The 72,089-nt window shown below is 41.6% G+C and overlaps 1 long non-coding RNA gene across 7 annotated transcripts; it reads left to right on the top strand.

The window, feature by feature from the left end:
• The first annotated feature begins 19,101 nt into the window (after positions 1-19,101).
• LOC147422368 (uncharacterized) lies at positions 19,102-21,685 on the top strand. Of its 7 annotated transcripts, XR_015186852.1 has the most exons (5): positions 19,104-19,518; positions 19,633-19,934; positions 20,022-20,100; positions 20,411-20,473; positions 20,708-21,685. It is a non-coding gene; the product is annotated as an uncharacterized LOC147422368 (long non-coding RNA). The 7 variants fall into 7 exon arrangements; XR_015186857.1 differs by lacking the exon at positions 20,022-20,100 and having other exon boundaries at positions 19,102-19,518; XR_015186856.1 differs by lacking the exon at positions 20,411-20,473.
• Positions 21,686-72,089: the final 50,404 nt, after the last annotated feature.

Genomic DNA, 72,089 nt, shown 5'->3' with positions numbered 1-72,089 from the left:
AAAAACACGCATGTGCTCAATAGAAGGCTTTCTATCATGCCATGCTTCATATGGAGTAATAGACTGCAAAGCTTTCGTAGGACACCTGTTAAGTACATAAGTGGCACACATGATGGCCTCAAGCCAAAAAGAATGCGGTAAAGCATTCTTTTGACCATACATTCTTTTAACTTTTGACCATACATCGTGCCATTTCCGTCAGTGACCTGTTTTTCCTCTCAGCAACACCATTTTGCTGAGGTGTATAAGGCACTGTACATTGGTGTTTTATCCCACGACTAGCCAGAAATGCATTAAATTCATGAGACATATACTCCCCCCCTCGATCGGAACGGAGGGTGCCCATAGTACATTTCGAGACATTTTCAGCCATAGCCAGAAATTGTTTGAAGCACATAAAAACTTCGGACTTCGCTTTAAGCGGAAATACCCATGCATGCCTGGAGTAATCATCAATGAAAGTCACGAAGTTCAGGTAATTGCCCAAGGACGGAGTTTGCATGGGCCCACAAACATCACCATGCACAAGCTGCAAGCTGAATGTGGCCCGAACTGAACAATCCTTTGGAAATCTAGAACGCTGCATCTTACCCAATATACAGCCTTCACAAACATGTTTGACAGGTGATTCAAGAGGTGGCAAAGAAGAAACCATATTACATTTCTGCAAACGCAGCAAACTGGCAAAATTCAGATGCCCAAAACGTGCATGCCAAAGTTTTGCATCTGAAATAGCCCTTGAATCTGCAACATCATTTGCAAAGTTTTTTCCACATTTTTCATACAAAGTGAGCTTATACAGCCCACGGCACAAAAGCCCAGATGCAACAATTTCATCACCAAAACTGAGATCATGAGCTGTACATCTGTCATCCACAAATTTGACTACAAGTCCAAGTCTAGCAAGTGCGGATACAAATAAGAGATTCTTCTTGATCCCAGGTACATAAAGTGCATCAACAAGTGTGAAAGAACTGCCATTAGCAGCAGTAAGCACAATCTTTCCAACTCCCTGAACTGGATAAGAGGCATTGTTGGCACAAGTGACTGAATTCCCATGAGGGACAAACTCGAGAGAGGTAAACAATTCACAATGTGAGGTAATGTGCTTTGTAGCACCACTGTCGAAATACCACACATGTGAATCTGCAGCAACTGAAAAGCATGCATCATGGACAACATGATTGTAAGTGCACTCTGCGCTAAAAGCCCATTCTGCATCAACATCAGCAACAGAGTCTCCTTTCACAGAAGACTCAACAATGGCTGCATTTGTAGTGGAACCAGCATTTGCAGTGGAACCATCCTCTTTCTTCTTAGCCTCTTTGGCCTTCAACTTAGGACACGGCTTGATCAAGTGATCATTGGCTTTACAATAATGGCAACGCATCTTCTTTTTGCCCTTATCACCAGAATTACTAGACGAAGTACTGCCAGCAGAAGCATTAGGAACATAATTTTTGCCACTCGCAGCAGAACCATAAGAAGTGGCTGCATTGCTGTTACCACCCTTTCTTTGAGAAGCAATAAAAGCCTGTTCAACTGCACACTGCCTAGTCCTATTTTTTCTGGAAAGTGACTCTTGCAACAGCAATGTGCATAAAGCATCAAACTTGACAACTTCAGGATTTCCTTGGGTCATCAGTCTCCAAGTACTAGCAAAATTCTGGTAGGAATCTGGTAAGGCATCAAGAACAGTCTGCACAAGGGAACTTTCTGAAATGACTTCACTTGCAGAAATAAGCTGCTCATTGATATCCTTGACACTAGCAAGGAAAGTGTCCATATCATCTTCCTCATGCATAATCTTCGACTCCAGCTCTTTACGCAGCAAAGCAATTTTAGCCTCATTGTGGCTTGCATAAAGACCTGCTAAAATATCCCAAGCCCGTTTTGCAGATTTTGCTGAACGGATGTGAGGAACAATGGTGCGCTTCACAGACAACGCAATCAATGCATGAGCCTGCGCATCCTGAACATCCCAACGAGCTTGTTCTGCCGTAGGCAAAACAACTCTAACAGCTGCAATCCTTGCAGTAAGACCTGCAACATCCTCAACATCGCCTACATCTTCAGAACCAGGACGTACATCAATGCCCTGCACAATGTTCCAGACACCCTTTGACACAAGAACATGTTGCATCATATAAGCCCACATAGGGTAGTTGTCCCCATCCAACCTGTCCTCAGCAGCAAACATCTTGAACACATCTGTGTTGTTGTTGTCAGCCATGGTAAATGCTGACCTGATGTGAAAACTGTCCAAAAATAGGAGAAATGGAGCGGGAACAACCTGTGCTATATAGCACAAACCGTAGAAGACTATAAGGCACCTATTATGCAGAAAACGGCACTGACAAAAATTATGCACAAAATGACGAAATAGCCTGTGCAGTACTACCTATAGTGGAAACGGAGGCCGAAATGAGCCCAAATCAAAATTCTGAGCAGACCAAGCTATTTGAGCTTACCCAAAATTTTTGTCGACCTGCGAATGCTCACCAAAGCTCACTGAAATCGGAGAAAGTGAGCAGGCGTGTGCTGGAGCAGCTGGCGACTAAGCCCGGGAGGACGTGACCTGCTCTGATACCAATTGTTGGAATTAGGGTTGCAGAGAAACGCACATAGCTTGGAGAAGACGAAGGAAGCTCAAGGCACACAATAGAGAGTGTGTTACTTAGTGTGCAATGGAAAGATAGATAGCCTTAGAGTGATGGGCGTATATACAATGCACGGGGGAAAAAAACTCCTAAAGAGGGAAAAAATGCCCTGGCGGTCCTAGTGTGTTCACACACATCACTACCACATGTATATGGTAACAAAAAGTCCCTAATTTCGTTTTTGATATTCACTTTCAAAAAAAATCGGATATTAGATTTGGGGGGTATGTTTATTAAAACTCTCAGAAAGTGTTCAGACAATGATAACATACGACGACTCTGAATTGAACGCCGATTATCTCAATCTTTTGGATTTTTCAAAACTAAGATTTGGTGCTCAACGAGGTGCATTGAATGTTATTCTTCTCCTCAGTTTCACGTCTCTCTTGATTTCCGCCTGCGCGCACTCTCTTCCCTTGAGCTCTCTTCCATTTGCTCCACTCTTGCGCTCTCCTCTGTTTTAAGCTTTCTCATTCACCAAGTCGTCTTAATGTCATTATCATCTTCATACAAAACTCAGATGAGGAGTCAAAATGATGTGTATCATATGCATATCGAATTGTCCAGAGAATACGAGCCCCTCCAGAAGAAGAATAAGCGAGGCATCCTTTCCGAAGCTTCAAAAGAGAACTTCAGATTTCAAGGTAAAAAAAGCGTCGATCTTTGGGTGGATGGCAAGATGTATCCTGAGCATCCTATCACCAACTCAACTCCACCGTTCAGAAACATAACGTCATTTTTGAACTACGTAGGAGACGGTTATTCTGGTTTATATGGCTACACCAAGCATTTGGCGGCCAGAAGTGATATTCTTAAGCTTGAGAGAGACCTTGCACACAAAGAAAACTTTTGCTTGAAGCAAACTGTACAGAGTGCGCTCAACAAGTGAAAGGCAAGGACGACAGTATCACGCAGCTCACGCAGGATCTCAGAGAAAAGAATACTGTCTTGGGTCCTCGGTTAAGAGAACGACGCTTACGAGACATTGAACAACTGAAGGTTGGTTTTGGGGGTTTGAAGAAGAGGGTTAAAGCAATCAAGTAAGATTATCATTCAAGCAGGTTTAATTCATCTTTATATTTGTAGTTTTATATCTTACTTTTCATATTTATGCTGATGGGGGCTTTTCACAAGCCAAGCTCCCATACCCCTCTTCTCTCGTCCCCACCCCATGAAAACCCCCTCTTAAGGAGGGAGTGATAAAAGGCATTGGAAAAAGTAAGAAAAAAAATAAAGTATGATTATGTAAATATATAAGAAAGGTAAAATAGGCCACCTCATGCCTGCGGGGTAGCCCATCCCCACCTTGCCTCCTTTTTCTTCACTGTTGCCCCGTTGTGTGTTCCTTTTCCTCTCCTCCACTCAAAAGGTCAACCCCCTCTCTCTTCCCCTTGTCCTTTCTCCTTTCTCTCTCCCCTCAAGCTACCCCACCTCTCACCAATAATGCATTATAACTCACCAATAATGCACCCTAACTCACATGCAACTTACCCTATCTTCCAAAATAGTATACCCCACCCCCTCTTTCTCTCTCCTATCATATCCCATGACCCAAATACCCCCCCCTCTCTCTAAAGGGCGCCATATCTCTTGTCTTGTAGCTAAATAACCTTCCCCACACTCACACACACTCAGTTTCACTGAAAAAGGTGCCCACAGACCCATCCCCACCCAGTGGTTACCTGATTTTTCTTATGTTCACACACATCTGCACACAGATTCACCTCTGAACACACTCCCCTCTCTCCCCTCTTGTAGTTACTTTATTCTCCATGTCACCTCTCACTTTTTTTCATCAACCCATCTCTCTCTCTTAGTCTCTCTCTCATGAGATTGCTGTTCTGGCACATATACACACAGCCAGACAAGTGGGGCCCACAGTCACATGGCCTATGTAGATAATGATTTCTTCATTTCTAAATTCTAGAATTCCTCCCCCCTCCTCCCCTATATAAAGAGGGGTCACCATCACACTAAATACACACACAACATCACCAAAGAACACACTATGCATTGTGTGTGCCTAGTGCACACACACACACACACACCCACACCATCACCATCACCGCAATCACCATGCTTGTCTTGAGCATGACCTCTACACCCTTGGCTATGGAAGATGAAGGGAAAATAAATGAAGGATGATGGCCATAACCCTCGTGCGAGTCTTCGCCATCAACTCCCACCTATCCTCCATGTGCTCTACCACTCTCTCCCTTCTCATTCCCCTACCCTATGCTCCCCATTTCATCGCCTTATTCTCTAAATAAAGCTTGAGGTTTTGTGAGTATGTTTTCTTGCAATGTTTTGCCCATGTGAGGTGTGCGGAATCGCCACCTAATCTTGTGTTTGGAGCGAGCTTGTGTATGTGTGAAGGGTGTGCGAATTAGCCATCCTTTTGTGATGCCTAAGTACTAAGCCGCTATACCCCCTCCCTCTCTCTCTCTCTCTCTCTCTCTCTCTCTCTCTCTCTCTCTCTCTCACTTGATATCATTCCCTTTCCTCTTCATCATTACTCCCAAGCATCCATCTCTCTTGGATGAAAACTTTGTTATGGTGGTGTGTTGTTTGCGTCCTAGCCGCTGAAGCTAGGTGGTGCCCCTGTTTGCTTTACCATGACAGGCTCGAGGCGCTCCATTCGGTCCCCGGTGTTTTAGAGGCCGTCGGGGGTTCGGGGTTCGCTTTGCTCCCGTCAATGCTTAGATCGTTGCTACATCCTCAGTCAAATATTGACAGCAACACACCAACTTCTTCAATTCCTTATAGTCCCATACTAAAACACAAAGATGTTGCCGGACTTTTGGACGATAAGCACTACTGCAAGATTGTTGCTAAGCAACTTGATACTCTTTTGAAACAAAATCAACTCCAAACACGTGATGTTCAGTCAATTCTGGATGAAGCTGGAATATCTAACAAAGGTTATTCTACAATTTTTAGGTATGTTTGGTGTTTGAATCAATTGTCTTCACCTGTCAAATCAAATGTCTGCAATTTTTAGGTATATTAGATATGTGTAGCATTTGAAAACTTGGAAATAGTCCATTTACTTAATTTTCTGTTTACAGAACTATGCAGCAACAAAGTAAAAAGTTCAATCTCAAGCGCACGTTGCTGCCAAATACTTTCTCCATTCGAAAGACAAGACTGGAGGTCCATTAGGCAAAATTTGGACTCACAAACGGGCCCTTTAAGGAGTTTGACTTTACCTCTCTCTACCAAAACGGACGCATGGATAAATTTTTGCAAACAAACTCCAAAGTTGGCGGAGGTTTGACAGTTAAAATGTCCTCTTCAAGCTCTATCTACTGATATATAGCATGCCATGAGATTCCTCATATGTTAGAAGATTCTTTTTTTGATTCACTTAGATTCCGACAGAGTTGTCACATCATAGGCGAATAAAAAAAAGAATCTTCTAAAATATGAGGAATCTCATGGCGTGCTATATATCAGTAGATAGAGCTTGAAGAGGACATTCTAACTGTCAAATCTCCGCCAACTTTGGAGTTTGTTTGTAAAAATTTATCCATGCGCCCGTTTTGGTAGAGAGAGGTAAAGTCAAACTCCTTAAAGGGCCCCTGTGTGAGTCCAAATTTTGCCTAATGAACCAAGAAGTGCTTCGGACACTGGGCACTCCTTTTCATATTGAAGCAATGTACAGATCGCCATCAGCAGAGGAAGTGGTCTATGAAAAATACAATAATATATTTTATGATTTAGTAGCTTTGCAGATATATATTGTTCAATTGTTCGAGGTTTCTTAAGAGGAATGCAATGGAGTTTTGAAGTTTGTGCTTAAACTGGATGAGTGCTTAAACTTGATGAGTGCGAGCTAGTGAAAGAGACAAAGGTTGAGCGTGTCACAATAACACTTATGAATAGAGCATTAGATGAAAACATTGCTTCAAACGACCCTAAAAACTTTAGTGTGCAATCCGAAAACAATATTTTCTTATTAGCCACATTCAAGGTTTGATATCAACAAGTTTTTGCTTAAAAAAATGATTAGACATGTTTCATTTGATTGGTTTGGTTTTCCCATTTCAGGTGCCTGTAGAGAATTTCGATATTCTTAACTGGGTTTTCCATCAAACAAGTATTCCTGAAGTCATAAGCGAACAGAGAAATGGAAAGACACTCAATGTATTAGGCATGGGTTCATACACAGAGTGGCATATGGCTGGAGATCTCAAAACCCTAAAGTGTATGTACAACATCTCAAAAGGAGCAACAAGTAAAAGCCCTTGTTTGTATTGCATGGGAGGAGTCATTGGTCTTGACAAAAGAAATTGGAGGAGAGCACCGGATAGGCACTTGCAGGAACTTAACTTCCACCCAGTGTTGGATATTTCACTATCCAGAGTACATATTTGCACGATGCATGCACTCTGCAGAATCAGTGAGAAACTTATGTTTCTGTACATTTGTTTTGCTTGGACCACTCGGCCAACATCAACAAAACAAAGGGCTATATTATCATTGGAAACAGTTTTCTCAGATATGGGCTTGCATGGAGGACATGTGAAAATAGAGCAGGACGAGAAGAGGTCTAATAATGGTCGAGATGTGACAAAGAGGTTGTCTATTGGCGGTGTGAAAGCCCGTCTCTTCTTGTCGATGCCAACAAGTGGCAGACAACGCAAAAGCCAAAGTGCTCAGGAAAGGTTGACATTGAGATACAATCGGTGGAGAAACCTGCACAATGCAGTGGTTGACCACGCAGACAATGGTGCAGCAAGGACTCGCAAAGTGAACGTGTGGAAAAGTTTGGATTCCATATTCAAGTTTTGTGAGCTCAATACTTGGAGAGATACTGACTATACATTGTTTCAAGACGCACTGGAGACCTTCCACAGGTCTTTCATAGCTGCATGGACAAATCAACACATAACTCATTACATGGTATATTACTTTATTTGATAAAATTGTGATTATATATTTACATATAAACAATAGGCTGGTCTTTTTTGCAGCATATCATATGCAACCACATGCCTTGGTTTGCTAGGAAGTATGGTAGCTTGGCTATATGGTCTACACAAGGTATGGAGAAAACTCACTACCAAGCCCGTACTGGCTATTTCAGCCACACTCGTCTCACAGAGGTGGTGCAAACAAAGCCAACAGTTTGGAGGAACTACATCAATGGACTTATCGAAAACTTATGCATAGAACACACCGAAAGGAATGTGTCAAAGACAGTCAGATTGGCCAAGCAATGAGATTAGCAAGCAAACGACGGAAGAAGGAAATATGGGAGGCATCTTCTGCGGCATCGCGACATGCAGAATGGCGACTTCAAAAAGAACGCATTGGAAAAACTTGGACAACTCCGACCCAAGTTGTTTGAGACTTCCTAAAGATAGCGCATTGTAACACAATATAATTTTTTGTTCCAAGAGAAGACAACCAGTCACAAAAGTGAGAAACATAATGTACTCATTGTTTTGATAGAAAATGTACTATTTTTTGGCATCGACAATATACATTGGAGCTTCTCTATTCTTCATCTTCGTCAGGAAAAGTTACAAAATATTATGGCCTTTTTGCCTGCTGTGTGTTATCGTCTTCTTCTTGCCTTGGTCTTTTGCAACCTAGTCCTGCAGGTTCGTTTGTCGCCAGTACATTTGTCTCCACTTCCACAGCCACAAGAGACATTTCTTCAGTAGGCAGATGCGCAATTGGTTGTTTATTGCGAAACATAGCATGCTTGTCATACTCTAGTAATTGCAGAGGGTTAGTGATTCCGCATGCCAAACCATATGCTGCTTGGGTCAAAAAATAGCGACCACGCAAACCATACATTCCTGGCCCTTGGCCAAACATATACAATGCGGCCTTTTTTTTCTAAAATCATTATTTTATCTGCGTTCCACCTAATGACGGCCCCTCCTAAATATCTTGAAAGTGTCTTCAAAGTCATCAAGGGTAGCTCCACGTTGTCATTGGAGAAGGACGAATGGAAGACCAAAAAACTCGGATACTTAAGATTCTTTAAGTATTGGCCGAGAGAGGAATTCTTTCCTAAATCTCCCATGCCTCGTCCACGAGGGCGAGGAATGAAGGTATCATCATAGACCACCAACTGCAACAAATTAAAGTTAAGAAATGAGATAAGTAGAAACCAAAAAGGTAAGGCAAAAAATAAAGATTACCTTCTGGTTTTCATCTTCCTCAAGTAAGTCTTTATTCCATAGGTTGATGCCGCCCTGACCTCCAGTGGGTGCATTGGAGGTTGAGGCCAAAGATGATGAAGAAGTGCTTGCCTTACCCATTTCTTCAATCTCTAGCTTTTTTTGCACTTCCATGAACTCCTTTTCTGTTGAAAGCGTGCGCTCATACCTAGAAACATCATTGTAAATCATCACAAGTGCACTTGCGGGGTCAACGAACTCATCGTCATTTACATGGGCATCTATAACAGAATACTTGTCGTGCTCAGGGTCAATGACAACATCATCCTCTTCGAGATTCTGTGCCACAATGGCAAGGCAATAGTCCTCTCGAAGGTCAAAAAGCTCCATAATGTCGTTAAGCATGACATACTGCAAATGACCAATAGGTATGGTAGGTAGAACACTAGTAGGCAAAGCACCCTCCTGAAGCTGGACTCCCTCTGAAACCTTCAAGGCAAGGCTTCCCCGAGACTTGGGCTCTTGACCCTCCCCAGTCTGATCCTCTAGCGAGGCCTCTGCAGCATCAACATGCTCATCCAAAATTAAATGAAAATATAAAATAAAACCTGCATAATATTTAGCCACTCGACACTTGTGGTTATGAAGTGTACACTTGTAGTCTGTTATCTACAAGTGCACTGGGAGCTTAAGGAAAATCCTAGAAAATATGTGTTTCTTGGAGGAGTCCGAATTGATATCCTTCATGTGAACAAAAACAACTCCTTGTATCTCGATAGTGCCATTGGACGTTTGCTGCTGGTAGGTTTGCTCAAAACCTGATAGGTAATGTTGCTCGGAGACAATCCACTCATGCAAAGAAAAATCTGGATTGAACATTGGCCTGATCTCTGTCTCGCGCTGCTGAAGCCCAATGCGGTATAGAAAATGAGATAGTTTGTCTTGGGGGGCATCCTGAGAGCAAGGCACTTCCTCCTCTGCTTCAACGTTGAAGGGCTCCATAACGGAAATTCAAAAGCGAAGATAGACGAGAGAGCACAACATCCAAACAAAGGGCAAATGGGGGAGCAAGTCATATTTATAGGACTCCCGAGGACATTGATGACATCGATTGACGTGCATCATGGGATCGCCGTGCATCATGCAGTCGCCGTGATGATTACGCCACGTGTCAGCCGCCGTGGAACCGTCGCGCCACAACGCGAAACTGGTGCCGCCACTCCATAAAAGCACCACTATCGCATTTTGGCGCGACAGCTTGTTGTCGTGTCATAACGCGATATGGCCAATCCAGAGTACTCAAGAACGCCCCGTATCGTATTGTGACGAGATGCCATTTTGTAGCGCCACCCGTGCATCATGTAGTCACCGTGATGATTACGCCACGTGGCAGCCACCGTAGAACGGTCCCGCCACAACGCGAAACTGGTGCCGCCGCTCCACAAAAGCATCGCTATCGTGTTTTGGCGCGACAGCTTGTTGTCGCGTCATAACGCTATACGGCCAGTCCAGAGTACTCAGAAACGCCCCATATCGTGTTGTGACGCGATACCTTTTTGTCGCGCCACAGCGCGATACTTGTGGTCAAACTAACCGGGACCTTACTTATCGTGTTTTGACGTGACAACATTTTGTCTTGCCACAACGTGAACATTGCAATTCGGAACCATTAGGGTCCGCCTCCTCGCGTTGTGCCGTGACATACCGTTGTTGCTAGGGCAATCCGTTGGGGCGCTTCTTTCCTCGTCGTGCCACACAGCGAATAGGCAGTGCCACTAATTTCGGCACCACCAATATTGCGTTGAGTCCCGATGTGCCACGTGGCGCGTAATCATTATGCTCGCACGCTTCCCGTCATACCTCGCAATGTCATGATTAATGCAGTCGCCTCTTCTCATGATTAAGATGTGATTATACTTATTCCGCTAATATAAACCTCCCCCCCCCCCCCTTTTTCTCTCATCGTTTTTTTCGAAGTGTCTCTAGTCACTCTGCGTTTTTACCCACATCCAGATTTCCATATTTCCTCGCATTCTCCTCGTTCAGGCCATGGCCCGCACAAAGCAAACAACAAGGAAGGTTTATCCTGGCCAGTCTGGTCCACAGGGCCAGGCTAGAATAACCATCTTGGTTAACTTTAGTGAGTTGATCTACAAGCACCCAAACTGAGCCATGACCTCTATTGGTGATTGGTAGATCTACAATTAATCGCATAGAGATATTTCACATATAGCGCCAAATGCTTTAGAAGCTACTAATGTCATAAATGTGCATGCCACTCCAAATCAATCTTTGCTAAATACTAGGGCCCATAACACCTAGTGTGCATGCATTTAACAAAAAATAAATCTGAACCTACATACATAACCGTACTTGCCAATGCTTATGGCTAATGTTATGCCTCACCGGTCACTGGGAAAGAATTAAGTACTTTCCAAGGGAAAACCGAGCTAATATATTTGGACCATAATAGAATGTGAAATTCCATCACATCTAGGTACCAAGTGAACTTGTTCATTAATAAAACATGATTTTTCTACATGTATAAACAACCATCTGTTAAAGTTGTTTAACAATACTTGTAATCGTAACAAGTCTTACTAAGTATCCAATAATTTTTTGCCACTGAAATTTTTCCTGATATAATGTGCTCAGAATAGTCTAATAAACGGATTTGACTAGCACCTAAGGACTTTGTCGTGACACATAATTGAAATAAAGGGCGCCAGTGTCAGCCCCAAAGACTCGTATTCTCCACATGTGGAATATGTCTCAAATAAGGATGTCCGAAAAAAGAACATCCTACAAGTACGAGATGTACTTGCGTGTGAAGGTGACTATAAACACTCTACGACATGAGTGAGAGGGACCCGCGTTGTCCTTGCTCTACATGGGCTAAACCGAACTCCATGAGTTCCTAGCCTATGTTGCTTCTCTGGAGACAACATGTGCCAAACAAAACTCTACCATGTAGGTCCTTAACTGCATAATGCAAAAATGTATCTAGGACACTATTGTCCAATTTTTTTGCTCCTACATGACCTTGTCATGTCTCTGAAGAGTAAAGTGGATGAAAGAATTGAAGTTTATACATCCTACTTGGAGAAATCAATCAAACCATATTCAAAAATGAAATAAAACCAAATCAGATGTGTACCTGGAGGTGGAACAAAGTGTTCACTTACCCGTAGTTAAATGCACATGGCCAAATCTCCCACCTAAAATGGCCTAGTAAAACTAATCTAAAGATTAGTGAAATCACGTAGTATTGTACATGTAACCGTGGGTGTTGCCTTTGCAATCCAAACCCCTTGGTTAAAATCTGGAATGTCAAATCCCTTGGTTAGACTTTGTATGAAAATGCTCCAACTACTAGCCAACGGTGACCAGCGTCGATCGTGTCTAATAGTGATTGAAATCAACTTGGAAAGTTGAACTTGTCCACGATCCATTATCAGATTGTGGACTTCTTTCCTTGAAAGGACAATTGTGATGAGATCAAACTATGATACTCAACACCTATGGAGTGATTTTGTATTAGATGGTTCATATCCCCGAAAATACCACTCCTAGGGATGCAATTAGTGCTGCAACTAAGCAACATATCTTTGCAAGTTGAAATCTTTTTCACAACTGGATCTTGAAATAATATTCTATCGCTTATATGAACAAAAGAGAAAGATGTCTAACACCCCCAAAAGGGTAGTCATACTAAATTTCCTTGGGTTTTAGAAACAAGAGATCCCCTACTTTGAGGTGCTCTTAGATTGTTCATGTCATTGCATGAATTAGATGCTTGATAGGTAGGCCTACTTGCTATTACAGTAAAGCATCATCTATATTGGTTGCACATTGTGCATAGAGCCAATCATGTAAAGTTCTCACCATTGTAGATATATACAACGATCACAAGCTGATCTACCAGGTTTCATTCTTCATGAATAGAGAAGTTGATATTATCGCGGAAGCGTAAACCATGCTTTAGTAGAATGAGTCCAGGATATTGGCATGCCATGTATGCATATCAAAAAAATAGTGTGATAAGCCCTTGGCTTCAATGACGGTCTCAATAGTTTGAGCTGGTAGCATATGTGCCTTGCACAATTTGTAATGGCATGGATACATCACAGTTTGTTGTTGCCAAACGTAAATGTGTGCTTATATCATGGGATTGCCAATTTGCTAAATCTGTGTGCTATTATCCTTGATCCTAAGTTAATGGATACTACTTAGCACCAAATGGAAGTCGTGCTTCTCATTAAAACTGTCAAAGCACTTGCGTTGCCCAGCCAATAAATCATGTTCAATTTAAAGTTCAAACACAAAAAACAAGAAGAACTTGAAATTGGCTAACCTTGTCGCCCCTCTGAGAACAATTGCCTTCCTTTGGAGCTAGCTCGAAGCCATATATGCTAAGAAATTTAGAGTTGTTGGATGTACCCTGTATGCCCTTGTGGCTTGGTTCATACCGACATCCAATAAAATGCAGGTAGACGTGTTGCCAAGTTCCCCCAACTATGTATGCTATTAGCATATTCCAAACTTTTGGAATTTTCTAAGCAATATGCCCTAAAGTGAAGCCTTGATTCACATAAGTTCATCTAGGAGAGGAGAATAACAAAACGTGAGTGCTCTTAGCTAACAAGTGCTAATGTCAAAGCAAGAGAGAATTGGCATTGTATATCTTTCATAGAGAAACAGCCTTGTCAAATCATGCCGCTTATGGAAAATCATGAGATTTCTCAATAATACAAGAGATAGCTCATGAAGCGTAGCTATCAAATGTCATCGAAATGCCAAACTCTGCTTGACCAAAGCAACGTTTTCTTGTCAAGTTGGCATTTGTAGAAAATCTTGCAAAATGGAATAAGTTCAAAATTGAAACTTAAATTTAAAGTACTTATCGATTTTTGTAACCACCGCCCCTAACATCAAAAGCTGGAGCATCTCGTGGCATGAGTGTGCTTTCAATGTACTTCGAGTACGTATTTTGCATGCACTCTGGCAAGCTGTAATTGCTTTGGAGTGATCATGCACCCAACATATATACGTAGATATGGAGCCGTGCTCCTGGAAACCTTACTTTGCCCCTCCACTTAATAGAACAAGGAGGACATATTAAAGAGATAGTTGCCAACAACATCTATGGCCAACCAAATTTATGGAGCCGTGCTCCTTAGATCGAACATGTACCGTGATGTATTGTTGATTTTTGACCTTGTCAAGGAGGATATTGTATTGGAAGCACAAAAAATAACTATAGTAAGTGCATAGACAAAAGCGTACCTGAGTTTCCCAATATCGCTTGCATGCACCTCATTGCCATGTCTTCTTGAAAACCGGTCAAATCCGGCTTTCTGAAATCCGGCTTTCTGATAATGGGGTGTTCATGATTGCATTAGGTTTGGAAAATTTGCCTAGGAGCCATGCCCTAGCAAACCCAAAACACCGAGCTGGAGGAAAATATTCTTGTAGTCTTCTTTAATTGTAATAACTTGTCAACCCGACCGAACACCTTTACTCTACAAACCGCTGGCCTTGCCAATACCTGATGATCATACTCAATTGAAGTCCTCTGGCCGATGCGTGGCATGGGGGGAAGACGTGCTTCGTATTGGGATAGTTTCTCACTCAAGTCTTGCTTGACTATGGTCTTCAAACCTATCTTTGGTATTTGCTAACAATGTATTTGGCAAAAATATAGTGCTATCAAAAACTACGTACCTCATGAAGTACTCGTGCCAATTTTCCTGCTGACATAACAATGGAATGAATTTCAATCAAGAACAAAGCCGATAAATTCTGTGTCAGATACATTTGCTTGGCTCATATAGTGCCTTCACGGGGATAAAATATGCATCTGCAGTATGTTTGAAGTTTGAAAAATTAGGTCTCTACATGCCAAGCTGCATTGTTATTTTCCAATTTGCAAAAAAATTAAGGAAAGCATGGCTTGCATTCAGCTATAGCAAGGTTGTAAGTCGATTGGGCCATAGATCTCATTCGTCGATATCTCTTTTGATTTATCCTCTTTGTGTTCTTAAGCGGAGGGGAAAAAGCAAGGTTTCTAGGAGCACTGCTCCATATATATGTATATGCATTGGGTGTATAATCACTCCAAACAATTATAGCTTACCAAAGTGCAAGAGTACATGAAGTACATTTAAAAACAGATCCAAACCTACTTATCCATAACCGTACTTGCCAATTCTTATGGATAATGTTATGCTCACGGCTCACGCGAAAAGAACTAAATACTTTCCACGTGAAAATTGTGCTAACATATTTGGACCATAATAGAATGTGAAAATCCATCACATCTAGGTACCAAATGAACTAGTTCATTAACAGAACATAACTTTGCTGCACGTGTAAACAACCATCCGTTAAAATTGTTTAACTGTACTTGTAACCTTAACAAGTCTGACTAGGTATCCGAAAATTGTTGACCACTGAAATTCTTCCTGATACAATGTGCTCGGAATGGTCTAATAAATGGATTGACTAGCACCTAGGGACTTTGTCACGACACATAATTGAAATAACGTGTATCATTGTCAGTCCCATAGACTCATATTCTCCACATGTAGAATATGTCTCAGATAAGGATGTCCAAAAAAAGAATATCCTTCAAGTACGAGATGTACTTCTTTGTGGAGGTAATTGTAGACACTCTGCGACATGAGTGAGAGGGCCCTCATTATCTTTGCTCCACACTGGCTAAACCGAACTCAATGAGTTCCTAGACCATGTTGTATTCGATGTGACAACATGTGGCAAACAAAACCCTACGAGTATGGTCCATAATTGCATAATGTAGAAATGTATTTTAAACACTATTGCCCCAAAATACTTTGATTCTACATGACCTTGTCATATCTCTTCAAAAGAGAAAAATTGTCAACACCCCAAACAAGGTTTTCTTACTAAAGTTTCTTGGGTGTTCAAATAGGAGATCACCTACTTTGACTCTCTCTTAGTCTATTCATGTCATTACATGAATTATTTACTGGATAGCGAGGCCATGCTTACTTGCTATTCACAACAATCATCATCTATATATGCCAGCACCTTGTGCACAACAATCGTTCGCCATTGTAGTCATATACAACAATCACAAGCAACTATATTAACCTCAAATATTTTTGAATAGAGTAGTTGTTGTTAGAGCGGAAGCGTAAACTATGCTTTACTGGAATGAGTCCACCATACTGGCATGCCATGCATGCATATCATAAAAAGAGTGTGATAAGCCCTTGGCTTCAATGACAGTCTCCACAATGTGAGACGATGCCATATGTGCCTTGCGCAATGTGTACTAGCAAGGATACATCACAGTTGGTCATTGCAAACCATAAATGTGAGATTATATCCTCTTATTGCCAAATTTGTGTGCCATTATTCTTGATCCTAAGTCAATGGATAGTACTTTAGCATGGAATTGAAGCCTTGCTTTGCATAAAGTTTGTCAAAGCACTTTGCTTTTCACAATACAGAAATCGTTTTGAAATGAGAGTTAAAGAAATAAAAACAAATAGACGTTGAAATTGTCTAACCTTGTTGCCCCTCTGAGAGCAGTTGCCTTCAAGGAAGGACTTCATTTTTGCTGATGAGAAACGTCGGCAAGTTACCTTTACGAAAGGGGAAGAGGTGTTTTTGCATGTGCATAGCATTCCGAAAGTTTGAAGACTAGGCCAACATCTAAATTGTCTCCAAGATATTGTGCAACTTTCAAGATACTCAAGCGAGTTGGTGATAGGGCCTACAAACTCTTATTACCTGTGCACTCTCATATTTCAATTGGTATTTCATGTAAGTTGTTGCATAAACGCTTACATAGGGACAACGATGTCATCGACCAACATATTTTGTTGATTTCATTGAGCCTCCAGCCCAGCTGCATGCAGGTCGAACCCGGCTAGCCTTGCATGCAGGAGGCCACTCCCACGGCATTTTGCCTTCGTCCGCCCACCTTGCTCAACTCTAGGGGCCATGCCCACGCCGTGCTGCCAAAAATTGCTTTGTCTTCTTCTCCTTTATCGAGCTCTCCAACCCCCCCCCCCCCCCCCCCCCCCCACACACACACACACACACACACACACACACACACAAAGAGAGAGAGAGAGAGAGAGAGAGAGAGAGAGAGAGAGAGAGAGAGAGAGAGAGAGAGAGAGAGAGAGAGAGAGAGAGAGGACACCATGCCTCCATGCTTCGTGGAGAGGGAGAGAGATTGGGAGAGCAACTAGGAGAGAGAGAATAAGAGTCCATTCCTGAGGGAAGCTATGGAGGAGGGGAAAAGCAGACACAAAGGTCATGTCCTTGCATGGGTTATCTCTCTCTCTCTCTCTCTCTCTCTCTCTCTCTCTCTCTCTCTCTCTTTGATACCAATCTAAGACCAGGTGGGACTGACCTCTCCACCCAACCATGTTATATATAGGCTCGTAGCCGTCCAAATATGGAGAGGGAGAGAGAGATTGAGAAGGAGAGAAAGAGTCCATGCAAGCCCATGCAAGCTCCAAGATTTTCCGCCTTCCTCTTGGTTGCTCCCCTCCCCTGGCTCTGATACCAATTTAAGACCAGAGGGGACTGAACCATGAAACTCTCCACCCAACCTCACTATATATAGACTCGTAGCCGTCGGAATATAGCACCCCTTGACCGCATGTCTGCCATGGCCCTTGGCCTGTCGGGTCTTACCATAGGCATGACAGGGCGTTTTAAAAAAAGCACGTAAAAAATTGCCTCAAATAACAACATACCACATACAAAACTAGAGAGAGAGAGAGAGAGAGAGAGAGAGAGAGAGAGAGAGAGAGAGAGAGAGAGAGAGAGAGAGAGGATGAACTTGAGGAGGGGAATCACATAGAGAAAGATTTGCAAGGAAACAAGGTACAGAGCGCTCTCTCGTAAGTTGCGTACTGTGTGTCTAATTCAAAATTTCCATGTTTAAGTTAATGCACTCGTCTTTTCATTGAATGGAAAGAGAGCGCCATCCAGACAACGTGGCACGATTGAATGCCCTCCGATACTTCTGATCAAAGTTTTTGAAGGACGCTCGTTAATGCCACGTAGGCAGAGCATAGGCACTAGCGCTTGAAATCTATCATCGCCCGAGAGAGCATTGTAGGTAGCGCAAAACGCTGCCATAGATGGGTAGCAAGGTGGTGCTCTAAAGACGAGGGTGATGAGGTTGCTGCTCCAACACAGAGGGTGGGCGAGTTGCTGGTGAAAAGAGGTGCTGGTGGGATGCCTCTTTTAGGAAAGCACAGGTTGTTGGGCCGCCTGGCAGGGCTCGTGGATTCTGGTCACTCGGTGGTGTAAAGGCTGTTTGGAGGCGGTCAGTGGAGCGCCAATTGGAGCAGGATGGACGTGAAGAGGCTACGAGAGAAAATGCAGGAAGAAAGCCAAGCTGTGTTGCTATGAGGTGCAATTGCCGCCAGTGGCACCTGAACCCGTTTGTAACACCAGAAATTGTAGAAGTTGAAACCAATATTTTTAGTGTCAATTCACCTACTCCATCTCCTCGCAAGTAGTGAAGGCGTTGTTTTCCTGTTGCATCCCTTAAACCTGTTACGCCCCCGCAAGCAAGAGTGCACCAACACTCTGTGTGTGTGTGTGGGGGAGAGAGAGAGAGAGAGAGAGAGAGAGAGAGAGAGAGAGAGAGAGAGAGAGAGAGAGATTACTACTAAGGTGCGTGTCACACTGGGGCAGGCAAATGCAGTCCAAGCTGAGATGGCGCGCCGTTGTTCGTTGGGGGGAAAAGCGAAGTTGGCCGCAAGGTATTGTCAGAGGGGCGGCCTCACTTGCCAGGCCATCTTCGCAAAGCCGTGGAAAACTGAAAAAGTGAGGGCGGGAATGTGCGAGAGAGGCCTTGAGCTCTGCCCTGCAACGTGAATTGCACGCGTCCAACCACTTGGCCAACGCCTACACTCTATGGCCAACATTTTAGTATTGATACTGTGTGACATGAAAAGGCTGCCACTGCCTGCAAAATGACCATGAGCGCCCGTCCTAGTGTGACAGGAGCTTAAAGCAAGAAGGTCAAACTACTATTTTTACTACCGATTCACCTACTGCATCTTCTCGCAAGCAGTGAAGGTGTTTCTTTTCTTGCTCCATCCCTTCAACCTTTCGGCGCCTGTAAGCAATAATGCAATCAGAGAGAGAGAGAGAGAGAGAGAGAGAGAGAGAGAGAGAACGTTGCGTTCTGTGCTAGAGAGAGAGAGCGGGAGAGAGAGAACATTACTAATAAAGAAGCATCTAGGACCTAGGTGATTTACACCGTTACTATTACTGTAGGCATCTTCTTTTTGGCCTGCCATGTAGTCGCCTTAGCGCTTGGTCCAATTCTGGGACCGAGCACGTGGCAAAAATACTTTATTAGGTGTCTTCTTCTCTCTCTCCCCGTGTGTGCTCGTTTTGGAAAATTTTGTGAGCTTCTATACATCTTTTTCTGTGGCTCCGCCATGCATGTGACATGTGCAAAATCCAAATGTTTCTCCTACCGAGCTTCTGCTTTCCAATTGCTACGAATTCCTTCCGCTTATGTGCTCACCCAACTGTTTACGCTCAGGTATGACAAGGATGTGACCCTAATTGTCTATGGAGACAAGATTGATCAAGAGAGCAGTTGCGAGCAACAGTTCTTTTGAAGCATTTACTGGTTCTTCACACACACAGAGACTAATGGCGATCAAGATTGTGAAGATTGTGAGTTGAAGGTGTATATATATCGCTCAACAAATTTCTAATACTTTTTGGTCTAGTCTGTGGCCCAAGGTCTCCTTTCTGAAAGCCCTGATTTTTTTGTTGTTTCTCCTTTTTCTATTACCTAGGTTCCTCATTCTCTAAAAGGGATCGACAATGGCTAGTCTCTGGAACGGAGAAAGCCAGAAAATGTTCTCACCCTTGTACGACAATTCTTGCACCACTGTTACTGTTGCCTCCCATTGCACCACCTTTCGCTTTGCAACAACACAAGTTAAATGGATAGTTCTTCAAGCATGGTGGGAAGCCTTTGAGTTGGGCTCTCCTGCAATGGGAAGATAGCAAACGCTGTAGCAGATTACTAGGTGAAGTCGATCCTCATGTCTCCTTTCGTTTAGGGGCCGAGCATTGCCGATCCTAACATAGCTTGGTATCTCTCTCTCTCTCTCTCTCTCTCTCTCTCTCTCTCTCTCTCATGCACTGGACATTACCTTCAATTATTGGTGTGCCTTTGTAGGTAATAATTTCAAAGAAATTCAATTAGGAACACCTCCCTCCAAATACTATGTATAGGTGGACACTAGGAGCGATTTCCTGTGAGTAAGCTTGCCCGGGAACTCTGAGCTGGAGAGAGAGAGAGAGAGAGAGAGAGAGAGAGAGAGGCTTAATCTCGCGAATTGGCTTTGGTGTATAGTGGGCTTCACATTATCAAAGGCCTAAGTTTTGGTTAAAGTTGTATTTGTGTGTACCTCACCGTTTATGATTCTGGTGCATCCTTTTGCAATGCCGTCTCTAGTGGATGTCTTGCAAAAAAAGCTTGTGTTTATCAGCTTGGTTATGGGGATGAAAGCTCATCAGAAGTTTTTTTTTTTTTTGTCGGGATTCATTACAACTTTGACATTGTAGCAAAAAACAACTCTGTCAACAGAAGCGTCGTCGTGGAGCTACGTAGACAAATACTATGTACAGGTAATGGTAGAACACAAATTAAATTTCCACATGCTCAATTCAACACGAGAGCTTCAAAGAGCAATGTAGACACACACAGCATCAGATTTGATACCACTCAAAAGCTGTGGGAAAAGTACAGCACAAATAGCAAAGTGCCTTAATAAAACTAACCCAAAGGCGTTGAAGTGCTCGTGTTGAAGTTGGTATGCTCTTCACCATCAACATGTTCATGGTTTCACCATTTTTCTGCAGTTGCGGAACAAGACACGGTCGGGAGTTGTGCATCTCAGTGGTGGTGGTTATATATCGGGCTGCTTGCCCTCATGGCAAGTAGTCGAGAGCCGGCAGGCTAAGCGGAGAATAGCCGGTTGACTGAAATGTAGGTCAACGTGGTGCTCACACGGTTTGATCTCGACACCCAGGCGACAAGAGGCTGATGCTCTATCGAAACGCCTGCAAGCATGCATGATGCATCCTTGCGAGCTGCTGTACATAAGGTAAACGAAGTGCTGTCCCCCCAAAAAATCGTGTGACCGGCCCAGCCAGTGACCTGCACCTACATGGGAGTAAGCACCCCGATATATAACAATTGCCCATTTCAATCAGGCTTTAGATGGAGTTTTAGGTTTTGGGTAGTCAAGCCTATCTGTTTGTCTACGTAGCTCTTTAAAAAATGTGTGCTAAAGCTGGCATCCTCTTCACCATCAACATGTTCATGGTTTTTGGCATTTTTATGCAGTTGCAACAGGAAAAGACGGGGTGGGGAGTTATGCAGTTCAATCAGGGTTTAGATGGAATCTTAGGTTTTGTGCACTCAAACTGTGTTATTTCACAACTCGAGCAAGAATGAGGCACCTGGAGTGTTTGTCCACAGCTTGGAAAATGAAGGTGAAGGCAGAGAAATCCTTGTCATTGGCAAAGTGCAAAGTGCCTGGACTTGTCTATACTCCCATTTTATTTTACAAAATATATAAGTCAAATGACTTGATTCTTTGCTTTGTACATGCCAAGCAGTTTAAATTGAATCTTGATAATGTTTGTCATGTGCAAACCTCATTATGTATTTTTTCTCATAGATTCCTCTACTCCTAATGGAGGCGCGATTGTTGATAGCTGAACACCACCACTCATGTACCTCTCTGATGAGCATATGAATCCCTAGTCAAAGCAGTACATATCAGCTGTATCTCACTCCTTTTGAACATGAAGTCTGATATTTTGTGTGTGTTTGCCAAATGTTTCTTCTGATGTCATGTTTCTAGTAACATCTAGATTCCCTATTTCACCCTCAAAAGTCAAAGCATTCTTTTCCCGGCTTTCATCTCGGATCTTCTAGGGTCTGAGATATGTTGCTGCTTGTCAACATTGAACCTTCGTATCGGGTCCCTCCCTATTGAAAAAGGAAATTGAAAAAGGAAATTTTCAAGGTGTATATGTTGTCTTGCCTATTGAAGCTTCCTTGGACGGAGGATTCTGGATCTCAAATTTAGTCCCCTTGTGAGCGCGTCTCTTTTCTCCCTTCTATTGAAAATATTTTCTCAGATTTCTTCTCCTTGTGCCTACAATCTACTCTGCCGTTCGAGGAAATGGAGAGAGAGAGAGAGAGAGAGAGAGAGAGAGAGAGAGAACGTGAGTGCTCTAGTATATGTTTGGTTTAAGAGAAATGTACATAAATATTAATGTTGAAGAACAACAATCAAACTAGCTCAGTTGTTTGCAAAGAAAACGGTGGTGGGCAACTCGACATTGGTCATAATGTTGGCCATAAGTGTGGTTATCGCATTATTATGAAGCCCCGATGCCCACAAGGGAAACCACTCGCTTGCTGTGTCTGCTCTAAGTTATGGAACATAAGCCCTACCTCAATTTTTCTATGTTGCATGCCCACAATAACACACCCGTACCTCTTCGGTGTGTATACGATCTGAACGTTGGACTCATGTTAGCTTTCAATGTTCCTTGCATCAAGTGCAACAAAGTAAAGGTAGAAAAATTCTTGTCATTATCTTGATTTTACAAAAGTAAACTTGTCCCTCTAGCACTAGAGTTAAAGCATAAGGGCCCCTTCAACACTGAGGGGGATAAAAGTGGTGGGGAAAGGGCACATTCCCTACGGTATTATAAACAATGTGGAGAACCATGCCAACTCCACACCATACTTATGGATGGGTCCTCGCCCCCCCCCCCCCCCCCCCCCCTCGAATACACAAGTATCTCGTGCACACAATGTATGTGGCTTATACATTAACAATTAATGTCTTTTTTCCAGACGAATTCCTAATGCGTATTTTATTTTTAACCAGTCCATCTTTCTCGCAAACTTTGCCATTCTCTAGTGTCACATGCTTTATATCCCATTGGCATCAGTCGTCCTCTTGATTGCAAGTGCCATCATTGGATCTATGAAACGATGCTCAAGAAGCTGCCTAATAAAACATACATGTTTGGAATCAGCCATATACTTGGTTGCAAGTCTCTAGGGAAATTATAAGTTCATTTTCAATTTTGCACCATGCACACTTTGGAATAATGAAGTACCTACATTAAAGATTGTCTCCTATAGTTCGACACTGACCGTCGTTTTGCTAGCACATGTCATCATGCCTACATTTTTTTTTTGGATAGCCAACCTTGCAGGGGCATGGTCGACATCAATCATTATGCTCGTCTTTTAATGCCATGCAATACAAGCGGCCATTCCCATAGGTCATATGTAGAGACTTGTTGTCAGCTATTGAGCATGTTTCTGCTCTCGAGTTGCTTTACTGATTTATATATTGCTTCACATCACTAGCAAAATGTTTCTTTGATTTTCTTTTCCTTCTCAATAACCATAAGGCTCCCATTGTTGCTATAGTAATTCTAAGTTTACTTTTGGATTTTGAAGTGATAAATTCTTACATCGTCACATCATAAAATCATTTCACTGCTTATAGGTAGAATGAATCTTGAACAAGCACTGGAAGTGAAGAAACAATTGCGCACCCAATCGATGTGGATAGTGGATGCCCTTACGCTAGACAATATAGCATCAACATTGTGAGATGAGTGACGCTTGCAGTCTTTGCTAGCTGGAGTCATGTTTCACTCAACAGTCTCCAAGTTTAAGGGGGCCAACATTGACACTATGCTGCACCTTCTCCTCCGTATTGTTGGGAACATGCCAAAGTGTGTTGCAGACCTACGAGGCGACTTTCCAGAGGGCATAGGTAGGGAAAAAAAACAACAAACTACTGGAAGATTGAGAAGGAAAAATGCAACTGAGCTAGGAACATTGACACACAAACCTTCTTCAGCAAGAAGTTCCGGAAGGAAATTCTTAGAGAAATAAAATTTGGCATGTCTAGTGTGCATCTTCAAAAAACTGTGATGAAATCATTATGCTCTATCATATTAGGCATTCCATTCAAAGCTAACAAGTGGACGGAAACTAGGGTCGGGCTCATATGGAGCTACCCATGAATGCAATATTGAAGAAAGTTCTTTTCTTTTGTCTACCAAAAAGGTTAGGCAAAGAAACCATTTAAGTCTTTTGTCATTAAGAGCATTGTTGACCTCAACCATAGGGTTATAGTGCATGCCCTTGCACACTCATCAATCACCATGGGATTTTATATTCCCTCATTTCAATGGGCCTTCCCTTGGTGATATGATGGAGTGTGTACCTGCACCTTATGGAAGCCTCAGTGAAATTTTAGTGGCTTAAGGTGAGGAAGGTAGCAAGAAACCAATTGAACTTGAGCTATTGCAATGCAAGCTTACCATGAACCATGCATCATCTTTGATTCATGCACTACTGCAAGCTTTGGTGTTTTCCCATGACAACGACATTATTCACAATGACCTTCACCCTTGGAACATAATGCTTGACTTCACTAGAGAAGGAATACAACGTGTGGGCATTATAGACTGGGGTCTTGCCCTTTGACCACCACTTGAGAGAAGGCCAACTAATTTTTGCAAGTGCAAAGAGCACAACATTAGGCCATGGCAAGCAATTCAACTCTTGAATACCAAATCCTCATGCCCTTGGAGAAAATTGACAAAGGTGTATGCACTTGTGTGGGTCATCAATCAACTCTGCATATTTTGCGAACAATTTTTCCATCAGTATAAGACCAACTTCGTGCAAAGTAGGACCTCTAAAGTCATACAAAACATAATCAATAACGACTACCTTGGGAACCGTCCCTCTCAATCATGCAAAACATAATCAATAGGGAATACCTTCGGAACAATCCCTCTCAAAGGAAGACTGTCACTGAATTATACGATGAGTACAACATCTTGACGTGCACCTCGATCAGTGCATGCGTCCCCTCTCTAAAATGGGTGTATATTTCTTCAACAATGTCTAGAGAACTCATTGAATCTTTTGACCTATTTTGATTTGTAGAAACACTATGCTTCGGCTTCTTTCTTGTGTCTTGTCTTTGAAATGAGCATATCTCTATTCAATTTGGGCCAAATGTTTCATTATGTCTTGCAATAGTATGTTCAAAGTTAGCTGATCATATTTGTTTACATTAGTCCCAAAAAGATTGACTTTGACACTAGCAATTGCACTCCGTGCCAATTGTAAAAGATGCCAAAAACATGCCACATATCAAGCTATGAGCAGGCGAAATAAAAAACTCTACTCTGATGCTTCTTCATGGTTCAATGTTCATAACATTTACAAGGCCTGAAGAGAGGAATGCAATATCACAGCCCACAATATTTCCACTAATGCTAAGGGTGTGGCATTTGTAACCTTCTTAAAAAAGATGACCAATACAAGATCATGGACAACACACGTACAATGTTGGCATGTGCAACCTTATTACAAACAACTGAAATCCATAATATCACAATGAATTGGACTCGTTGTCCAAGTTGTCAAAAAAGTCTAAGAAAAAGCAGTGTTGTTATCTTGCAACCCAAGTACATACAGACCATCCTGAATGCAAACGAACTTATTTTGCAGCTCCTTAGTGTCATCGACATCACATTTGGTGTCACCACCACAAAAAATGTGGTTGCAAAAGGGTTTCTTGATAGAATATCATGACTTGACAATCCGCTAATTTGCTGGTCAGCGAACTTGAATACGTGTTGCCACACCACTAGCAACAACACTAACATACAATATAAAGGACAATTTGATTCTCAAGAAGTATAAGGCCATCGTTGAGCAACCTAACAAAAAGACATCCATATGTGATCGACTGTAGAAAATATCGTTAGAAACCATAATTTGGATGAATGATCCAGTCGAAACTGATGCAACAAGGAGAGGCTCAATGCAAAATTTGCATTTTGCAGAATTTGTACACCACATCAAATAGACTTGAATTTAGTACAAAAGACACACATGCATTGGGTTCCATACAAATATGTGATATCTCTCAGCTGAGCGAGTGGACAATCACTTTTTAGCACAATGGACTACCAACCCATGAGTCTGAAACTAAGGAAATCACAATGGAGTCAGACATATTTCCTTCCTCTTTCCAACAAGAAAAGGCAATTACAAGGTGAAATGGGCTTTAGTGAGTACATCAGAATGAGGCGCAAAGTTTCTTTTCTATATACATGTTATACAAGCCGTACTTTCTCATGATGTACTAATTGAAACAAGCTATCAGGATTGCAAACTTTACAAACAGTACATTCCTCCAAAGGACATCAATAACTACAAGCAAACTCACTAGAATGCATCTATCCAAGATTCCCCCCAAACTAGATGGAAACAATTGAGAAGCTCGATCAAGGTTACAATCCAAATTTTAGATGGAACAATTGTCCCCAGTCCTTAACACAATAAAAAACATTGGTTCTTTGAGTATTTTCAGATTCCATGGTTTTAATGCCCGTTCGAGCCCGTAGATTAAGGAAAAAGTAAGAAATGTCTGTTTTACATCATTTTTTAAGAAATTGCCAACTTGCACATTGATTTTTGGAAAATCCGGGTAGGATATGATTTTTTTGCATCACACGATAGTCGAAGAGCGCGACGAGATGAACAAATTTATGTGAGACAAGCCCAAACAGATTCAGAGCCAATTGAACACTAGAAGCTCTTGAAAACAGCCTAAAAGTCCAACACTTAAAAAAAAAAAAAAAAAAAACTTACCACTTGAATTATGACCATGCATAAAAATAAAGCCTGTACTTGTCATTTTAGGGCCCCAGGGACCCTCAACATGAGGGGCCACAAGGGCGCGCAAATCAGCCATCCAAAAATTTTGGATGGCTGATTTGCGCGCCCTTGTGGCCCCTCATGTTGAGGGTCCCTGGGGCCCTAAAATGACAAGTACAGACTTTTTTTGATGCATAGCCAGTTTGCGCGCCCTTGTGGCCCCTCTTGTTGAGGGTCCCTGGGCCCCTAAAATGACAAGTACAAGCTTTTTTTAATGCATGCCCATGAGATAGAACTGGGCAGTTTAATGTGTTCATAGCAACCCCTCCCCCCCCCAAATGGCAGATACCTAAACCTTGTATCATGCTTATCAACCATTTTTTACTTCCTTGTGTCCATCCCCTGTTCTTGGAAATATCTTGGTCCCTATTTGTGCCTGGATGGGCATTCTACGCGCCGTTGTGGTCCCTCTTGTTGAGGATCTCTGGGGCTTCAAAATGACAAATAGGGGCTTTGTTTTAATGTATGGCCATGAGATAGAGTTGTAGTGTTTGATGTCCGGAGTATTCACTATGTCAAATTTTCCTATATCATGTCCATTCACCACAATGGATTGAAAGTAGCCCTTATAGGCCTTACCTACACATGTTTCTATAACTTTACAAGAATATAAATTCCCTTCTGTTGAACACATGTGCTATGTTACATATACTTTAGTGAACTCACAAGGTCAAAGGCCTCACAAATTTTGTGCACTCAGAACATTTAGCACTAGAAATCAACCAAACAAGGAGCCAATTTTTACTTCCTTGTGTTCACCTCGTGTTCTTGGAAATATTTTGGGTAAGCCATTTCTTTGGTATTTAAAACCACATGTGACCCCTATTGTTATAGTATTCGACCAAAGGTTTCTTGATTAGCAGTTATATAGGTTCGAGTGATACATATCTTCTATGTTAACAATGCATGTATCTATAATTTATGTTTACACTTTCTCTATCCAAATGAGCTACATAGTAAAAATCAAATCCGCAATTCAACAATTAAGTTCACAAGGTGATAGCTATTGGTATGATCTTTAACAATACCAAATAAATAGCTACCAATAGCGAATGAATAGGGATATTTAAGAAGGTTTGATACCAAAAACTTGTCAACACTACTCAAAAAGGTGGAAACTCAAAGGCTTTATAATATATATGATGAAACAAGAATCAATAATAATTCACCCCTATAATCTACACCTCCATCTCAAGTTGTCATTTCTCTAAGTCAAGCTTGGCACAGGAATAGTATGGAAACAATAACATTTTGGAAAGCAAGAATTTAGCTTTCTCAACTTTTGAAATGTTGCTATTGATATATATTCAACATCCCCAAATGAGGACATCTTGACAAAGGTTATGATCCACTTAATAAGAATAACCATTAGTGATTAAACTGAAATCAAAATATTGTATGAATTTCTTCATGGTGGAATGATTAAGACTTGAAACTTCAAACATCTTACAGACAAAACAGAATATCCAAAAAAATCAACAATATTTCTCAAATCTGTATGAAACTCCAGTAATCTAAATAAAATATTCTCACTCAGTGCGAAACCATTTAACAAAAAGAAATATTTATATTGCATTTATAGAGGAATCCAGCCTCATAAAAATAATTACAAATGGAGACAATGTTGTTGCTGTTAGGCTTCTCTTACAAGTATTTGTCTTTCTCATCTAGAAATTCATATACACGAGTATTTGTGTGTCTATGACACTAGGGAAGATAGTAGTACTATAGGGATGGCTTTTCTAAGAGCTCCTAGAGAGTACCTATTGGTTCAAGATTCTACAAAAATCCTACTATTCTTATCAAAATCTTTTAACACGGTAGTGAAAGGTTCCTCACGGAACAAAAATAGGGTGATTTCCATCTCTGCACATGGTTGCTTGCTCATGTCCTCTCAAAACAAGTTGACTCTGTAAGTAAACAACAGATTATGTGAGCACAAAGTTATAAAGTACAAAATGATATCATTCTAATAATCTAATGACAACTATACAAAGAATAAATTATAAGAAAAATCTTTGATAAATCTCCATAGATAACACAACTTACTTACATTGTGAGACTCAATCACATGCTACAAAACTATAGATGGCGCACGAAAGCCATCAACAAAATAGCACCATCCAATGTTATGAGGTGTGAAGCCTAAACATTGAAAGCCATAAAGAGGTTAATTCCCTCCAGCATGATAAACTTAAAGATAGAGATGATCTTAAGCTCTGAATGTAAGCTACAAGGGTAGTTTTCTCACCATTCTATCTTTATGTTGGAGATGAATCCTTGCAATGTCCATGCACTATTCACACCTCCTGTTCTTGTGGTATGCAAGTCATGTGAGTTGATGCTTTTTCCACCTTCGGGAGTAGAGGTTTCCATGTAGTGCGAGTGAATGAAAGTAGAAGGAGGAGAATCTTGTTTCATGCTCTAATGGAGGTGAGAGAAGGGAGAGGAGCTAGCTTGGTGTGGAACTATGTGGTGGGCAAGGGGAAGAGATGGGGAAGAAGCTTGCTTGGTGCTACAATGGAGATGGGAGAAAGCTAGTAGAGAGATAATGTTGGACTATAGGGGGTGCATGTGGTTGTTGCAGCCATGGAGAGCTTGGAAAAGGGTTTGTAGAGAGAGAAAATCACTTTTAGCTATAGAATAGGTTTGGAAAGACTTTGGAGGGTGGAAAATGATGTTTTGAAATTTTTTGAAAAATTTTAATTTTTTGGAAATTTTTAGTGCACGTTTTTGACTTTTGGAGGTCAAAAATACTTTTTTGACCATGAAATAGGTTAGGGGACCTTTTAAGGAGGGAAAACTTGAAATTTGAATTTTTTTGAAAATTTGAAATTTTTAGTGTATTTTTAAATCCGGGCCAAAAAGTGGGGGAAAAAAGGTCAAAGTGGTCCCCCCCCCCCCCCCTCCCTTTCCCCTAGCCACCTCCCTTACCTTCTCACTAGGTATGAGGCCATTAAGAGGTGTAAGGCTACCTTGTCCCCCTACTTCTTTGAGGGTATAGTGTGTCCACCACCCTCTTCCTATTGGCTGGCCTCTAATTAACCTTAATCCCAAAGGGCCCCTAGAGGGTTCATATTTTTCCTAATGGCAGAGAGAACTGGTAGCTAAGATCACAGAAGACATAGCCAAGAAGATACCAGAGCAACCAGAAAGTCCTGATGCTAGAGTCATTTAAAAGATACCAGTCCAATCTTCTAAGAAAAGATAGCCACATATGAGTCAGGATCTGGAATTTCTGAGACTATGCTAGCTGCAGCCCAAGGACTGGTGGAAGATCTAGAAAATGTCAAATCCGATCTAATTGCAATGGGAAACAATGAAGTGGGCAAAGCAAACACCAGAACAGAGGGTTGACATTGTGAAGATAGTCTCGATTCCTCGAGTTCTGATAACAACTCTGATCAAGAGAGAGAAGAAATTCATGTTAATCTGTGAAAGAATTCAGAAACTGACAGTTGAATTAGAAGACATCAGAAAGACTTTGCCTGATAACAACTCTGATCAAGAGAGAGAAGAAATTCATGTTAAAATCTGTGAAAGAATTCAGAAACTGACAGTTGAATTAGAAGACATTAGATAGCAAAGAAAGGCTGAAGCCGATGCCAAAGCAGTTGACTTGGCAGCTGTCAGAGATGATGAAGTCCTAGTAATTCAGGTAGACTACAAAGTCAGGAAACAATGGGAGCCGCTATCTGGTGTCATACTTGATGGAGGGGCAGGTGTAAACATCCTGGGGGCACATCTTCAATAAAGAATGGGTATCACAAACTTGAAACCAGCACCCTTTAAGGTTCGAATGGCCGATCACAGAGTTGTGCAGGCAACTAGGATGATCGAGAGTACGTAGATAAGGTTGGGGAAAGAAAAGTTCAAGACTAGCTTCCTGGTATTGGATGTGCAAGGCACATATGGGATGCTACTGGTACGCCCATGACTGCGAACGACACAGGCTATTCACGATTATGACAACCAGACTCTAACAATACAGGGCACTAGTAGACGAATTCAGATTCAGACAAACAACACTAGAAGTTGGAGGAAGGCACTGTGACCAGAAGAGCTTCGCTAGAAGTATGGGGTAAAGAAGATTGAGAGGATGCTCGCAGTAATGAATATTTTTCCATTAGCCGAGATAGACCTAAATGCAATATTATTTGACAAGGGTCAGGATGAAAAGCAGAAGAAGCAATTTCTAGATCAGTTCATTGAACTAAATCTTGGAGAACGACCAGTTCAGTTAACTGGACGGCCAAAGAAACCAGTTGACTCCAAAGAAGAATTCTCAGATTCCAGTACACTAGTGGCCACTAAAGAGGTACACTCTGAAGAAGTTACTGGAGTTTCGAATGACAGTTCAGAACTAATAGATCCATCCTCGGATTATGCTGAGGAGTCAACCAAAGGAAAGGGAGGTGGGCCGAATTAGTTGCTTCCAGATGATCAGGAAATCAAAGAATGGAATCTGGGTTCTGAGGAAAGTCCTCGATTGATTAAAGTAAACAAGCATCTGAACCCAAGAATGAAAGAAAAATCCCGATTCATGTTCCAGAAATACAAAGACGTATTCGCATAAGAACATACCGATTTAAAAGGAGTAGATCCAGAGGTTTGTCAACATAGAATACCTCTAAAGCCAAATGCCAGACCAATGCGTTTGCAACGGTACATAATGAATCCAAACTATTCTAAGAAGGTCGAAGAAGAAATCAACAACCTTCTAAATGCTGGATTCATCATAGAAGTCGCTAGAAGTGACTGGCTATTCCCTATTGTGGTAGTGCCAAAGAAGAATGGAAAGCTCAGAGTTTGTGTGGATTATCAAAAGCTGAATGCTCAAACCATCAAAGATCCTTTTCCATTACCTTTTATGGGTATGCTTCTTGATGAGATTGCAGGCCATCAGATGTATAGCTTTATGGATGGCTATAATGGTTATAATCAGCTAAAGATTTCTCCTGAAGATCAGAGTAAAACCACTTTTATTATTGAATGGGGTGCATTCATGTATTTAGTCATGCCATTTGGTCTTTGCAATGCTCCAGCAACATGTTATAGAATTGATATTTTATTATCTATTGCAGTTGACAGATGGCAAGAGCATCAGCAGATAATGGATTATGCAGAAGGATGTTACATTTTATGTATATTTGATTATTCAAGTGCTCTTTGTGAGATTTGGCCAATTATGTCCGGCCGGCCAGTTTGTACTCACTTTGACCATTCAAGAATCTATAAATTAAATACGTGCAAGAGGGAAATGGTCACTCTTGCACTGGGGGAGATTGCACCCAGTGTCTGTGTACTTCTTCTCCCCTCTCCCCTCTTCTCTCTCGCCATGCCGGCATAGCACTCCGCTCTAGGAGGTGCGCCTGCACGTGCTCTCTCGTTCTATCATGCTCTCTTTCTCTCTCTGCTCGTGTACAACGTGGATTAGGCGTCGTGTGATTCGAGGTATGTAGATTTAGTCGTTTATGTCTCGCTATGTGCTATTTTCGAGTATTTTGCAGGGCAGCCAGGCTTCCGGCTGTAGCAGTGGTATCAGAGATGAGGCTATGCTCCCAGACTGAACAATCTGAGAAGCAACAGCTAAGTGGTTTTTCTTTCTTATGTTTGCAGATTTTGCTAATTGCTTCACTTAATGTTAATTGCATGATGCAATTAATGTTTTTTGGTCGAAATTTAAAAGAGTCCTTTCTTTATTACCATAATTTAGTGCTTGTTAATGTAAATATTGTGTTAATTAAACACAGGAAAACATGGATTAAACTAAAAATCATGTCGAGATGATTAGTTACGACAAAGAGGAGTAATACATAGCTTTTAGTAGGTCGATATTAAAGAGAGCAGAATCTTACTCGAGAGGGCTTAGCGACAATTTACATTATAGGATTACGAGGCAACATTTTAAGGTTTTACAAAGGTTAAACGGCTTAAACAAGAATACCGGAACAGAAGATTAAGAATTCCAAGCGAACTTTTGATGCTGTGTTTAGACTTGAGCCCGGGATGATGAAGAGGAGAGAGTTATAATCATAATCGTTAGCAGGATGCAACACATGCCTGCTGTGGAAAAGCCCCATATGCGACTGCCTTGGTCGCCATTGCTCAAGGAAGAATAGAGGCGTTCACTCGCTGCAATTATTGGAGGTTGGCCTTACTAGAGTACCGCACAAGCCAAGTCTGGTAGTAGTCGTCAACAACCAGTGACCTCCAAAAGCTTCCATGCACGAACCTCATCCTTCCATTAGTGTGTGGAGCACTAAACCTACGGATTTGGAGCTGCCAAACTTCACCTCCCATTATTTTAGTTGGCTTACATGCTTTAATATTATTTCACTAATATCATTCTGCAAGAATTGCATGCGCTACAGCCTCAGCGTGACCACTAATACCTGCAGTGCCGCCACTAGCTTTTCTCTCTCCCTCGCAACTTTCCCCATGCAGCCACCGGCTTACCTTTTTTTTTACCAGCAAGCTGGGCTTACACAGTCCGAGAGCCGCCCACTTCTGGGGTGCTTTTTCCCTGCCGCATGCAGGCCACAACTGCGCTAATCTCCTCTCCAGTTGTGCACATGGAGCAACAAAGGCTCCCTGGACAGTTAGTAGTAAAGCTAACCACAATATTTCGCTGTCTTTAGCTTTCTCTCGTGCTTTACTTTACTACGCCGCCATGCAGCCAGATATTAACCACCCGCCACTTCAATCCTCGCAAACAGCTCCCACACACTTCACACTGCATGTCTTTCTCTCTCCCCCTGCCAACCAGTGGCATCGCCATCAACTCAAGCTGCCAAACCACTACCCACCACCTCTGCATGCACATTATGACCCCAAACGATGGCCACCCAAGCTACCAACTACACCTCTCTCTCTGTCTCTCAACTGCAGCCGCTCTCAGACTCTTGGAGTCTTGGTGCATGCAGTTCGCCAACCCTCATGTGCAACTCATCACCTCTTTGCACCGCTCCCCTTTTTGCTCCTTGCAGCGAGTTGCGGGTCCTCCGATCAAGCACGTCGACTTCTTACCACCCTCCTTTATCAGTGCCATGCTATGGCTGCCCTAAACTTCATTTGGCTTCCTCTTCTTGCTAGTACTCCTCTTGCTCGACTTCTCCTGGCCTGCTCACGGCTGAATTAACCTGCTTGCCAAGCTTCCCCCTCCCAGGACCACCTGCAGCGGCAACCATTGACAAAGCTCTGCAATGGCGGACCTAGACGAAGCTCTTCAAGCCTGAGCAGGTACCTCTTCGTGCTGCTTCTACCCCAGCCTTCCCATATCGACTTCGCCCTGTGTGCTTGTCACGCATGCAGCACACCATCTTGAGCAGCACATTGTGAATCTTCGACGAACCCAAAAACCATCTCCCACTCGTCAGTTGGAGCAGCCCGTCAGCCCTCTCTCATGCGCTGAGGCAGCCCATCAGACACTCTCTCAGCTCAGTACGAAGCCGTCATCCCTCTCTCTCTCTATGGTCCTGTGAAACTGCACTCCCTCGTGTGCTGCTACTGCTACCCCCTCGTGCTTCTGCTTCTGCTTCTGCTTCTGAGTGGCGCCTCTCTTAGTACGGCAATTTGCAGAGACAAACATTAAAGCACTATTGAAGCAGCGCTTCACGCTCTCGATCCATAATTTCTCTCTTATTTATTTTTTTTCTCTCTCCCAGGGCCGCTACCAACAATCTCTCTCTCTCTCTCTCTCTCTCTCTCTCTAACGTGTGTCTATTTACATTGGGGATGAATTGTTATCATGCTTGTAACCCGGGCCTCCATATTGGACAAGGCAGATTTCATCTCCTTACAGATGGTTACAGCGGACAAACTTGACACACTGTACAAATTGTCTGCGTGAGATTGATGATGTCGAGGCAGTTATGGCGGGCAAGCCATGGCCACTTGCAATATAGTGCTCTTTTCATGATGCAAATAGCCCTGTACAATTCTTGTCAATTTTTCAAAACAAGAGAAGACCGACCCAATTCTCTACTTACGGGCAGTTGTATGTTCATATCAGTAGCCCTTCATCATCATTATTACAGTTTGTTCTTCTTGACATGGGTATTCTAAAACAAAATAAAAACAATGGCTGGCCCTTAAATGAAGAGTCCCATTCACTATCTAAAAGAGGCACACAAAAGCTTGTATGTCTTTCTCCCTTCTCCGGTAAGGCATGTTTTAGCATGCCGAGAATATTGTTTACAAGGAAGACAACTTGTGCAGCTTTAGATACAACAAACTTTGGTAGTGTTCAAACGGGATTGTTTTAGGCATTGTTGTTAGAATATAAAGATAGAGGTAGGGTATATATATGTCTTGATCGGTTGTAGAGTTGAGACTACTAATAAGCCCGGAATGTGCCTATATATGGGCTGAATATAGCTACTTGTTTTTGTTGATGTTGTTTCAATTCGTGAGCATCATTTTCAGAATTTACAATTAGCATGCACAATCTGTAGATTACAACATTGATGTAACGCATGCATGATTTGAACTTAGAACTTTGCATTGAGTTGTGTTAATAGCACCTCTGCATGTTTTGGACAGAAGAGAACTTTTGTATGACTCCATAGTAAACAGACCATTTGTGTAACAATTGATCTCAGCCTATCCGCAAGGCTCCAATGTTTGTTCATCCCTTTGGGTAGCTCTATTTTGTACAGTGAACAAAGTTGTTGTTTAAAACTATAAGGATGATCCCCAATGTTTGTTCATCCCTGTATAGCGAGTTTCGGTAGCTCTACTTTGTATTGTCTCTCGCGCTCCCAGTTACACTAACTTTGTATTGTCTCTCGCGCTCCCAGTTACACTAACTTCGTCAGCGAGACTGGAACCAAAGTATTATTATTATTATTATTATTTTCTTTCTCTATCTCTCTTCCCCAGTATCACTGCGTACCGAAGCGCACATTGACGAAGACCTACAGTGCCATGGCAATACTTTCACAGACAACGCCCGATGCAAACCATCCTCAGACATTGAGTTCATTTTAACCTTTATTTTACTTCATTTTATAGCTAGGCATTAGTTTAGATCTACCAGGATTGCATCAATTTGGTCTCCTATATAATTTTTCACATTTTGAAGACGTTTAACATAACATTTCATTTCATTTCTCTCTCTCTTTCTCCCCCCTCTTTCCCTTCCCTTTTGGACCTTCATTGATATCAATAATACAATCACCTTGAGGACCCTACCTTTGTATTCGATTATCCCCAACCTTGCACGTCGCATGACGTCTTGCTCTCCACACACACTCACTCGTCAATTCCATTGATATACGCATACACACTCACCTAAACACATATACACACACATACTGTAAGTGTTCTATATGGTTTCTCATAGCTTGACGTTAATGTTCGTCGCTACGTGGTAAGAAATTTGTGTGTCTATATTTAAGGTGGAGCTAAGTGCTACTATGTCTCTTGGTATTTTAGTGTTTGTTGTATCCATTCAAAGATGACCATCGAAAGTAGTTCCTACGAAATTTTTCACGAGAAACTCTCTTTGGATCAGAGTACTCATAGCAATGTTTGTTAATCGAGTTAGGGCTTGCCAAAAACATTTTTCCTAACTGCAGACAATAAGGACACGCCTAAAGCTCTTTTGTTTTTAGGTCAAAACTCAAATATTTTCAGATATTCACACCAGAATTGTTACAACTTTGCCGATTTACTTAAGGAAAGCATGGAATCTAGCCGATGTTTTGCTATTTTAGCTAGTTTCAATACCACTGGTGAAATTTTTACTAGCTTCTAATTTTCTTGTGACAACAATCAATGGGTTAAAAACTTACTCACATATACAATCCACCTCACCGATATCTGACGTCCATCTGTACGATTTGAACTTTATGGCATCTGTACTTGGTTTGTTCTAACTTGCATAACATTACTCAAATGATGAATTTTGTTGTTGACCTTTGCTTCAAGAAATTGTTTAGCATTTGACGACTTGGATACTAGTTACTTCTTCAAACCACCTCCAGGTACGTATATCTTTTTTGTTGGTGCATATATTTAAGGACACAAAGTCAAGCAGTTTGCAATAGAGATAATATTTTTGGAAAATTTGAAAGGGAAAACATCTTTTACTTCCTTGCATTTTCTTATGGCATATGAAATTAAGAATCCATAAAGTTCTGGCTTGTGCTTGCACTGCATGTAAATTCTATTGAGAGGATTCGGCATTAAGCTATGCACCTACTCACATGAGTTGCGGTGTTTTGAGTTAGTGAATAAAAATTTGTAAGTACTCTGCTATTCAACTACACTCCAATTTGGTGTCACACAGGTAGTACGTGTTTTATCTTTTTATGTCTTGTTTAGTCCATTGGTCATATGCACACAGATCCGCCGATTTAGGCAGTGTGTAAATGCTCATCTTGATATAGATTCGCCGATTTAGGAAACACCAGTTACCTGTGCAGATCCGCCGATTTAGGCAGCACACTGAAAAATTACACATTCACAAGGGTTAATCCAGATTCACCGATTTAGGCACCATTAGTGCAGATTCGTTGATTTAGGCAGCACGTTTTATTGGTGTAGACTCGCCCGGATGAGGCAACACCGATCACAAAATCATGCTGCAGTGGCTGGCCACCACTGTAACTGGTATGATTTTGTTACCCGGGTACATAATGAAAGTGATTTGGATTTGGACTTATATTGTGGAATTGGAATTGGATTGGGATTCGGTATCTGGTGATTATTATGACAGTGTTTATGTGATGAGACTTGACATTATGAGATTGATGATAAGTGTGACCAATGATATCCTGATTCATCAGGGTATGCCATATACTGCTTATTCTAGTGGTATGGGACACTAGAATAGGTAGTATGTGGATGACGGTAGGCATAAGCTAATGTTGTTAAGTTTCATAATTTTTTCTTTTATTATGTGATGTTTTTGACACAACATACTCATCACTGTTTTTGACAAGTATTGTTTGCAGATTTTTATCTTCGCAACTGAGGACAGTTGCTTTCCAACGGAGAGGTATGTTATAGAACTGATATTGTATTATCTATTGCAACTGACAGATGGCAAGAGCATCAGCAGATAATGGATTATGCAGAAGGATGTTACATTTTATGTATATTTGATTATTCAAGTGCTCTTTGTGAGCTTTGGCCAATTATGTCCGGTCGGCCAGTTTGTACTCACTTTGACCATTCAAGGATCTATAAATTAAATACGTGCAAGAGGGAAATGGTCACTCTTGCATGGGGGAGATTGCACCCAGTGTCTGTGTACTTCTTCTCCCCTCTCCCCTCTTCTCTCTCGTTGTGCCGGCGTAGCACTCCGCTCTAGGAGGTGCGCATGCATGTGCTCTCTCGTTCTATCACGCTCTCTTTCTCTCTCTGCTCGTGTACAACGTGGATTAGGCGTCGTGTGATTCGAGGTATGCAGATTTAGTCATTTATGTCTCGCTATGTGCTATTTTTGAGTATTTTGCAGGGCAGCCAGGCTTCCGGATGTAGCACAACATTCCAACATTGCATGATGGCTTCAATGTATTCCCAATAGAGAAAAAGCATTTGCTCTTTCTGGAATTGGTTTTCCAGCATTGTAAGGAGAAGAGGATCTGTTTGAATCCATTCAAATCTGTTTTCCTGGTCTGGAAGGGACAATTATTGGGGCATATAGTGTTCAGGAATTGCATAGAGATGACCAATGATAGAATCCAGTGTGTCCAGCACGCCAAGGCACCTCACATAGCATCAGAATTAAGTTCATTCTTGTGATATATCAATTTTTATAGAAGATTTGTTCATATGTTTGCTTCGAAGGCATTACCTTTACATGAGCTCACTAAGAAAACCAGCAAGTTCATCTAGACTGCTGAATGTGAGGAGAGCTTCCAATGTCGTAAGAATGCCATTATTAGTAAGCCAGTACTCCGACAACCGGATTGGGATGTTATCTTCCATGTGCATGTCGATGCTTTGGGTCTGGCAATGGGAGCAATACTGGTTCAACCAGAAGGGAGGATTGATCCAGTGTATTTTGCCAGTCGAAGATTCAGTCAAGCTAAACAAGGATATACTACTACGAAGAGAGAAGCCTTAGGAATGGTTTTTAGTGCCACCAAGTTTCGACATTATTTACTGGGCAAGCTATTTGATTTCTATGTGGATCATTAGGCATTATTATTTTTTATTAACAAAGTTATTATCCCAGGAAGATTAATCAGATGGATGATGTTCCTGATGGAGTTTGAATTTCACATATTTCATAAGCCCGGTAAATCGCATTGTGGTGCTGATTTCCTGTCTCAAAGTACTAATGGTTACTCAGAATTATCCTTGAGAGATGATCCAGTAGATGCAGAGCTGTTTCATGTGACAATTGAGGAAAAATATATCCAGAATGGTATGGTATATATCAGTTCCTTTCCAAAGGAGGATTCTCAAAAAACTGGACTCAGAATCAGAAGAAGGCTCTGATTATGAAGTTCACCATCATAGGAGGATTGCTCTATAGATTGGGACTAGATGGGGTTCTTTGAAGGTGTGTGCCAATGGAAGGAAGAATGCAAGTCTTTGCTGAAGCACACGATGGGGATTCTGGAGGACATTTCTCCCACGGATATTACTTACAAGAAGATTTTGCAGGCTGGATTATGGTGGAAAACTCTGATATCTGATGTTCAAAGTTTTTGCAAAACTTGTGATATATGTCAGAGAATGGGCAAACCAACAACAAATGATATGACTCCACTTACTCTAGTCCAACCACTAGGAGTATTTATGAAATAGGGTCTGGACTTCATGGGACCATTCAAGAAGGTCACTCCAAGGAAGAGTCGGTATATCTTAATGGATACCTGTTATGTCACTAAATGGGTAGAGGCCAAGGCTCTTCCAAATAATACTGCGTAGTCCACTACTATTTTCCTATTTGAAAACATTATTTGCCGCTATGGATGCCCCATGGATATTGTGTCTGATCAAGGGACACATTTCATCAATGATACCATGGAAATTCTAATGGAAACGCTCTCAGTTAAACACAGGAAATCAACTCCTTAATATCCTAGGTGCAATGGTCAAGTAGAGAGCAGTAACAAAACCATCAAGAATATCCTTACCAAGATTGTTCAGAAGAAACCACATCAATGGGATCTTAAGCTTTAGATTGCTCTATGGGCCTACAAAACAACTTATAAAGTTACCACTGTAATGACACCTTTCAGAATGGTGTATGGTACTGAAGCTGTAGTGCCTATTAAATTCATGATTCCCAGTCTCAGGATGGTGGTCGAATATGGATTAGATTTTAATCATAATCTTACACATAGACTGGAGGAATTAGTACATGTTGGATGGATACGCCGCAAGACAGACGTGAGCACAGCGAGAACTCACCTCACAAGATTTGTCAGCTAAGGACGAAGCTCGACCCGCAGGCGCGTGGAAGCAAGCATAGGGTGTCAACCTACACTCGACCGACTCCTAACTAATTCCTACAGAGGTCTCTACCCAATGTCTAAGCTACAGCCTTCAGGAGTGCATAAGAGGAAACTTCCTACAACGCTTTCTAGAGCCAAATACCCATCAAACAATCTCGAAACACCACAGAACTTGAAGGAGACCCTACTAACACCAATAGGTCGCTCTCCTCAAGGTCTATGAACCAAAATCTCAACCTAAAACACCTGGTGCAAAATCACGTAGGATGTCTGGCCGAAATTTGCAGGTCGTCGTTTTCGAAAACTAAAGTGCTTAATGTGTAGCTCTACTCAATGCGAACGCGTGGATATGCTGCAATTCAAAATTGAACAACGTATGCCCACCAATCACCAGATGAAGCTCGTAGATGGAGCTCGCAAAACCGGACTGTACGTGCGCAATGTAGGTATTGACGCGTAGCTCTCGTCGGGGGCAACACGCTGCACTTCTCCGCACTCGATTCCGAGCACCGGTGCTCGTGTAGCGTCAAGATGAAACTCTCACTCTCTCTCGTACACAGTACGCTCACTCACAGACTTCAAAACTTTTTTAAAATGACAAAAGGTTTTCTGTTAAGGTCAAAAAGTGGTATAAATACCTTACAATTCTCAAGCCCTAATGTTCCAATTTAACCATCTACTCAATCTAAGTGTCAAAACTGGGATACAATCTGGAAACTTCTGTAAACCCCAATATTTACAAAGGTGGAATGTCGGGTTTTCTCAATAAATGAATAATTAAAAAAAAAAATAATCCGCCCAGCAGTCATTTTTCGTAGGGTGTGTCCCGCTTCTAACACTCCCCCCCTCCTTGCTCATGTCGTCCCCGACATGGCTGTTGAGATGCTTCTTCATCTTAGGCTTTCTCTCATCTTGAGCAGTGACTCATATCTTGCATGTTGAGTCAGTAGTGTCGGGCTGAATATGTCATTGCTGATTGTGAAGAAGCCGGTGTAAAAAGCTTCTTCAAAGGCAGGGAGGTGATAGGATGGCAAAAACATGATCCTTTGATACTATGCATGTATCACCTCCTTGGAAGGGTGACGAGACAGATCGTATGCACATCTGTATGTATCTTGAAAGAAGAAGATACTATCTGTCGCCTGGCCTGGTTTGAATGTCTCGAAGACTGCCAAAAGTGTTTTGCAAATCTTTCTCATCATAATGCAAGATAGGTCAGGCGAGCCAGTGAACAATTTGATGGCGCCCGTTAGGGTTTTCACCATGCATCGAACACTTATTCTCTCGCCTGCCTTGAAGCCTGACAGCTTCGGGTAATTTAGCAAAGTAGGTTGGCTTCTTTGCAATAGCTCCTGGGCCTTCCACGTCCGCATCCTTGGTAGAGGACAGAAACTTAGGTTATCTCTGATGACTTTTGGTCCCTCTACCAGATGGATTAGATACTGTGGATACTTTGTTAGCCATGCCTTTCTCCACCTGGGCTGAGAGTTGACTATCAACTTTACCCCTTCAGGCTTGGAGATGTCTGCTTTTCTGCTTCAGCTTGCTCTCCCATATTCACAAGGAGGTCGTTCAAATCGGCATTTATCTTCTCCGCCTCCTCGAGCTTTCTCTTGATGGTTTCCAACTCGTTCTGCATTGCCTTGTGCTCTTCTTCCATGTGGTTTTGCATGACCACTGACCCCTCGGCCATCATCAGCCTTTGCTTTTTCTCTAGGGTTAGCTCCTTCTGGAGCTCTTTCATTTGTTCTTCATAAAGCTGACTCTCTGAAGTGGTGTGAGTCGACCTAGTCGCTCTGACTCTGGCAGGATATGCCCGTAGCCGTTGGATGGTTTGATCTTTAACTTTAATCTGGTCTTTGAGCTCGATGACCTCATCCTGGCTAGCCTCCTGCTCTATGTCTGCCTTCTCTTTGGCATTCCGCATGGCTTCCACTTCCTTGGATTCTTCAGCAAGTTGTAGGGTTAGGTTGTCCCTTTCCCTTTCTGCATCTGTCAAATGACTTGCTGAGTTTTCTGTATTCGTCTTGAGCTCTTTGAGCTGCTGCCTGATTTTCTCTTTCAATCTCCTGACATTTTTGCAATTCCATGGCTAGACTGGCTTGTAGCTCTGCTTCTTTCTTTATATGCCCTTGGCTTTGTTTTTGGAGAGAGTCAACTTGAGCCTTGATCTGAATTTCATTGGCTTTGAGGTTGTCAAACTCAATTTCCGTGGCCATTGATTGCTCCCTGAGCCCGGTTAGCTTGGTCATCACCACATCCCAATCATTGGTGGGTGGCTGCAGGTCCACTGTATCAGTGGCCATCTCTTTTAGCTCCACTAACCACAGGCTCTGCATCTGTTCTTTGGGCTCTGTGCTTGCCAAGTCAAATGCGACTGTGGCTGCCTCTTCTTTTGAATATCCAGTAGCTAGTAGATCAAGAAACGTGTTAAACCTTGCTTCATCTAGCTTTGGCTGCTCACTATTGGGCTTAGCTTCTTCTTCTTGCTCTTGCTCTTGGCTCTGTTCTTGCCTTGATTCTTCTTGATCTTCAGATTTGTCTAGCTCCTCCTTTTGTTGAGTTTGTGGAGGGCTACGAGGAGGTGGTGATGGCGGTGGGCTGGACTCCGGGCTTGACGGTGGAGTTACCAGCTTTTTCTTGAAGTCTCTGTCCGCCTTTTTCTTTCTCTCTCTCTCTTGGCCTTCCTGCTCTTCTAGCAGTTGTCGTCGTACTTCATCCACTTCTGCTTCTGTAAATGGTACATTTGGGATATTTTTTGCCGTAGCATCCATAATCTCAAAATTTTTGATATAATCTTCAAACCTATCTCTGTGCACCCTTCGGGATGATCCCGGCATGGTTTCCAGGGACGGCTTCCATAATTCGCTCAAATCTCCCTTGAGGGTTCTTTCGGCTATGAAGCTTTCCATTAGCCGCTCTAGCCGTGCCGCTTTCTATGAATTTGTCTCTTTGACCGGCACTTGTACAGATTCCTTCTTTCCCTTCTTCAACTCTGGCTGCTCTTCTTGCACGGTCTCTAACCGGCGCTTCAAACGTGTTTCTACCCTGGGTGCTTTTGACTGTTCATCCTCTTTATCTTCTTTCCGCCTTAGCCAGTCATTCTGTGATGGAGGGTCAGGCCATCTTCCCTTGGCACCATAAACCACTTTCGTGATCAGCTCACCCGACACAATGTAGGTGGGGTTCTTGTTGCCCATCTTCACCAGATTATCATGGATATAGGCAACATAGTTGATCACCTTCGGCTTGCTCTTCTGCATTGCCCAGGTGAAGGTTGTGGCAATTGCTCCAGGCGGCATTCGGTACTTCTGTGGCCGCTTTGTACACATGTGAAAATACTAGTTGTAAAGCTGACTCATGATTGCCACTTTAGGGTTTGCAATGTCTTCAAAGGTGTAGTTGCTTTTCTTTTCAGAGTACACCTTTACTTCATCTCTTCTTTTGGTTACACTATCCCCTTTGTTGGAGAGGTCTAGTGCGGCTGCCACTACTTTCTCTGTGATTACAATAACCGTGTTTGGCTTGCCCTGCAGATCCGTAACTCTGGCCACTCCATCTTCTTTGATTGTAGTCACAAATTCCCATACTCTTTCTATGTCAATTCCTACCGGCACAGCTTCAAAATAATTATGGAGATCTATCTTCTCCAAGTACTCTGCCATCTTGCTTCTGAAAAACTCATTGAGCTCCCGCAGTAGCATGGGTAGCTCTATTACATTTCCTTCAGTGTCTTTGAACATGCCTTGGTAGATCCTCAGATCATTTGACTCTAGCAAGTCCTCTTGAATCCACGTACTGGTTGGCTTTAAAGTTCCTTCTGGGATGACAAACTGCTCTACTTCTTCCAAATAGTATTTTATGGTCATCCTCTTCTTCTTTGCCGGTATTTTGTGGCTGCCATAGATCCTGTTGCACTCAGTAGTCTGAAGTTAGCGTTTTTTCCATATCAGTTGAGAAACTAAGTTTTAACTATCCAAATGACTTGAAAATTGAAAATAAAACTTAAAAGGAACTTGGGAAACCCTGCATGTGCTCACAGTATAATTCTGGCCAAAATTTATCATTTAGACATCCTACGCATAGGATGTCTTTTTCATCAGTTTTTGGTGAAACTTGACATGCTGGTGGTCCTTGGCTTGTGCAACATGGCTATATGATTAGAATTGGGTTTGGGCATCAAAAAGTGTATTTTTGGGTAGATTCAGGCTTTAGGCTCACAAATTGGGTAAGATGTCCACAACAGGTGGCAAATGATATCCAAATGGGTTGAAAATTGATATATGGGCTCCTTGCACCATGGTAATGGCTTTCATGATGTCATTTCTTGCACAGAAGGTCAAAATTGAGTTGGAGACATCCTACGCGTAGGATGTCTATTTCATCAAAATTGCTTGGGATTTGTTCTGTGGGTAGCCCTTGGCATGTGGAACATGGCCCTGCTCTTGGATTTTGATTTGGACAAGATTTGGTGTAGGTAAGACGCTGTGTAGTGTTTTTGGGCTCAAAAAGTGTATCTTGGAGGTGTTGGGGGTCAAAAATGATTAGAATGGCGTGAAACTTGATATATGAGCTCTTGAAGGTGATATGAATAGATCTGGAATTGAAAAACACCCTCTGTAGGCCAAAAATGTCATTTAGACATCCTACGCGTAGGATGTCTATTTCAACATTTTTTGCATATGACCACACAGATTGGTTGGCAATGTGCTCATCACTGTATTGTGCAAGTTTCATGTGATTTGGACAAGTTTTGGTAGGTCTATGGCCCATTATTGCCTCTATGTCCCGACTTTGCGTTTTTTCATACATATGAGGTCAATTTTGGTCCAAATGTGATGAAACTTGGTGGCTAGCATGTAAAGGCTATTCAGAAAATTTGTGTGATGAGAGTTGTTAGATTTGGTGCCCAAATTTGGCCTTGAGACATCCTACGCGTAGGATGTCTCTTGATGAAATTTTTAATGAAGGTGCTATTGGTGCCTGCCCTTAGTCCCACTGAGTCCCTTTTAAGCCCTATTTCAGTAAAAAAGTCAAATAGATAGAAAGTAACTCCCTGTGTGGATTTCAGAGCCTTCGAGCCGTTTTCTGACTTTTGGAGTGCTTTTCGGCAATTGAATTTCTTACTGTTGGTCTCCATAGCTTCCCGATCCCTTGGGGATCCTTGCCGTATGGTTTTTGTCGACTTTGGCTTCATCGGAGCTCCGTTTGGCAATTTGTCGCTCTAGAAGCACCCGTGGTTGCGTTGACACATCTTTGATGACTTGTGGTGGTCTACTACCATAGGACTTGGTTGTTGATGGTCTAGGAAAGCCGCTCGTGAAGTTTGGTGGCAAACAGACATGCGGTTTGGCCGCGAGAGCTTTTTGACGCTTTGTGTGTCTGATGCTGTTTTTGAAGTTTAGTGCCGCTTCGGGTCACCTTTTGGTCATGTGGGCTACATAGACTTGTCGAGCATGTCGAGATGCTCCTACCCATGATTTTGGTCGCATTTGGGCGCCTCTCCGCCGATTTCCCATTTGGTGGCCTCTTGTGGGGATCTAGGAATTAGGGTTTTTCCCGATGGTTTTCTACTGCCTTTGGGCATCCAAGACTGGTCTCCTATGCTAGGGTAAGCTGCCGATGAAGTCTCATTGCTTTTGGGTTAGCCGTTAGGTGGCCACTTCTACTTGTAGGTCTCTACTGCCCGCTTTCTTGTGTGAACCCTATGCTAGTTTTCGTGACAAAACGACAAACATGTGTGAAAAGCTCAAGGTGGTGAGCCTACCTCTCATGTCTGAAGCCCGTCGGGTAGTCGTGCGCGTTGTAGAAGCTGCTGGAAGTTCCGTTCGCTCTAGGTGGCTTGAGCTCTCTCTCAAAGGTCAATAGTGGAAATGAGCTTAAAATGAAGTGAAAATTTCTTATAATGGGGGTCCCCGAACCACTTTTCATGAAATTTGACATGTGCTCCCAACTTCTTGCGAGATGCGGTTAGGCTCAAAAAACCGCATTTGCCCCGTTTCCAAGAAATTTGACGTTTCGGTCAAAATCTGGCCAAATCACGCTTTCTGCTTCATTCATATAATTGCACCCCCATTGTACCATAGGTTGTCCTATATTCACTGATCATCCCCATACTTTTTGTTTTTCATTACGACCGTTTTTCACCTGTTTTTTGTGTTCTTAAAGTTTTTCTGCCAAAAATTAGTAAAATTAAAAAGAAAATAGCAAATTAAGCCCAAAAAATCCCCAAAAATAATAATAAATCAAAAACATCACCGCAAAACATTATATACACTCACATGCAATTTTTATGACCGGATTTCTCTGTTTTACCAATATTTTACCCGAAAAATGGCTATTTTTACTTATATACACACACCTAGGGGCTTGATTTGGCGTTTGGCCCCATATACCTGTAGATTCATGCTGTATAAGAACATATGTACTTAGGTTAGTCCAGAAAATTTCGCAATCAAATAACAACCCTTAAAAATAGTCGAAAAACATGCCCTTTCTTGCTCTTTCTGCTATTGGGTCCGCATTTGAGAATGCCTCCCCCCCCCCCTAGCCGGAGTCCTCCCGGACGACAAGGTATCGCCTCGGTGTATGTGCCGTGTATGGGTTGAAAAAAAATTGTGTAAATGCTTGGCCGTGTAATGTGGCCCTATTTTATGCATACTCGGTCAATGCACGGAAAAATTAATGCTATGTAAGAGAAGGGTATAAGCAAGATGCTTATTGGCATTCGCTGTCGAGGTTTCCTGTTTGTTGTTGATTTGGTGGGCGGAGTTTCTTTGCAAGTAAAAGTTGTAACTCTACCGCTCTTTGTTTGATCGTTTTTCTTGCAATAGTCGCGAGTGTTGCCGCTACTGTCGATATAGCCGTAGTCGTCTCCTTGGAGAGAATTTTCGTGGTGGAATTGGCCGTAGACCTTGTCTCTTTTGCTTTCCATGTGTAGCTTTGCCTTGCCGATTTTTGTAGGTTTATTGCTACTTCCTTGGTTGCCAGTGTTTTGTGCGGATTGGCATCCACATAAATCGGTTTGTTGGTTTCATATGCAGTTGTCTGCCTTCCGATGTTTCTTGTACTCAAGGGAGTTCCTTTTGCTTTGGTTTCGGGATCCAAATGCGAGTTTCATTTGAGTTATTGCTGAGCATTTTCTTTGGGATCCATATCTGTTTTATTCCCTTGGTTTTTGGTTGAACTATTTGTTTCTATTGAATTCTTCTGTTGTATTGTGGTTTGTTTGCCATGTCATCTCTATCCTTCCGCACCCATACTTGTTTTTCTCGTGTTGCTAACTTTGATCTCTCCACTATGGTCGGTGACTTTTTATACTTGTAGTGCACAATGTTGGCAGGCACCTGTTTGTTTACCATGGGTATCGTATTGTTCTTTAGTGGCACCCTTCCTTTTGGCTCTTTATCCAGTGATTGCATTGCTGGCAACTGATTATTCCGGGCTTGCTGGGCAAAGGCTACCACCTGTTGTTCTTGTGCATGCTGAATTTTTACTGCATTCGCATTCTAATCTATCTGCACATTGTACTCTTTTTGCCAAGGTTGTCCCAACAACATGGGGTGTTGTGTGCTTTCATCCTCGACCATATAAAATTTGTGTGGGTAAATATATTGATGTACTTGTACATGCAATATAGTCCAGCCCAATGTTTTTAGCGAATGTGATGTATTACTTTCCAACACTTGTGGAGTAGGATGAAGTTGACCTGTGGGCTTGAGCTGTTTGTATAATCTGTAAGAGATCAAATTTGCTTGAGCTCCAGAATTAAGTCAATGCAACTTGATTGCTACCCACTTTGACTACAATTATTGGCTCTACTGTGTCTTCATCAAAATTCATTAGTCGAATAGCATTTATTCACAATGGTGATCCACATTATTGTTGCTGTCGTAGAAGCCTTCTTTTTGCAATGGGTTCTTTTGCTTTTGCTTGGGCTTCTTCCCGTACCCTCTGTTTCTCGTTCATCCGTTGTTTTTCTTGATGGATTTGTTGAAGCATATCCTGTGTTAGTGGTAAATGATATTTCTTTAATCGACACCCACTAATCCAATTTGGCATTTCTTCTCCTGCTAATGTAGCAAGCTTGACAGCTCCGTTTTGTGATAGATCACTAATCACAAAGGTTCCCATCCCTCGCTTTTTAAGTTTCTTGGCATGTTGCTTCAAGGTATAAATAAGGACATAATCACCTGTTTTGAACTCTTTCGTGCGCACATGCTTGTCAAAAAAATCTTGTTGTCTTCTCTTTTTAGCATAGATCGAAGCTACAGCTCTCAAGCGAAGTTCATCTAGCTTTTCAAGATCATCTATTCTTGAAGAGAGCTCATGCCCTGTCCATTCTAAATGTTTTGCTACTCGTAGAGTTGGGATTAAAAACTCTATGGGTAATATAGCATTTAGGCCAAACACCATGTTGTACGGTGTCGTTCCTGTCAATGTTTTGTAAGCTACCCTGTATGCCCATAGTGTTGAGTGTAACTTCTGATCCCAGTCTGTTCTTGACTCTGATACAATTTTAGTCAAAACCGTGCATAGTGTTTTATTTGTGGCCTTAGCTTGTCCATTTGCCTGTGGATGATATGGAGCAGATTTTCTATGCATGACCATGAATTCCTCTAGCAGATATTCAATGACTTCATTAAGAAAATGTATTCCTCGATCACTGACAATTTCTATTGGTAAACCGTATCGTACAAAAACATTCTCACACAAAAATCAATGCCCCATTTTGCAAATGCCCTTGCTCCCATCATTGGCTGTAGTGGCATCTCATCTCTCTTTATCGGCACCTTGGTGCATTGACAAGCGTTGCAATGCTTTACAAACTCGTCAGCATCTATATGCAATGTAGTCCACCATATTCCTGCGGTTAAGACAATTTTTGCCGTCTTATCGCCTGAAAAATGGCCCCCACTTATTCCACCATGTGCGTGTTCTAGAATCAGCAGGTATTCACTTTCACTTGCACAAATTCTAAGTTGACTGTCCTTTCCTCGCTTATAGAGTTGGTTCCCAATTAACTGAAAGTCACGAGCCTCCAGCTCTATAGCCTTTTCCGTGCTCTTGTTATGTTTTCAAGAAACGTCCTTGTGGTTAAGAAATCAATGATATATTGACTCCATGCAGGTGCAATGTTGACATGAAACAATGTCGCGTGATCCATTGGTCGTTTGGCACTACATATAGTACAATTGTTAACATAAGCATGTGTGTCGGCATACATAGTTGGCCAATAAACCCCCAATTGTTTCAGTCTCTGGTGCGTTTTCACTGTTGAACAATAAAATGCACAATCCTGGACATGCGCTTCTTCAAGATAACACTCAAATTTCTTCGGATTTATGCATAATCGTAGAATCTGGTCCGATCCTAGATGATGCAGCCGTCCTGCAATCAACTGGAAGTTTTTTGTTTGTCGAATTGTTTGTTGTTTGGATCTGTCTTCTGTGTTATCAAACCTACCTCCAAAGGAAAGAATGCTAACAATTTCCTGAGACCATTTGGGTATCATTTCAATATTGAAAAGATAAGCATCTGGTATGTCATCATCTACTCCTTCAGGAGCTTCCCTGTTGTGTAGCCTTGAAAGATGATCCGCCCTTAGATGTGTTTTACCCTTTTTGACTACCACTGTGAAATCAAACTCTAGCAATATAATAAACTAGCGTACAATCCTCCCAGTATTGCATGGTTTATTAACCAGATACAAAAGAGCTTGATGATCTATGAAGAACACAAATTTGTTTGCAAGCAAATAAAGTCAAAATTTCTTTACAGCATAAATCATTACTAACCCTTCTCTTTCGGTGGTTGTGTAACTCTTTTCCGCACTATTTAACTGTCGGCTTGCATAACAAACTGGAAAATCCATCGTTCCGTCTCCAGGTTGAGCCAAAATACTCTCGATTGCATATGAGATGTATCAATGTGAACATGGAATATCTTTTCCCAATCCAGTGCTTTAAGTACAGGTGCTGATACAAGGTTTTCCTTCAGCTTTTGGAATGAAGTTTCACACGCCTCAGTCGAGTCGAAATTGACTAACAAACGATACAGAGGTTGTGCGATGACTGCATACATATATATGAATCTTCGATAATATCTGCAATGTCCCATGAAGGATTGCACTTGTTTCGCATTAGTGGGCCTGGGCACGCCTACTAAGACTTTGATTTTGTCTAGGTCTGTGGTTATGCCATTTCTTGAGACAATGTGTCCTAAGATGCGGCCTTGCCTAACCATAAAAATACACTTTTTCTGGGTTAAGACAGATGCGATATGTTTTGCATTTTTCAAATACCTTTTGTAAATGGTCAATATGTTCCTCTCGTAGAAGAGAGTGTACACAAGATCATCTATGTATATTTCTAAGAGTATTCTTTGAACGCATGCGTCATTAACCTTTGAAAGGTAGCTGCGGCATTAGTTAAGCCAAAAGGCATAACTCGATACGCATATAATCCCCATTCCGTGGCAAACGCTGTTTTGTGTTGATCCTCTTTTGCAATTGCCAGTTGGTTATACCCTGAAAACCCATCTAGAAAGGAATAAGCCCGTTTCTTGGCCAACCTCTCAAGTACATGTTCTGTGATCGGCAAGGGATAATTGTCTCTTATGGTGGCTGCATTTAACTTTTTGAGGTTTACACACACTTGCAGTTTTTCATTCTTTTTGGGGACAACCACAATGGGTGATACCTAATCTGTATGTTCGATTTCATAGATGAATTAAGCATCCATCAGCTTGTCAATCTCCTCTTTGATTCGTTTAGCAAATGTGTCATTATATGTATAAGGACGCTATTTGTTAGGTTTGTCATCTGATTTCAAAGGAATTGTATGTTGGCATATCGATGGATTAACTCCTTTGAGGTCTTTGTAGGACCATGCAAACACATCTTTATACTTCTTGAGAAGTTGTGTTAGCAATTCTTCTTCTTTAGGCTTTAAATTGGTTGCGATATAGACCGGATGAGGCTTCTCACCTGGTTCAGCGAGGTCTATCCTTTTTGCATTTTTCGGCCCATCATAAGATTCTTGGTTTGTTCTTTCCCTGACTGGTGGTGTCATTATGATTTTTCTGTCCTGGATGGTGAATTTTTGATAGTGTGATGGTACATTCATGTTTCTTTTTTCTGACTCCCCCTTACCATCACTATCTCCCTCAGTAGTCCATACCTCTCGTAAAGACCGTTTTAGTTCTTAGTATTTCTGTTTACGCTCCAATTTGGTCCACTCTGGGTCTGTTGTTGTTTCTTTTTTTGATTTTTGAGATTTTTTTTTTGTTTTAGCTTTTCGTACTTGTCTTATTTCCTCTCGCGTTCCTTCCCTTTAAAATTTTGAGAATCTTCCTGATATTTGATCTTTTACACAATCCTCTGCTTTTACAAGAATTAGATAGTGAGTTTTATCTTTTATCGTGGGCATCAGGTTCTCTCTTGCTTTGTTTTCTGCTTGTTTTTTCCTATAGCGTTCTTGGCGTCTAGGGAGCTGATTGGCAAAATCATAAAACTTGATATTCTCTATTTTCTCCCCACGCTCGCTTGCGCTGTCTGAGCACTCATTATCTGCATTGTTGTTTACCTCTAGATGCTCAGAGGAGTTATAAAACTCTTCTTGTTCCGGTGGTTCTACCATCTCATCTCCTCCTGGTATAATGCTTACCATGTAATAGGGTAGCACATCATAGCCATCCTTATCGTAAAATTTTGTCGTTGGACTATCTGTAATGGTATAGATATCCAATGTTGCTAGTATGTGTTCCCATTCCAGAGGTTCCAAGGCATCTTCAGGAAAAGGTTCCGAAATATAATCCTTGTCCTCAATAGCTCTGTCTAAGACGTATTCCTCTCTTTTTAAGCTCCCACATGTGAAGCTCCGCACATCCATAGCTCTTTTTGTTGCCCTAACCATGCTGGGAGTTTCGATCCTGCCAATGCAGCTAAATCAAACTCTTCCACTGGTGTCTAATTCACATCCTTGTAACTATGGTCTTTTAAGTGAATTTTGGTTGTTGTCTCACCATGTCTGAGGTATATGTGGTCGTAACTCTAATCCTGGACCATCTTTAATTGTGGCATGAATGGTCTTCCCAAGATGATCTCGTAATTGTTCTTTTTGTCAAAATCGACTATTGCAAATGTATGCTCATACTCAATTCCGCATGAGGTGACAATCACTTTTTCTAAGAGTCCTAGAGGCTTCTCCATGAACCCATCTGCCAATTGCAATTTCATTCTGGTAGCTCTCAAAGCTGGTTTTCCCCATTTTTTCCAGATTTCCTTGGTGGCGATAGCGACTCCTGCTTTACTGTCAAGAATAGCTTTGGAAACTACTCCTTGGAATTCTACTGGTAGCGTGGTGTTTCCATCTTCTCCCTCGCAATAATCTCCAACCTTGTTTAAGATACTGGCTTAGTGTTTAGTTGAGGCCTGTCCAATTCTCTGATCCCTTCCTAAAGCTTCGAGGTGGGGTCTTTCACTCCAAATTTTTCTAGGCATTTGTCTACTGTGGTCCACATGTTTGGTCGTAACCTTAGGAGTTCGGCTTATGTGATTGTACATGCCACCGGGGTGGACAATAACTCAATCAGCCCTTGTGAATCCATCACTTTGTTAGAAGAAAGTCTTTGAGAAGGGATTGCTATCACCTCAGACTTGGCTTCATACTCTCCTAGGTAAGAGGGTAGAGTTTTCAATGAGTCTGGTTGGTTGTGCCCTGAACTAATTGATCTCTGGTCTCCCCCTTGTGAATGCATATCAAAGTTCATTTGCGATCTTACCTCAAATTCTTCAATAGGAGGTAAGATCTCATTTTTTTCTTTTCTCGTGGTGTTCATGTGGTAACTCACCCTATTAGCTTTGTTGGCCTCACGGATTTGCTTCCACAGATCATCTAGACCGTTACAGTCCTTACCCATTTCTACCAATGTCTTAGGCTGGAACCCCTCACTTGCCTCATCTGTTGTGTTTGGCACTATGATAGGATCTCCCCTAGACTCATAAGCATTCATGAGTCTTTCCTTCATTTCTACTTGTTCCTCTAAAGCTGGTTTGATAGGGGTTGGAGCTGGTACTTCATGCCAATTTGCAGGTTTACCAAGCGGGTTTTCTATCAAAGATTGAGCTGTTTCAATCATATTTCTACACATTTCCAACCTCTATTTTTCTATTTTAGCATATGGATAAGTCATTCATCTTTGCTCTTGGGTTTGGTTCTTTTTGAGTCTGGCTTCGTAAGCTTTTAAAATTGCATCTAACTGCTCATTTAACTTTTTTGCTATTTCCTTGGGTGCTATGGTTGCCGTAGTGTGCGAGCTTAAGCTAGCTAGATCCTCTAACCGCTCTAATCTATCCTTTGCGTGTTTTAACTCCTCGGATAGAGCCGTTTGCTCTCGTTCTCTCATGGCTTTCATACGCGCCTTTCTAGCTTTCCAAGTGCTTCTCTGATTTTTTGTTTCTGAACTTGGGGCATCGGTTTTTGGATCTTCGATTATAGGTTCGTTCGTCATTCTTTGAGCTTGGGCTCATGTCACTGCCTGAATAGGTATGATTGTCTCGTTTTCTGACCCTCCACTGGAAGGCACTGCTTCCAGCATGTTCAAGGTAGTTTTTGCTCCTTTGCTTGGGTTCTTAAGGCAATCCGGAATCAAACAAGTAACTCCACACTCAGTGCAATATGCATTGACTCTAATGATTTCATCATGAGGACAGTCTCTTAGCCAATGGTCTCCGCCACACTTGTAGCAGGGCCCTTTAGGCTGTGGAGGTGCTCCTTGAGCTCCTCTTTGTTGGTATGCATGTCTTTGACCGCCCATGCCTGCGTTGGCTATGAACAACAATGTTCGTTCATCCAAGCTATATCTTCCTTCTCCTGCTGTCTCTGCAGTGGTTGGTGGTCCTGCACCTCCTATCATGCTCCATGGTTCTGGTGTTGAGGATTCTTCCGGTGGATAATAGACAGGATCTGCAGCATATCCATTGGGATCTTCATAATATGCATGCATAGGCACCAAAGCCTTCTCTTCTGATTCGGTTACTATTGGTGTGTATCTTATGCCGACTAGTCGTAATCCTGGTAGGGGTGGTTGTTGCCCCAACAATGGTTGTGATCTTTCTACACCTACAGGTCCTAGTAGTTTGCCTGTTTGATACATGGGCATCGGTGGAACTTGAGGAGATGCTACTTGAGCTTGGGGAGCATAAGGTCTCTCTCTCACATATCCCTTGTTATAATAACATTCCTCCGTCCCATGGTTTGTCCATTTTTGTTCAATAGCACACCACTTGGGATGTTTAGCTTGGGGTTTGGCGTACAAGTTAATCTTTTTTAGCACTTCCTCTACAAGCTGCTCCTGGTTTACAACTACTTCTACTTTCGGTGCTGTCTTAGAAGGCTTTCTTCCGCTTTGTTGTGAGGATGAATCATCATCGAGATCCTTGAATTCACCCTCTTTGTAGACCGCACAATTATCCACAAGGTAAAGAGCCTTCTTAGTTAACTCATTTAACGTCGTGCTCCTCTTCACATGTAAGTCCTTTTGGAGATCTGCATTCCTTAGTCCTTGGATAAATATAAGCATAAGTCTGGACTGAGTTGGCAGTTCTTCCACAGGGCAGAACTTAACATATCTTTTTAGTCGTAGGGCTGCCTTTCGCACAGTTTTTCCGTATTTCTGTTTGAATTTATGGATTTGTGAGACTGTATTATGAGCTATCCCCCTTTGTGAGAATTCCTCGATAAACTCATCAAACGCCTCCTCCATAGACTCAAAGTCTCTACGCTCCTGGAACTGTTGCCTTTTCTACTTCCTCTGGGAGAATACGTTGGTATTCTCGCCCATACCTATCAACAAAAACGATATCCTTCCCCATAGCAATTTCATAAGAGAATAAGTAAAGAACCTTGTCTTTGCTTAACTCGGTTGGGCATGGTTCTTTGCAACGAAAGTAAGAGACTATTCCCTTGCTCTCATGCTTGTAAATTCCCACATTCTCATTATAGGTTGAGACCCTGGTTGTTTTCTTATCATACATAAAAATCGCTCCAGGTTGATCAATGTTTGGAGGTGGTTCTTGAGTTTTTGAAACCATTTTCCCCTTCGCCGCATTATCTCCATATCTATTGTAATCTTCACGGTTACTAACTATAAGATAGTGGTTCCCCTTTTCGTCTCGGAATCTATCTCCATCATCATAGAATCGAATTATCTCCAATCTCTGAGCCGGCCTTTCTTCAATACAAATACACTTGCATCCTCGATAGTCAGAATAAACTAGGGCTCCCCTCGAGTTTGTTCCTTCTAAGAAGATTACAGTGAACTTGGAATCATTCAAAGGATTTAGGGAGGTGCTTCCTCTTGGCATTGGTCCGTCATAGGTGCAACCTCCTGGCTGTTGTCTACCCATCATGAAGAAGGATTTGTCTGATGAAGTGTCAGTATCACTACCCTCCTCAATAATCGATGCTAGTGGATCTAGCCTTGCCTGAGTTACACTTTCTTCGGTGGACACTAAGCTACCTTGGTCACCTGCCACCTTTTGGTCTCTAAAAATGTGTCTTCCTGATCTTAAATTCATCAAACTTAGCAATGCAATTATTACAAATCCAACCACTCACCTGTCAAAGGATCAATCTCCGCACAACTTCTTGCTTTGCCGCTGAATATACCTATACACAAGCGTTTAATTTTGGCAATCGAATCAAAGCATCTAACCGCTAGAGGTGATTTTAGTAATGATTGGTATAACTGGAGAGTTAACCTCAACCACTACTGTATTTTATACACTGCTAATGTTATGGATTAGGTCTGCTAATCTGGAACTGTACTTCCCTAGGATGTTGGTCAATTTACCTGAAAAGTCTTAATTCAGTATTTTCTCCGTCAAAAGGTCAAACAAGGTCCAAATTCACTTCTGAAAGAAGTTCTGGAACCCTTAAGTCAAATGGAACCTCACTGTATAAGCTCAGTCAAATTTTCTCTTCACTAAGCCCCAGTAGACATCCTACGCGTAGGATGTTTCCTGCTTTGTTTGCCTGGATTTTTGCACTATGGATTCTCCTTGATGTGCTGAGTCCACAACTGTTTGTACTTTTTGATTTAGACACCTATAAGCTGGTCAATGGATCAGAAATCTGTTCCGACAGCCTGATGTTGGTCTTGATCAGTCTAATCAACTCCAATTTGGACCAAAATTGACTAGGAGGCTTGCCTCAGGCTATACAACACCTTGCTATGCCTACAGTCAATATCTGGCTTCAATTTCTTGCTTTAGACATTCTACGCATAGCATGTCTCTTTGCTCAAAATGGCTTCAAATGCAAAACACAGACTCTCCTTAAGGTGCTGATCAATTTGGTATGCTCAAATTTAGGGTTGAAGTGCCAGATCACCCAAAACACATCCTACGCGTAGGATGTCTTTTTGGCCTGTTTGACCCCAGACTTGACCCACAACTTCCCCTTGATGTCAGCAACCCAGTGGTATGCTTAGATTTTGGTTTGGATTTCAAAAGTCCCCAATTTTAGCCGTTCTAGCCTTTTTCAGTCAAAAGTGCTAAAGTCTGCTTAGAACCCAATTTTCTCACCCAAATGAGATGAAACCTCTCTCAGTCACTCAATATATCATGCAGATCATGCTCATGCAGCCATCCTATGGTTTTGGCCATAAAATAATGCCTTGGCACATTTGGGTAGGATGTCTGGCAATTTTTGTCTATCTGGCCTTATCCTGTCAAGATATGGTCAAATTTCTACTTTCCAGGTGAAAACAAGGTAAAACCTACCTTTTGAACACACTGGTCAATTCAAAATTCCAAAATTCCCACCAGATTAGCCTGTAGACATCCTACGTGTAGGATGTCTCCTGGCTTAAAATTAAAATTTTTCCTGATAGAAATGCTCCTGATGCTCTGCAGCTCTATCAGAAACACTCACAACAACTTTTGGACTTCACTTCAGCTTTCAAACACACTTTTGCGTCTTTTACAACTTTGTGATCAATCTAATAAGCAAGTATACATGCATGAAGTGCTCTAGATCATAAATCATGATGTCCTATTTACTCTACTCCTACTCATCATGTGAAATGGTGATAATGGTGTTTTGGTTGCTTCCTGGTCTCTTCGGACTCTCAAGCTGTCCTCTCACCGCTTCTACCACTTCAACTCCTACTCTCTACACCACAATTTAACTAAAAACTACCTAAGTCTACCTAAGTCGAAGGATCTAGGCCAGACACACGCTCCCTAGACTCTCTCTAAGACCTAGAGAGTCCTCCACCCTCTGATCCTATCTAAATGTAAAATGAGACTCTTGGCAAGCCAAAGAATCCCTATCCTCAAGGACTAGTCTCGGTCACCTACCTAAGGTTTTCGTCCCCAGTAGCGGCGCCAATGTTGGACGGATACGCCGCGACGGACGTCAGCACAGCGAGAACTCACCTAACAAGATTTGTCAGCTAAGGACGAAGCTCGACCCGCAGGCGCATGGAAGCAAGCATAGAGTGTCAACCTACACTCGACCGACTCCTAACTAATTCCTACAGAGGTCTCTACCCAATGTCTAAGCTACAGCCTTCAGGAGTGCATAAGAGGAAACTTCCTACAACGCTTTCTAGAGCCGAATACCCATCAAACAATCGAGGATTTCTAGCCAGAATTTGCAGGTCGTCGTTTCCAAAAACTAAAGTGCTTAATGTGTAGCTCTACTCAATGCGAACACGTGGATATGCTGTAATGCAAAATCGGACAACGTATGCTCACCGAATCACCAGATGAAGCTCGTAGATAGAGCTCGCAAAACCAGACCGTACGCGCGCAATGTAGGTATTGGTGCGTAGCTCTCGTCGGGGGCAACACGCTGCACTTCTTCGCACTCGATTTCGACCACCGGTGCTCACGTAGCGTCAAGATGAAACTCTCACTCTCTCTCGTACACAGTACGCTCACTCACAGACTTCAAAACTTTTTTAAAATGACAAAAGGTTTTCCATTAAGGTCAAAAAGTGGTATAAATACCTTACAATTCTCAAAACCTAATGTTCCAATTTAACCATCTACTCAATCTAAGTGTCAAAACTGGGATACAATCTGGAAACTTCTCTAAGCCCCAATATTTACAAAGGTGGAATGTCGGGTTTTCTCAATAAATGAATAATTACAAAAAGTAATAATCCGTCGAGCAGTCATTTTCCATAGGGTGTGTCCCGCTTCTAACAGTACAATTGGATGAATTGCGACGACAACGTGCCATGCTGGAACAGGAAATTGTTCAGCGAAGAAGAAAGCACTGGCATGATAGAAGAATCAAAGTTAGGGAGTTCCAGAAGGGAGACTTGGTTTTTCTTTATCAATTTAAACTGGGCCCTAAGAAACCAAATTTAAAGATAGCTTGGGCTGGTCCATATGAAGTCAATTGGGTATTTTCCAATGGCACAGTGAGGTTAAAGGACTTATTTAGACTACTGCTACCAGGAGTTTATAATGGGGCCAAAATTAAGCTATATTATTCTAATGAGAAAGAGACCTCCAGAGAAGAATATACTGGCATTCTGGGTACTGATAACCAAGAACTTTTAGAACCAACCATTCTAAATCTCTTCCCTATACAACCAATACCAGAACCAGTGACGGTGCTAGAAAAGTCACAGCGTGATAAAACATTGCCAATGGCAGAGGCAATAAAGTGTCAGAGCCAGTACCTGTTCTTATGGGGAAAAGGACCAGTGCATGTGATAATCATTAAAGGGAACATGGGAAGAATTAGCCAATGCATGTATGCCATGTCATCAATGGTGCACAAAACTTTAGGAACGGCAAGATAGTGGAGCTTTTATGGCACGAACACGTATAACAGTAAGGCGAGTAGGCATTCTTCCTCACAAATATCCTGCGCGATGCCTACCTGCTGTTACACACTCGCCATCGCCAAGCTTTGAGGACTCTTCACTACAACCACAAACCTCCTCGTCAGAACAATCTATTGATCACTGTCTATCCCTACCCGACACACCTTGCTATGGCTTTGAATATACAAGTAAGTCTTCTTCCTCTACAGACTTACCATCTCACAGTGAATGGGTAGAAGGAAAATGTCAGAGAAGATGCAGGATACCATAGATGAAAATGCAACAATCATCAGCTCTCTTCAAGCTTCTCTACCACTTATCGCACATAGCAAGATACAAAGGTATGTGTTTACTGAGGAGGCCGAAGCGCTGTTGCAGCTATGGGATTTGCATGTGGTTGTACAAGCTACAAGGATAGATTTTGACACGGCCATAATCAAGCAGGTTCTTGATTCTTTAAATGCTAAGGAAGGTAGTGCTATTGTCAATGGTGTAAGAGTCACAATAAAACCTGGCAACATTGCCTATGCTTTCAAAATGCCCAATGAGCCAAAGACGACCATAGCGTCTACAGAGCAGATAAGTTTGTCTCTGAAAGAGGATGAAAAACCAAAAAGAAATAAAAGGCTAGTGCACAAGTGGTTCCAGCAGACTGGACGTCCCATCAGCCTACAGGTTTTTTGCTGAGGCTGTTAGCTTGAAAAACAATCCCACATATGTGTCAGAAAAGTTGTTTTCCATGATGCTTGCAAAAATATTAAATACTACAGCTAAAATCAACTCATGTCAGATCTTGTCTCACAATGTGCTACAACAGATTGCTAAGATAAAATCTTAGAATGTATTCAAAGCTTGGTATGTCTAGCAATTTCTATAGTGGGCAACTACTCCAAAAGCCTCTTTCAAAGTAAAGATGGCTTGGAGTCTGAAACCCATTCCAACCACTAAGAAATGTAGAGCTATCTTAAGATGAAGAGGCTCTAGGTAATCAGTTGGCTCTAATTGGACAAAAGAGGAAGGCCACACAGGTGGTGGCCGGTGGCTCAAAGAAACCAAAGATTACGTTGGCCAAAAGCAGTGCTTTACTAAAGCAACTGGAGAGTCACGTCAAGCCCTTGCCTACTACTGAGAAGTCCTTAGTAGGCCAGACTTTGGTCATACCTAGAAAACAAACTCCAGCAGACACCAGTGCTAGAACATGCCAACAAGAAATGTCAAGCGGTGAATAGGTGGTGGTCAATGACAAGGGAAAGGGCTCAACACCTTCCAGTCCATAGCTAACAAAATTCCTTTCAGTGAATTGGCTTTATCCATAGCCAAGAAGGATAGACTGCAGCAGTTACAACATAACCCTCTTAAAGGTCGATTGATTTAAAAAAAACGGATTTGGCAACATTACTATACATGAATCTCATCGTGGTTTATGAGCCAGTCCAATCTAACCCGGCAACAGTAGTTGATGGGCTGCTCGGTGCTTCTCCAATCATCATGGAACACCATTGTCAATGCCTTAGGACAGATGATGGATGCGTCAGCTTCCAATGAAAAATTAGTGTCTAAGCTAAAATAAGAACTAGAAAGCAGCCAGTAGCAGATTCAAAAACTCCAACAGGATATCGGGGCACAATCTCTTAGGCATGGTATTGCTAAAAATCAGTCTCAGCAAGAACAATTAAAGAGCTAGAAGCAAAGCTGTGCAAGCTCGAAACAGAGAATTGGCAGTTAAATGAAGACAAGGCAAAAGCCTTAAGAAATGCTGATAGATTTCAGACTATGCTAAGAATGAAGCGGGTTGACTTCAACACGCTGACAACCCACACTGCATTGAAGGCTTCCCTTACAGAGAGATATATCTATAATAACCTTGCTGATATTCTGACTCCACAAGGCAATGTAACCATGGATATGGACAATTTGAAGGCACTTATGGAGACCATGCAGAGTGATTTGCAAGAAAAGCTCTCTGAATACAACATTGCCTTAGAAAATCAAGCCATTATGGATTATATTGATGATAAAAATAATCTTGATGAGGATTCTGAGAGGGAAAAAGAGCAGGATGAGAAAGGGGAGGACAACCCAAAAGATAAACCTGATGATGATGATAATATTCCCCCTTCCCCACCCTCAGGCTCTGGAGTTGGTGGATGGTGGATCAGCTACCACAAGGGGCAATGAACCCAACAAAGACCAGCCAGACCAGCAGTCGGGTGACCAGTGGTCTCATGATCAGCACAACAAGGCAGTGGACAAAAGAGAAACACCGGAGATTCTCCTATACACCAGTCACGACACAGTCCAGACAGCAAAGGAAAAGGCAAAGTTGTGGCTGAATCCTTAAAGGCTGATGAGCAACACTCCTTACAACTCATCACACTGAACAAGCGATTAAGACATCAGAAAGGTCCTATTACTAGAAAGTATTTGGAGGATGACACTCTTATCTCTGACCTAGAACGCTTTCAAAAAGTGTATGTAGGAGCCAGGGAAATGATTCAGTACTAGAAATCAACTGCCAATCATGATCAAGCATTGTGTCAATTACCGGAGCACCCCAACAGAATCCAGCTACTAGAATACGTGACTGGACACTGACTTCTGATGATATGACAGTCAATCCACATTGGTAGCAAAAGTCCACTACACCACCACTCTATAGCTCTTGAAGTGGATCTACTGGTGGAAAATAGGCCTACATATAGGTGTATGAAGGAGGTTAGAACTCAACTGAAAGAAGTCTTGCTTCAGATGAAAATTGCCAGAGGAGTTTTGGATCAAAAGGTGCAGGCCATCATTGAAGATCAATCTTCCAGTAATAAAGGACCTCGGACTCAAATGATAGTAGGAGAACAGGCAACTACTCTCCGACAACTCTTTCAACTCCTCCGACTTACTAGGAAGATGATGTAATCGGAGAACCAAGTTGTTCTCAATTTTTTGAAGTTTGTGCCTGATTCTCTAGTTCTCTTGTATGCATTACCTGTTAAAGAATCTGAATTGCCTATGTTTTTGCCAGCTTTGTATCCTCAACACCTTCAGAACCAGTGGATCAACTCACTTACTTCAGCATCACCAATGAACTCCAAGACTGTTATGAGGGAGCCAATATGGAATGGAAGCCTGTCAATCACTAATCAATGACACCCTCAAAATGGATACTATCATGGATCTGAAAGGAGAAATGTAGAAGGTCAAACTCTGTATGCGATAGTGGAAGATCCAGATCCATGGATTAACGAAGATAACAAATCAGGCTGGGGCCACAGTACAAAGAGATGGCTGAGATTCTCTTTGAAGCTAGAATTAAGATGAATCAGCCTCTACAGTAGGGATGGATCCACACAGCCTCGCATGGTCATAAATTGACTAGAACTTGTATGAAAAAGGGCAAATGCAGTCTGTATGATCCCGACACCAACACCTAAAATTCCCTCACGCCTTATGAATTTGAGATGTCCATTGAAAGGCGGGATCATCTTGAGAAAGAGGCCATTTACAAAATTTTCCAAAAGGACAATGCTGGCAATGGGACTTCTGAGGCACCAACATAGAAGAAGGGCAAGAGGAAGTGGGTTTAGTGGAAGGATACTAAGTAGTTCCATCTCAGAATCAGACGGTGGATTTTGCCAGCTAGGCATTGGAATTTCCTTGGCCGGGCACCCATGGAATTACAACTATAGGGATGCCAAGCACTCAACAAGCATGAAGTATGGTATAAAGCTAGCAGTACCAAAAGAGTACTATCATGAGGAACATCGGCCAACTCAGCAACTAGAAGGGTTTAAGGTTTAGGCCAAACCAAAACACCAGATGGTTTTCTCAACACCAAATCAGAATCAGGCGGTGGATTGTTTTCAAAATTTTTGTAGTTATACCAAAATTCAAGAAACAAGAGAAGGATGTAGAAGGTGAGGACAGTCCTAGCAGGCAGGAACTGCCCCTTAGAAGGCCGACCAATGGGAAGTAATCACACTGGCAGTAATTACCATAGGTAGTTATTGCAGTAACTCATGAGAGCTATAAATAGGACCCGCTACATTGTAGTCAGGATTCTTGGCTTCTTATCTTTTTGGCTCTTGACTTCCTAAACACTTTCGGGTTTATGAGCTCTTAGCTTCTAGCTTCACCTTGTAATCATTGATTCTGTAATCATCTGAGCTTAAACCCATTGTATACTATACTAGTCATCCTTGAGCTATTTATCTGAATCTGCAAATACCATTTCCAGTCTTTCAGTTATGTCTCATGTTTTAGTATATCATTCCAGTTCAGTTCTCTATTTCAGTCGAGTACTCTGTTCCAGTCTCACTAACTGAACTGATGACATAACCAATAGCTTTAAATTCTAACACTGGAATTAGCTATCTGAAGAGACCAGCTCCAATTCCAAACAATCACTGTGAGAGAAGTAGTAGTCAAGGTTTATAAACGAATACACGCAATGCAACATGCTCATGTCAAAAAATGTAGGACATACTCTAAATATGATAAAACAAAAACTCATCCTCAGCCGTAAAAATCGAATCACATGTGCAGTAGATCAACCTATCGAGCCAACAATCTCCCAAAGTCGTGGTAGAATGCTCGAGTTGCTTCAGCAATTCCACGGACCAACAATGCAATTCTCACTTCACAACAACAAACCATCTTTGAATAGATTCCAAGCTTGAACAAAGATCTACATATCATAATAGGTGTGCTAGGGTGCGGAAAGACGTTCCTCATCGAACACTTGACTTCATATTTCATAAGAGATATAAAAACGTTTTTCTCACTGCATCCACAAGCGCAATAGCTGCCTGTCTCAGCAACAGCCTGGTGAAAAAATTTCACTACCAATCAAAATTTTATCATCAAAATACCATGTTCCACAAGCAATACATCCCACCAATGAGAGATTTATAGCCATACATGATGCCAACTTCATTATCATTGACGAAATATTGATGTTGACAAGTACAATTTTCAACATGATTGTTCGTCAAATAGTGAACATAAGTAATGATACACTGCTTGATTCGTTCTGTCAGTAGAAGCTCATCCTATTGTCCAAAGATCTTGCACAGCTACCACCAGTGTGTCACTCCCAGACACTGTGATGTCATGCATGTAACATACAAAATTCGCCATACATTGCTGCAGCCACCACCCACAACATGAATTTCTTGGTTTACCATGCAACAAACCCCATTTACAACCAGTTCTTGGACACAATCCGTGTTAGGTAGCCTGCAGATAAGAAAATAGTAGAGATGCTAAAATAGTGCGCAATAGACAAGCTTGAACTCCTCAGGACAATTCACAACTCAACCACAATAATATGCACACATAGGGAAGATTTCTATAAGTACAACAACTTCATTCTACAATAGTCTTTCCCAACATGCAATTTGGTCATTGTTGCACTTAAGACGTATGCAACAATGTATCATTTCTATAAGTACAACAACTTCATTCTACAATAGTCTTAAGACCAATGCCCTTGACTATCCATTGTTGTAGTATTGGTTACATGATAATGATTTTAATGAGCTAGACAGGATTGCCATTGGTGCTAAGTGTATGATTACAGAGAACATTAACTTGGCTATAGGTGCAACAAATGGCTCGACTCGTCAAATATTATCTATATAACACGATTGTACCGATCAAATTGCTGCAATAGAAGTGCAAATACTTTCCATTGGTGCTACCATGATCATTCAAAGGACAAAGCATGGTACTAGGGCAATCAACAACAAATGGTTCCACAAGAGCACATTTTCTCTAGTGCTAGCATACGCAATTACGGGCCACAAATTGCAAGGGGCCACAAGTCCTCATCATAAAACAATTCTTAACCTTGGGCTTGGCATATGTCATGTTCTCTCATGTGACAGAAAGAAGCCACCTCAAAATACTCAATATTCCAATCCCAAGAATGTTCTGGCATGTTGATAAAATTATCTCCCTATGATTTTAATATAAATGTTTTGTTTATTGTACAACTTTACCTTATATTATCTAAGAAATATGTAATGAGCTACCAAGAAATGCTTTTAAAAAAAATGTAGATTTCATTTTCAGCGGGCCAAGTAGCCTTCGACAATTTATCATGGACACAGACAAGATAAACACAATCTACATGCTTTGAATTCATCCCTTTGTTTCACACCTTTCAATATATGAAACTCGCATTGTTTAGGACTATGCTTCCTACATACAAACCTTTCCAAAATCTGATCTTAACACCCTCAAAAAGGGCTCCCAAAGTGTGCCCCAGGGAAAAATTGGAAAGTGAACAAAAACAATGAGAATGAACTAAACCGTGCACAAAGTTTAAAACGACCAAATTTTGCTTCAAACAAAAGTTATTGCTCATACTTTGAAAAATAAGTCTTATTACATGAGAGAGAGAGAGAGAGAGAGAGAGAGAGAGAGAGAGAGAGAGAGAGAGAGAGAGAGAGAGAGAGAGAATTATCGTCCACGGAGGTCACATACGACCTATGGGACAAAAAAAAAAAAACATTACAACACTGCCTTTAACTGAAGGCGTCAAGTACATATTAGTTAAGGACTGAGGGTCCATTGCATTGGCTAGGAAGAAAGAAAATAAAAAAAACTAAAACTAAGAGGGGTCATATGTGGGAGAGGCCGTTTTGGGAGTTCAAAATTCCTAGATGATTACTTTACTTCTCCAATAGATTGTCCATTTGCCTTGTTTGTGCACTTCGTGCATTTTCTTGAGCTTGCGTGTTTTATTATTCAGTTGATTCATAGTAATTAATTCTTTGGTGATCCAAAGATTTTGTCCTTTGAGAAGGCACGATTGGTGTAGCAATTGCATCCGTTAGTGTTTGTCCTTGAAGGTGAGGATATAATGCTTAGGTGGAACCTGCCTATGTGTGTCATTGATCCCAAAGAATATGTTAACTAGTTGAAGAATATTGTTGAGCTTGGAGATGACTTCTTCAAGGGTGTCCTCATCAGTTGCACCATGGTGAGGGAAGTCCCTCAATCCTGAACTTGAGGCCAAGGGATTCTTGTAGCTACGCTCTTGTAAGACCGTATATATCTTAGTGTCAATATCCTTGGTGATGTCGTGTGTAACCGAGTGGGCTTGGGTGACATTTGCTTCAACTTGCTTCACCTTGTTGGTAGTGAGATCTACCATAGAGTCAAATCGTGCCTCAAGTTTTCTAAGGCAAGCCTTGAGGTCATGATTTTCTTCCATGACTCATCTAAGGCCTCCTAGAAATGTTTGATGTTGTTGGCCTTGCTCAGGGCAGCTACGATGACTGTGAAACTTGGCCATGTTCTCGTGGGTGTCTTTTTGTAGTGCTATCTTTGCCTTGGTAGCCATTACCTTCACCTTGTTGGTGGAGAGATCCACTGTGTGACCCTCTTTTTCTTTAATAAACTTAAGCAAGGATTCTTTAATACATGCTCTTGACCAAAGGTCAAGGCTCTTTCATGGGTTATTGTCAAGACAATCACCGAGCACAATATTGTTTGCAGCTTGAGCATTGTGTGAAGTAGAGAATTGTGGCTTGAGTGTAGGCGGTAGAGCTTTAGGGACCATGTTTAGCGCCCTGCCACCATTGAGTCACACTCCATTGTGTTGCTACCATATTGCCCACGAGAACACCACTATTTGCTCCGGCTCTACACCTCAATGTCAAAGTGCAGACGCTTGATTGCGGTGGCTATAGACTAGGGGAGGAGGACATGGCTATTGGCTAATGCCCCCCACAATGAATCCCTCGCCCAGGGGGGACATGCGGCAAAGCAAAGAAAGGAGAAACAAGAAGCTAGGTTTGGGGGGGGGGGGGGGGGGAGAGAGAGAGAGAGAGAGAGAGAGAGAGAGAGAGAGAGAGAGAGAGAGAGAGAGAGAGAGAGAGAGAGAAACAAGAAAGGACCATAACAAAGTTTGATGGCCATGAGTTATTGTCTTGCCGATTTGGTACTGCACAACGATACTTTTTTGGCATAAGATCCTTAGCAAGCCCTATGGCAAAAAATTGGTGTTTACTTTGTCCCAATTCGACAAGATGGTAACCTATGACCATGAGTTATCATCTTGTCGATCTAGTACTGTGCAACGATACTTTTTTGCCATAGGGTCCTCAGTAAGTACTATGGCAAAAAATTGGCGTTTACTCTATTCTAGATCGACAAGATGGTAACCTATGGCCATCAAAACTTTGCAGGGGCAGGTAATGCACCCTACTTCCTGTCCTTGCAATGTTTCATAGCCATTGCTTATCATCTCATCGATCTGGTGCTAAAAAAACACCAATTTTTTTCCATAGGACCCTCAACAACCCTTGTAGCAAAAATTGGTATTTGCGCAGAAAATAGAAATCCTTACATGGGCACAAGCTCACTCACTAGTGAAAATTCTACCCTTCTCTCTCTACATTCTCTCATCCTATGCAATTCAACAAAGGAGAATTTGACAATGTTTGTAGAAAGTAGAAATCCTTACACGGGCACAAGCTCAGTCAGTGGTGAAAATTCGTTGCCTTATCTCTCTACAATCTCTCATCCTATGCGATCCAACTAATTAGAAAGTAGTAAACCCTACACGGGCACAAGCTCTACCCTTCTCTCTCTACATTCTCTCATCCTATGCAATTCAACAAAGGAGAAGTTGACAATGTTTGTAGAAAGTAGAAATCCTTACACGGGAACAAGCTCAGTCAGTGGCGAAAATTATTTGCCTGATCTCTCTACAATCTCTCATCCTATGCGATCCAACTAATTAGAAAGTAGTAATCCTTACACGGGCACAAGCTCTACCCTTCTCTCTCTACATTCTCTCATCCTATGCAATTCAACAAAGGAGAAGTTGACAATGTTTGTAGAAAGTAGAAATCCTTACACGGGCACAAGCTCAGTCAGTGGTGAAAATTCTTTGCCTTATCTCTCTACAATCTCTCATCCTATGCGATACAACTAATTAGAAAGTAGTAATCCTTACACGGGCACAAGCTCACTCACTAGTGAAAATTCTACCCTCCTCTCTCTACATTCTCTCATCCTATGCGATCCAACTAATTAGAAAGTAGTAATCCTTACACGGGCACAAGCTCACTCACTAGTGAAAATTCTACCCTCCTCTCTCTACATTCTCTCATCCTATGAGAGCCAGCAAAGGAGAAGTCGACAATGTTTATAGAGCAATTAATTGGAATATGCCAAGAGCTCTTGCATCAACAAAATGTTGCTCCCCTAGTGTGTGAATGCACCTGTACAGTCTCTGCCACCCTTGGAGAGGGGATTCCCATGTAAAAGAATATATATCAAGCCATCCTAGTCATAAACAAAAAGTTGCTATTTTTTCCACCTTTGATGAGCTAATGATAAATATATTTTTCTAAGATTTTCAAAAATGGAATTTTACTTATTTTTGGTCATTTTCATCCAAAAATAGAAAGTTTTGAGGTGCTTACACCCACCTAGACACGATCGTCTCATCAAAATCTACCCTGTCCTGAATTTCCAATATAAAAATACCTGTCAGTTTTGGAAACTGCTAACTATAGCAAGTGTGTGCATATGATACATTAGTTTGTAGTCCTCAAGCTCTTCTTTTAATAGCAAGTTTCATAATTAAATTATGATAAGCCAAGATCACTTTTGACAATTAAATCTCATTCTAATGTTAATAGAGTAAATCCTAAGTCTAAGGTATGCATATGTATGCATATTCATCGGTATGTATGTGCATGTGTATGTATGTGTATGTGCATGTATGTCCATAAATGACCCATGGCCATAGACCATATCTTATGGTATGTTGACTCTAAGCATGGGTAAGTACATGAGGTGTATCACTCAATTGGGTAAAAGGGGACACCTCTAGTGCTTAGTGAAAGGCAGCGTGTGACACCTCTACTTCTTCTTTTGGCAAGAGGGGGCGAGCAAGGGAGGTATGGGCAAGCCTTAGCCATCAAGAAACCCCAAAAGTCTATATAAAGGGCATTCACACTCAATTTTAGAAACACTTGAGCACACTAGGGAGAAGGGAGCTCTGCTGCTGTGCAATTAACTTGGTGGCTTCTACATCAAAGCTTTGAGAGATCAATAACCACAAAGCAGATTTGGATAATGTAAATCTATTTTTAAATCAAGATATTACCAATCTCTTCTCTCAATTGGAATCCTTTCCAATTGATTCCATATATTATCATTCAATTGGAATTCTTTCCTATTGCTATCATATTACCATTCAATTGGAATCTTTTCCAATTGCTACTCTATTATCAAATGCTATACTCTTATTTACCTATCCTTAATTGAAAATCAACAATCATTATACCTATTTTATGATAATTTCTCTACATTAAAACAGGGTTGCATTTATTCGATCGAATAATGCAATTTATACCGAATAAATCGTCATTATTCACGTATTCTTGTATAATATGTGGTATTTTCGAATAATTTCTATTCTTTTGATCGATAGCTTATCGATCGATACTCTTTTCATTGAAACAATATCGATACTGATATGGATCAAAAGACTATTGATCGATACATTATATAGTCTTTTAAAAAAAAACGTCACTCTTCGATACGTTTTCGATCGAGATCTCTTTCTCTCTCTCTCTCTCTCGCTCACACTCTCTAGCTCTCTCTCTCTCTCTCTCTCTCTCTCTCTCTAGCTCTCTCCTTAGTTCACACATGTTGCAGTCGTTTTTCGAGCAGGTCAGCCTCGCATATTGGTGAGCATTTTTTCTCTTCATGTTCGCGTTTTTATAAAAGATAATTTAAATTGTATTTTCACGTGATTATACAACTATATGTGTCTCTAATATGCCTTCGGGCCCCTTTAGTGACATAACAATTTAAAATTTAGGGTATAGAAATTACTATAAGTTGTCTAATTTTATATCTTACTCCCAGAAAAAAATTAGAAACATTGACTCTTGTTCTGATATGCTTTGTAGCACTCTTACTTGAGTCAATGCTCTAGGAATTTAGATAATATCGTACATTGTTTTGATATGCTTGTCGGCACTCATACTTTGTACGGTGTTTTAGGAGACCATATGATTCGTAGACCACATGATTGGTAGATCTACATTGTAGATCTATATAATGAGAAAAGTGTAATCTTTAAACTACTCCCCGTGTCACGATCTTCGGTTCTTGGAGGTTCTCTCAGACACGACTTGTGGAAAAAAAACCATTATCTATGAGCTACAGATTTTTAAAGTGTGGTCGTTCTCGGTGTTTGGATCCAATGTTTATCCTTTGCTCTTACAACGGGAATAAAACCCCTACGTCTGGTGCTTAGGATTTGCTTAGATCCTTACAATGAGAGGGATACACACGTGACACCATGCTTTACGTTGTTCTTTGTCATTTGTAAAATAATGTGTATTTGTATGACTTCATCACATTTGTATTGATAGCATCTCATACATGCGAGGTTTTTGATTCAAAAAATCATAACATATTTTTTTATGATATGAAAAATCATAGTTAACATCATGCATAATCGTGTGGACGTTCTTGTGTATGTTAATCATAATCATACATTCATGCGGACCTGTGGTTTAGGGTTTAGGGTGATTGCTTCATGGTTGTGTTGCGTATATAGGTTGCAAAGAATGACTAGAATGTGTTGCATTCATGTCAGTTATACTGATGAGAAGTTATGGTTTTTTGTTTCTTAGTTTTAGCTCCTATGCATATCATGGGCACTACAGGCAAGCTAACAAAATTTGAGCGCAAATATGTCGAAGAATTTGTATGCACTCATCTTTATGGATTACGAAGTGATTGCCTCCATGAATTCTTGCAAGAGTCCTCATACAAATCATTTTTTGATGAGTTATGCAGTGCTACATATGCAACACTAAGTTGCAAAATTTCGTAGTACTTCAGGTGAATTGAAGTCCTTACAGGTGGTCAGTTGGCCCACGAGGTGAGTCGAATCATAGGGCAAGTTTGCAGAGTTGAAAAAACCCTTGACAAGAAAATTAAAGGGAAGTCTGTCTTCATGGACCGCATAAAGGAAGTAGAGGTCCTCTATAGAAGCATGGAGCAACATGGAAAGAGACTGTGCGTAGAAGAGACCAAGGATGTACCCGAAGTGCTGTCGCTTTGGAAGTACCAATCTCTAGAAATGTCCCAATGCCTCCCAACATGGGAAGTTTAGACCCATGCAACCTCGTAATGATGCGCATGGCTTGCATTGAATTTCCACAAATTGCAAGCATTGGAGAAGGTAGATACGGCATGGTCATGAAGGTGAAAGTCAATCATGAGACCTTCACAGATGAATTTTACACCGGCAAGCTAGTCAAGGGTGATGGCAAAAACAATGCCAATGACATAGCGTTGCATGAGGCCACAATTATGAATATCACTCATAGTGGAATCATTGCTGCTCTGGGATTGGCAAGACACACCATGCGAGCTCCCACCCTCATCTTCAAGATGTGGAATGGCTAGAGAGACTCCAAAAGGAGGGGAAGAATGTGGCCATGTGTAAGGGTTTCAAAGATGTTGAGGGGATCGTTGAATCCGTCAAGCAGAATATATGGCCGATCATTAATGGATTGCTCCGAAACTTCATCTTTTTGCACGCGAATAAAATCACTCACAATGATGTTCATGGAAGTAATATCTTGCTACATTTTGGTTGGGTTGGAGTATATATGGGCGTATGTGATTGGGGTAGTGCAACCTTGTTCCCCATAGAGAACACATTTCCAAAGTGGCCAGATCTTCTCCCATCGACAAGGGAAACTTGGAGCAAGCAATATTGGTGGGTGGCTCCCGAATGTATATCCACAAATCCTCCAGTGTACACGTGCAGCCAAGATATCTACTCCCTTTGTAAATTCATTCAATAAATCCTTAAATATTTACCTAAGGATAATGACACTAATTATATCACTTTCCTCAGACACTTTCAGGAAGTCATGCACACTTGTGTATCTCCCAATCCCACCCAGTGCAAGTCCTCACATGATCATTTTGTTTAGGATGTGTTAATGTTATCTTATTTGGTTGCCAAATCATGTCCTCAATACTTATGTTTGTGCAAACTATCCTCAATACTTGAAAAAGACTTAAAAAGACTTATACATTTTCCAAAGGTGTGCATGTTGCTCTTAATAAAAAAAGTGAGATATATAGCTCAATAGTGAGGTACAGTGAGATAGAGTAGATACATTATCATAAA

This window comes from Adiantum capillus-veneris, chromosome 27 (genome assembly GCF_014529385.1).
Source record: "Adiantum capillus-veneris isolate H3 chromosome 27, ASM1452938v2, whole genome shotgun sequence".
NCBI lineage: Eukaryota > Viridiplantae > Streptophyta > Polypodiopsida > Polypodiales > Pteridaceae > Adiantum > Adiantum capillus-veneris.
This window is presented reverse-complemented; position numbering and strand designations above follow the sequence as displayed.